This window comes from Melozone crissalis, unplaced genomic scaffold (assembly GCF_028551555.1).
Source record: "Melozone crissalis strain CALT ecotype California unplaced genomic scaffold, PUWL_Pcris_2 ptg000108l_1, whole genome shotgun sequence".
Lineage (NCBI taxonomy): Eukaryota > Metazoa > Chordata > Aves > Passeriformes > Passerellidae > Melozone > Melozone crissalis.
In genome coordinates, this window is record NW_026535885.1 from 985,267 (window position 1) to 1,054,735 (window position 69,469).

General features: G+C 54.4%; 2 protein-coding genes across 2 annotated transcripts; both read left to right on the top strand.

The window, feature by feature from the left end:
• The first annotated feature begins 23,307 nt into the window (after nt 1-23,307).
• Nucleotides 23,308-24,766, top strand: LOC128947761 (basic proline-rich protein-like). The gene is made up of 4 exons (XM_054292200.1): nt 23,308-23,342; nt 23,568-23,644; nt 23,801-24,306; nt 24,407-24,766. Exons 1-4 carry the CDS (start codon nt 23,308-23,310, stop codon nt 24,764-24,766), a joined length of 978 nt encoding a protein of 325 aa, XP_054148175.1.
• On the top strand, nt 24,766-57,662 carry RUNX3 (RUNX family transcription factor 3). Its single transcript, XM_054292276.1, has 5 exons — nt 24,766-25,026; nt 25,877-26,033; nt 30,134-30,238; nt 45,898-46,062; nt 57,139-57,662. Exons 1-5 carry the CDS (start codon nt 24,766-24,768, stop codon nt 57,660-57,662), a joined length of 1,212 nt encoding a protein of 403 aa, XP_054148251.1.
• The last annotated feature ends 11,807 nt before the right edge of the window (nt 57,663-69,469 follow it).

Genomic DNA, 69,469 nt, shown 5'->3' on the forward strand with positions numbered 1-69,469 from the left:
CTCTACCCGAGAAATCAAAAGGTCACGTCTGAAGCGAAGGCAAGGAGGGAAAGGGAGAGGGGCTGGGCCCTGAGATGGCTCTGGTGTTGGGAGCATCAACAAATGGCTGCAGGGAGGGGAGGGAGAGCTTTGTTTGGGGTGAAAAATGAGGAGTTTGGGCTGGGTGGCAGGTGGGGGGGTTGTTCCTGCTTTGGTTCTGGCTCTGGGGTTGGCTTTAGGGGGGGATTTTGGGGTTGGTTTTAGGGGGTGATTTTTGGGTTGGGTTTAGGGGGTGATTATGGTGTTGGTTATAGGGGTGATTGTGGGGTTGGTTTTAGGGTGATTGTGGGGCTGGGTTTAGGGAATGATTTTGGGGTTGGATTTAGGGGTGATTTTGGGATTGGTTTTAGGGGGTGATTTTGGGGTTGGTTTTAGGGTGATTGTGGGGTTGGGTTTAGGGAATGATTGTGGGGTTGGTTTTAGGGGGTGATTTTGGGGTTTAAGGAATGATTGTGGGGTTGGTTTTAGGGGGTGATTTTGGGGTTTAGGGAATGATTGTGGGGTTGGTTTTAGTGGGTGATTGTGGGGTTGGTTTTAGGGGTGATTTTGGGGTTGGTTTTAGGGTGATTGGGGTTGTATGGGATCCCCATCCCTGCTGTCCTGGCCAGCAGAGCTCTCCTCATCGATCCCTGGGCACCAGGGCAGCTCTGGGTGTCCTGCCAGCACAGCAGCTCCATTACCACGAGGTAATTCAGGAACTGCCCGGGCTATTTCTGGAATGGGCCAATTTTCAACCTTTTATTGCTCTCCCTGTTGGGTCATCGAAGATTTGTTTGATTTTTCACATCCATACCCGGGATTTTGTGCCCTAGCTCTCTTCGCCATGAGCTTCACCTCTTTAATTAATTAAAACCAGGAGAAATCCAACCTCTCTCCAGGCTAGGATTTGTGTCCCCTCCCTGGGCTGGTGGCACAGGGAGCCAACCTGGAGCCACCCCTGGCGTGGGGACAGAGGATCCCTCCTCTCTGATGAGTTCTTGCTCATCAGGGCTGTGGGCAGGGAGGTTTGGGGCTCCTCGGGGCTGCCCTGCTCAGGTTTCTCTGCAAGCGAGGCTTCTGCTTTTTGAAAGGTTGTGCAACACATCTGGGCAAAGCCATTCCTGATTCTTCTTCTCCTTCTCCCCCCGAGCTGGGGAAGTTGGGGGGAACCAGCCCTGGGGGTGGTTGGCTTTGGGGTCTCACCTGGCACGAACGTGGGAGGGGAGGCAGGTGGAGGGGCTGGCGCTGCTGGGGATGTGAAATTAAAGTGGAATTTGGAGAGGGAGTAAATCCTCTTTGTGCACTGGGGGGAGGCTGCTGGAGGGGATCTGGCTCTCTGATGGGGTTTTGGCTGCCTGGAAAGGGAGGGATGTCCTTTAGGGAGGCTGGAAATGCCAGGAAATCTCCTGGGTGCACCCTTGGGTGGTCCTTGAGTGGGGACAGAGGGACAGCAGCACCCACTGGAACAGCTGAGAGTGCCTGGGTCTCATTTTGGGTCTATTTTGCCCAGATTCAGCTGCTGCCACCACATCCAGGAGGGTTTGCTGCCTGTGGCCGAGGTGGAAAATCCTCGCTGAGCCTGGGGTTAATTGAACATTCGTTTGTTTGCTTTGGTCTCCGTGGCCAAGTGAAGTAAAAACCCCACGAGAGCCGAGTTTGCACCCCCTGTAGGGCCATAAACCCCCTCAGATCCCTCAGGAGCGGGCAGAAAATGCCAGATTTTGTTTCCAAAGCCACAGCTGGGGCAGAATCTGCTCTCTTTGGGTTTTCACAGAGCCCCTCAGGGGAGCCCAGCCCTGGTGGAGGAATTTGGGAAAGGCTGGATGGGATGGGGCTGGGATGGTGGGAGATGTCCCTGCCAGGTCTGGATGGGTTTGAGGATCCCTTCCAGGCCAAAAAAACCCATAATTCTGTGAAAAGGAGATGATCCTGCCCCACACCCTGATCCCTGCTGGGATTAACCTTAATTTGGCTTTCAGCATCACCTGGGGGTGCCAAACTCTGCATTTTAGAGCACAGCTCCTTTGGGGACCCCCAGCATTTTGGTGTCTGAGCTGAGCTGCCCCCAAACCACCCAAGGCTGAGCTTTATAGGATCATTACCCTTTTTACAAGGCTTCGGAAGCCACTTGGGAAAAAGAGCCACTTGTTTTTTGTTGGGATTTTACCGGTTTTGATCAAAACTGGGGCGGCTTTTTCCACCTCCTGCCCCTTGCCTTGATCAGCACCTGCCCCGGGAGGAGGAAGCATCTAATGAATTGCAAGAGGATGGGACTGGCCCTGCCCTCTCAGGGCTCCTTCCACGGATTTATTTCGTTTTTCCAAGCCAAGCATGGAAAATCTTCATAAACGCTGCGCCCTTGCAGCTCCTGGTGCCCCTGAAAGTGGAAACACCTGGTTTTCAAAGGGCACTCCTGACTCTCACTGGCTCTTAATGGCTTGTTTTGATTTTATGGGTGGGATAATGTGTCTGGGGGGTGGCTGGCTTGCTTGGCAGGGATAAAACTGGGATTTTCTGGGGCTTTGAAGCTTGGAGGAGAAAGTTTTTGGGTGGCAGGGGAAGGGTTTCTGTGTATCCCTGACTCCTGTAGAGGCTTTTTGGGGACACAACAGTGACAATCTCACTGGGAACGAGCAGGAGTCACCTCAGACTTTTCATTTTCTGTTTTTTCTGCCCCAAAACGCAGAGGAGCCCCCCATGACTCCTGTCCCAAAGGGCTGAACGAGCCGTGCTAATTCCTCCAAGCTGAGCACAGCAGCCCCGTCGATACCCGATTATTTTCCGTCTTTATTTTCCATCTTTATCCATCCCCAGGTGCTGCAGGAATGGTCCCTCCAGGCCGTTCAGATGCTTTTAAGCCTTGAAGAGGCGCAGGCTGCGCTTGGCAAGGCGCTGTTTTATGGCCTGGGGGGAGGGAAAGGCTTCACTGGTGCTTTGCAGGGCTCGGGGTGAGTGATTGATGGCCAGGGATGGCAAAAAGGGATGGCAATATTTTAACCTTTTTAAAGGTTAAAATGGTGGATATAGTGGATATTTTAATATTTTTAAAGGCGAAATATTTTAACCTTTAAAATATATTAACATTAAAAAATATATAATATAATATAATGTAATGTAATGTAATATAATATAATATTGTATAGTATGTTATATTAATAATATTGTAATAACGTATTGTATACAATATACAATATACAATATACTATAGTATATAGTATATAGTGTATAGTATAGAGTATACAGTATATAGTATATTATCTATAATATAATATATATTATATAATAATTAAATACATTAAAATATTAATACTATTCTAACATTTTTAAAGGTTAAACATTTAAACCTTTTTAAAAAATTTAACCTTTTAATATTTTAACCTTTTTTAATAATATTTTAACCTCTTTAGCCTTTTAAAAATATCCACTATAGTGGATGGTTTTTGTCCCGATGAAGGGAGAGAATGATGGGGAGGACTCCACGCATATCAGAAGGCTAATTAGGTACTTTACTATATTATTCTGCTATATTATTCTATAAATCTAAAACTGAACCTGCCAAGCACTCAACTCTGCATACGCCGCACAGAATCTCGTGAGTGTCAGCAGAAGGCCACAAAGAATGATCATGAAAACTCCTGACTCCATCCAGAGTCCCGTCACAGCTGGCTGTGATTGATCATTAAGTTAAAATAATTCACACGTTGGATAAACAACCTCCAAGCACATCCCACAGCAGCAAAACACAGGAGAAGCAAATGAGATAACATTGGTTTCATTTTTCCCTTAGGGCAGCTCCACGGGGGAGACATGGGCGAGGTGTGAACCCTCCCAAAATTGCTGCAGGAGGGGCTCCGAGCCTTTATTTCCATCCCAGAGATTTCTCCTGGCTTTGAGGAGCTCCTGGCCGGGATCATTCCCGACAGGGAACCCGAGCAGCTCTTTTGTTCCACCTCGTGCAGCACAAAGCAATCCCGGCTGCCAGGCTCTGCCTCCCCGCCCTGTCACGTCCCATTAACTTCCAGTTCAGCCCTAATCCCTGCCCTGAAATGTATAATGAAAGACGTTCAAAATATATCAAAATGGCATCGGTATTGATTTATTAATGCTCGGGAATGCTGCCCTAATTGAATTTAGCTCCAGGAAGTCAGTTAATGCAGCTGACAGTGATACAGGAATTCAATCTCCCCAGCGCACTGAGTTAGGACTGTTTTCTTCTCTCTTTGTTGTCAGTTGGATAAATAACAAATCAATTTAAATTTCAACGAGGTTGCTAAAAACAAGGCAGGCTCAGCCGGGGCTGGCGAAGGTCAGAGCTGCTCAGGGGGCACCCCTGGGTGCTCGGGGGGTGCCTGGGGCTGGGGCTGGATTTGTTTTGGGGTCCACAGGAGGGGCTGTGTCAGTAAATTCTGCTTTGGGTGTTTTCCCCCTCATCCTGACACAAAGGACTCAGAATTTTCTTCTCCCAGCCCCACCTGGGCTCAGACCTGCAGCTCCTGGGGACAGCAGGGCCCTTCCCCAGGCTATGGAGGTGTCTCCCTGCCTGACCTGCCCAAAATTCCAATATTCCCTGTGTTTTTAGTGGGAAATCTCAAAAATCTCAGCCAAACACCCTGAGCTGCCCTTGGGTGCTGCCCCTGTCAGCATCCCCGTGGCTGCACCTTCACTTTTGGGTGCTGAACTCATCCATTCACTCCTGGTTCAGGCTCAGGAATCAAAACTTCATTCCTAATCGAGTTTAGGATTAAACAACCCTGCAGTGGCACAGCCCGGTCCTTCAGAGTCATCATTTTTAATTTCTCAGCGCTTTTATTTTAAAGCTTAAGCCCAAACCCCCCAGCCCCGACCTCAATCCTGCGTTTGCTCTCCAGCCCTGCTGGGGTTGGTATGGTCAAGGAGGCAGAGGAGCCTGAGTTAATTAAATCAACAGCTAACAGTGGAGGTTACCCACAAAAGTGAACCTTGGTGCCCCTAAAACCACTGACCAGAGAATGGCTGGAAAAAAACAAAACCACAGTTGGAGTGAAATGGAAAAAGAAATCTTCAGCTCTATATCACTTCAGCCAGCCACAGGTATCAGAATATTAATTGCTCTTTGACTTGATTTTGTTGTGGGATTAAGGGCACATTGTGGCTTATGAAGATATTCTAGGAGCCACAAGGATGGATGCAAAATCCATCTCTGCAGTGTTTCTGCGCCTGCTGGGATCCAGGACGCTGCTCCGGCTGCTGCTGCTCCCCCAGCCCGTGTGCTGCCCTCCCCAGCCCCGAACTCCCTGTCCCTGAAGGGAGCGCCAAAATAGAATAAAATAAAATAAATTAATTAAATAAATATGCCACCCTCTGTGTGGTGGCACCAGACAGGAGCTGGGGGGGACTGGGGACAAGCCACACCTGGGGTGGCACTGCTGGGAGCACGAGTGTCACCCCAGCAGGGCAGGGAGGCTGCCAGCACCCTGTCCCTGCTGTCCCTGTCCCCATGGGGCTCAGGTTTGGGCAGTGCCAGGTGGGCACTCACTGTCCTGGCATTGCCAGGACTGTCCTGATGTCACCTTGGGCCAGCTCTGGTGGCTTCTCCTGGTCCTTCCTGGGCTGCCACTGGTTTTTAGGTTTCTCCTGCCCCATCCTGGGCTACCACTCGTTTTTAGGTTTCTCCTGGCTCTTCTTGGCCTGCCGCTGGTTTTTAGGATTCTCCTGGCCCATCCCGGGCTGCCGCTGGTTTTTAGGATTCTCCTGGCCCATCCCGGGCTGCCGCTGGTTTTTAGGCACTGATGTGGCATGGCCACGGCCCCGGGGAGCTCCTGAGCCCAGCCCAGCCCTCATTAAGGAGCTCATTAACAATCCCCCGTTGTTTATCTCAGGATCTCCGCGCAGGGCAGCGCAGCCCGGCCCTGTAATGGCTCATTAATGTGTTTTAAACCCCGAGACAAGTTCGCGTTGGCAGCGAGGAGGCTCAAAAATGCTTTTATGGCAGGGCGACCAGGAGTGCCCTTGTGATTGCCTCCAGATTCCCAGCGAATAAATGAATCATGGGCGGATAGATGAATAATGGATATTTCAGCGGGATTGCCAGGCGGGGATAACCGGTGCCCGTGCCAGGGCTGTGGTGTGAAGGACACACGGACAGCGCAGCAGGGATGGGGGGAAGGAAGGGGTTGTGGCACTGCAGGTGACAAACCCGGGGTGCTGTGCCCACCTTGGAGTGCCAGGCTCTGCTCGGAGACCCCTCCATGTGCCAGGACACGGGGCTGGGACAGCGGGCAAGGACACAGGGCCATGTCCGGAGTGCCCTGTCCGGCACTGCCCACTGCCCACAGGCTCTGGCCATGTCCGGAGTGCCCTGTCCATCACTGCCCACTGCCCACAGGCTCCGGCCATGTCCGGAGTGCCCTGTCCGGCACTGCCCACTGCCCACAGGCTCTGGCCATGTCCGGAGTGCCCTGTCCGGCACTGACCAATGACCACAGGCTCTGGCCATGTCCGGAGTGCCCTGTCCATCACTGCCCACTGCCCACAGGCTCTGGCCGTGTCCGGAGTGCCCTGTCCATCACTGCCCACTGCCCACAGGCTCTGGCCATGTCCGGAGTGCCCTGTCCGGCACTGACCAATGACCACAGGCTCTGGCCATGTCCGGAGTGCCCTGTCCGGCACTGCCCACTGCCCACAGGCTCCGGCCGTGTCCGGAGTGCCCTGTCCGGCACTGACCAATGACCACGGGCTCCGGCCGTGTCCTGGCTGCCCTGTCCATCCCTGCCCGCTGGCCGCAGGCTCCGGAGCTCCGTGCACTAGAGGGAGACAAAGCCCCACGCTCGGCCGGGGGTGCCCGGGGCACGGGGAGGGTGCCCGGAGTGGGATGGGATCCCTGTGGGATGGGAATGGGAACGGCAGGGAATGGGATTGGGAATGGGAATGGGAACCCCAGAGAATGGGAATGGGAACCCCAGGGAATGGGAATGGGATTCCACACAGGGTGGCCTGAAAGAAAAAAATAAATCAGCCTGAAAATTAAAATAAATAAATTAAATAAATGAAGGAAGCAGAGGCTGCTCTCCCCAGCACAGCTGAGGCTTTTCCCTCCTTTCTCCCCCTCTGCCTGGGCCACAGAAGCTGAGGCACTGTTGAGGCCTCAGGTGATGCTCATTTTGGGGTGACAGTGAAACCCCTCACCCACAGCAGCCCTGGGTCAGCAGCTCAAACCTGGCCAAATAACAATTAAAGCATCCATTGCACCCTCTGTGCCATGGCAACAGGGTGAGGACGAGCCTGGACCAGGTTTTGGGGAGGATTTGGGGTGTTTGGGGCCAGGTGTCAGACACTGGCTGTGCTGCCAGCCCAGAATATCCTCTGTGGTCGGGCTGAGGGCCGAGGGATGCAAACGAGCTCCTGCTTCATTTGTTTATTGCTTTAGAGCCACCGTTTGTCTTTTTTTGGCTTCTACCCCTGGCCCCCTCATTTGCTTAGGCAGCTCCTCCGTCCCAGGCCTTGAACAAAGAGTTTTTCTAGAATTCCTGGTAGGCCCTGAGTGAAGTCAGATCTTCTGGGGGCTGTGGTGGCTCCTTGGTGGCAGCTGAGCTTTTGGGACACTCAGAGAAGCCCCAGGAGGCTCCAGCACCTCTGTGGGGTGGTGGAACAGGAACATTTTTAGGGCATCTCATCGAGTTCCCTGCTGAGCACCCTGTGCCCTGAAAACCTGTTCTCCAGCACCAGTGACATCCCCAGGTGCCATCTCCAGGTGCCATCCCCAGGTGCCATCTCCAGGTGATATCCTGGTGCCTCTCCCATGGCTGGCAGCCTCAGGGAAGGGGGTTTTAGCCCATCTAGGTGAGTCCTGCTGCATTTCCTTCGGGGCAGATCCCAGCCCCGGGTGGGAAACTCGAGGTGGGGAAGAGCCGCCCCTCAATTCCCTGGGAATGGAATTTCTCCAGGAATTTCTCCTGGAATTCTGCCCTGGGAATTCTGCGCAGGGAATTCTGCACAAGGGAGGAAGGCGCAGCTCTGTGGGATCTGCAGTGGAATTCTGCCCAAAGGAATTCTGCCCTGGGAATTCTGCACTGGGAATTCTGCCCAGGGAATTCTGCCCTGGGAATTCTGCACAAGGGAATTCTGCACAAGGGAATTCTGCCCTGGGAATTCTACCCAGGTAATTCTGCACTGGGAATTCTGCCCTGGGAATTCTGCACAAGGGAATTCTGCCCAGGGAATTCTGCCCAGGGAATTCTGCACAAGGGAATTCTGCCCTGGGAATTCTGCCCTGGGAATTCTGCACTGGGAATTCTGCACTGGGAATTCTGCACAAGGGAATTCTGCACAAGGGAATTCTGCCCTGGGAATTCTGCCCTGGGAATTCTACCCAGGCAATTCTGCACAGGGAATTCTGCACAGGGGAGGAAGGCGCAGCTCCGTGGGATCCGCAGTGAATCACCCAGAGGCCGTCCCGGCGCTAATGCTGCTTTGTGCTAATGTAGGAAATCATTAAAGATCAATGAGGGGATCATTAGCAGCGCGACGCCCTCGCCCGGGCTGCAGATCCCCCACTTAATCCGGCCATAAAAACGGCACCATGAGCTCATTGCGATGGGTGTCAGCGAGATGGATCGGCCGGGGCCAGAGGTTACGGCGGCAATTTGGGTGAGCAGCGCCGCTAATGCACTTGTAACTCTGCTACGCTTTAATGCGAGTTAAACAGAAAATGCCCTGAAACCGCAGCCAGGCCTCCCCTGCAGACGCTTTAAGAGACTCTCGGTGTAATGCGGGATTTAGGAAGGGAAACAGCTCAGGGCAGCAGAGCGGTGGGGTTTGGTTAAAGCAGAGCCAGCCCCGTGGGGACGGCTCCCTGCAGCCCCTCGGGGGGGTTTGGGCTTCCAAAATTGTCCCATCCCGTCTTGGAGGCTCTGAGGGGCTTTTCCTGGTTCACCTGCGCTTTGGAGGGGCCTCTTGGGCTGTTCGGTGTTTGTTTTTCTTCAGGAGCAGCCCCACCTTCCCCCTTTTTGGTGTGTTTTCACTGTTTTTTGTGCTTTCCCAGCTGGGAGCCCTGCCCGTGCCTCAGTTTCCCCGGCTAATGGGCTGGGGGACACGGGCATTTCGGGGCTCTGCCATAGGGGCGGATCTCACATCTCTTATCTGGGTCACTGATAAGGGCCAGGCAGCCCTTATCACCGCAGGGCTGACACCGAGTTCCTGCCGAGCTCGGGGTTTCGGGTCCCTCCCGCGCTGTCCCCGCTGTCCCCTTCCCCGCAGCACAAACAAACCTCGCTGATTGTTTTTCTCCCTTTCTGATCCGCTTTTTGGATTTGGATCCTTGATGGGCTCCCTCGCAGTTCTCAAAATCGCTCGGGAACTGGGAGAAGTCGGATTTGGGGTGGGATTGTCCTTCCAGAGCTCTCTGCCCTGGCCCTGTCACCATTGCCACTGCCACCCATTGCCACTGTCACCCATTGCCACCACCATTGTCACCCACGCCAGCCTGCCCTGGTACCCCCCAAAAAACGAGCGGAATATGGCCCTGTGAATTATTTTTGGGTTTTTTTCCCCCTCCCCAGCTTGAGTCACCTGCGAACGGGGCCCTTCAAATGAATCAGAGCAAATTGCAAAAATTCAACATTTCGATCTCGCGGGTTTGGTTTCAGTGGGAGCGCTGGGGGAAGTGCGAGCAGCCAGAAATGGGCATTTTCACCCCAAAAATGCCGCCCCGACAGCCCTGAGTGGCTCCACCTCGGCCTTAGGGGTAACTGGGAGGACCCTGCGGGCTGTGCCTCAGTTTCCCTCGGTGCTGGGTCCCTCTGCTGCAGGGAAATGTGTGAGTCCTGAAGGAAAAAGGGGCTTTGGAAGCCCTTTTCCCTTCAGGGAAGAGCTTTGGGCTTTCTTTGAGGTTTTTTTTTACAGGCAGGGGACATTTTTTTCTATTTGAAGAGGAGGAAAAAAAGCAAAAAAAAAAAAAAGCAAAAAAAAAGGCAAAAAAAAGCAAAAAAGGAAAAAAGGCAAAAAAAGAAAAAAACCTCAAAAAAGCAAAAAAGGAAAAAAAAATTAAAAGCAAAACAAAGGCAAAAAAGTTAAGAAGGCAAAAAAGGGCAAAAAAGCAAAAAAAAGCAAAAAAAAGCAAAAAAAAGCAAAATAAAGCAAAAAATAAAACAAAAAATAAAGCAAAAAATAAAGCAAAAAAAAGGCAAAAAATTTCCATTTCTTTATCATTTGAGAAGCCTTTTTAAAAATTATTTTATTTTGAATTTTTTTTTTTTTTGGTCCGGTTTCTAGTTTCTTTTTTCCCCTTCCCTCCCTCGCCCTGCCGTGCCTGTGACTCACCCTCGGCAGCGCGACACGAGCGGGGACACACAGACACACGGACACACAGACAGACACACGGACACAAACCGCACACTGCAGCCGTTCCCACGCTCAAACCCGGCCTCAAACGCAGCCCGGGGCCAGCAGCGCTTCCTCCCCGGCCTCCTCTTCCTCCTCCCGGCCTCCTCTTCCTCCCCTGTCAAAAATTGCATATTTTATAATTGGCTTTTCGCAGATATTAAAATGAATGTTATGTGTGTTGTGGTAGAACTTGTCAGGGACCCCCCAGCCCTCCATGAGGATCTTCGATTTCTGGGCATCTCCAAACCTCATCAGGCACCCCCAGCCCTTTTTGGGGACCCCCAGCCCTTTTTGGGGACCTTCATGGGGACATCCAGGAATTCAGAGGGACCCCCAGCCCTTTTTGGGGACCCCCAGCCCTTTTTGGGGACCTTCATGGGGACATCCAGGACTTCAGAGGGACCCCCAGCCCTTTTTTGGGGACCCCCAGCCCTTCCCTTGGGTGCCTCGCATTCAAAACCAACCCCAATTTTCAGCAGTTTTCAACTGAAGGATGGAGGCGAAACTCCGCATTTAAAAGCGAAAGAAATGGGTGGGAAAAATGAGGTTTTTGTGGAAAAAAGAAGCTGAATCTCAGCCAAGCTCCAGCTTAGGCTTTGTTGTTTTTTCTTCAAAAATGGGCAGTTTTAAGCTGAAGGTTTTTGATGGAAAAAGACATGAATCTTATTTATTTGAGATGGGTGAGGTGCTTTGTGAAGGGCAGGTAAGAATTCAATTGAAATAAAAAATAATTCAAATAAATATATTTATATATATGCTCATGCATGTGTATATGTATGTATTTAAGCACAATAGGAAGGCTCTGGGACACTCAAGGTCTCCCTTCCACAATTCCATGACAATAATAATAAAATAATGATTATAATACTTATTATTATTATAGTTATTATTTAAGTATAATTTTATATTGTATTATTATTGATTTAATATAGTTTGATAATAATATATAATATATAATATATAATATATAATATATAATATATAATATATAATATATTGTATTCATACAATATAGAATATAGAATATAGAATATAAAATATAATAATATAATAATAGTAATAGTAGTAATAATAATAATAATAATAATAATAATAATAATAATAATAATAATAATAATAATTCTTCAATAATTTTACCTACTATTTTGTGAGCACACACCAAAATTTTTCCCAGCTTTCTGATGTGGATTTTAACATTGAAAAGCACAACGAGCCCCATGGATCAGACCCTTAAAGCAGGAGTGTGGGGTGAGAAATTCCTAGTCGGGAGGTGCAATCCCCACCTTCCCCCTGCAATCCAGGCTCGTTTTTTTCGTGTTTTACCCAAATCCTGCTCTCCCCAGGGTGTGAGGGAGGGGTTTTGGCACCCCTGGGCTGAGCTCTGATGTGTCTGAACTCATCCTGCCACGGGAAATGGGGCAGGATTTTATTCCTGCATCACTTTTCTCCCCCTTTTTGGGGGAATAATTGGGATTTTGATGTCTCTGAACTCATCCTGCCACGGGAAATGGGGTAGGATTTTTTTCCTGACCCAATTTTCCCCCCACTTTTTGGGGTAAAAATTGGGATTTTGACCTTTCTGAGATGCCCAGGTTCAGCCCTGGGCAGGTGCCACTAGCAGGGACATCCCAGCTTCTGCAGGAAGCTCTGCTGGGGCCGTGCCCGCTGCCAGCCCTCAGCCCAGACACAGAAATTCCCTTTTCTGCCCTGAATTGTTGTTTGTGTTTGCTCGAGAGCGGCTGGACGGTCCCAGGGCGGTTCAGACGCTTCAACCCCAAAAAGGGAAGCGAATTTCCTGCGCTCCGCGGCTGAATTGAGGTTTGGGGGATTTTCAGCCTTTCCCTCCGTGGGGCTGGAAGTGGCTTCGGGTCCGTGGGCTCCTCCTGGCCCTGCTTGGATGGCAAATGTCCCAAATTGTCCCAAATCTGCCCAAACCTGGGGGGTACCGGGGCAGGAACGGCACCGTGGGTCACTGCAGGGTCTGTGCTTGTGGGGTCAGGCAGAGGGCAGGGAGTGACCCCTGTCCTGTCCTGTCCTGTCCTTCCTTCCTTCCTGCCCTCCCCGCCCGTGTGACTGCGGTGTGACCCGGCCTGGGGCTGCTCCTGGGGCTGGAACGTCCTGGCCTGGCCCTGACCCCCATCCCAGCCTGGCCCTGACCCCAAACTGGCCCTGACCCCCATCCCAGCCTGGCCCTGACCCCAAACTGGCCCTGACCCCCATCCCAGCCTGGCCCTGACCCCAAACTGGCCCTGACCCCCATCCCAGCCTGGCCCTGACCCCCATCCCAGCCTGGCCCTGACCCCAAACTGGCCCTGACCCCCATCCCAGCCTGGCCCTGACCCCAAACTGGCCCTGACCCCCATCCCAGCCTGGCCCTGACCCCCATCCCAGCCTGGCCCTGACCCCAAACTGGCCCTGACCCCCATCCCAGCCTGGCCCTGACCCCAAACTGGCCCTGACCCCAAACTGGCCCTGACCCCCATCCCAGCCTGGCCCTGACCCCAAACTGGCCCTGACCCCCATCCCAGCCTGGCCCTGACCCCCATCCCAGCCTGGCCCTGACCCCAAACTGGCCCTGACCCCCATTCCAGCCTGGCTCTGACCCCCATCCCAGCCTGACCCTGACCCCAAACTGGCCCTGACCCCCATCCCAGCCCGGCTCTGACCCCCATCCCCATCCTAGCCTGGCCCTGACCCCAAACTGGCCCTGACCCCCATCCCAGCCTGGCCCTGACCCCCATCCCAGCCCAGCTCTGACCCCCATCCCCATCCCAGCCTGGTTCTGACCCCAATCTCAATCCCAGCCTGACCCTGACCCCCAACCAGCCTGGCTCTGACCCCCACCTGGCCCTGACCCCCATCCCAACCTGGCTTTCCCCTTCCTGGGGCAGATTTGGGGCACCTCTCACCCCTCACAGCCCTGCAGGGCATCCCACCCCTCCCGAGTGCTGGTCCTTCCTCCTACTCTGTCCCCAAACCCCTCCAGGCTCTGGAGGTGTCCAAAGGTGCCACCAAGATGCCTCAGATGCTTTGTCCGCTCCTAAATTTGGGGTTTTAAATTTTTTGTCACTGCTCAGCACCTCAGCACCAATGCCCATGGAGGCACCCACAGCTCCCACCCTGGCTGCTCCCCCTTTTCCCTGGGCTGGGGGGCAAACAGGCAGCTGGGAGGGATGGAGGGATGGAGGGATGGAGGGATGGAGGGATGGATGGAGGGATGGATGGATGGACGGACGGACGGACGGACGGATGGACGGACGGATGGATGGATGGATAGATGGATGGATGGACGGAGGGATGGATCCATGGATGGACAGATTGATGGACAGGTGATGGATGGACAGAAGATGGATGATGGATGGATAGATGGACAGATTGATGGACAGGTGATGGACGGATGGATGGATGGATGGATGGATGGATGGATGGACAGGTGATGGATGGATGGATGGATGGATGGATGGATGGACAGAAGATGGATGGATGGAGGGATGGATGGAGGGATGGATGGGTGGATGGACAGATGATGGATGGACAGAAGATGGATAGAGAATGGATGGATGGAATCATGGATGGATTGAGGGATGGATTGATGGATGGATGGATGGATGGATGGATGGATGGATGGATGGATGGAGTGATCCCGTGGCCGATCCCACTCCAGGCTCTGCAGACAGGGGTCACAACGCCGGCTTTGTGCCCGGCCCCACATTCCCAGAGCGCGCTGGCGCCGGCCGGGAGCACTGGCAGGGCCGGGACAGGCCCGGGGTTGTTGCTGGGTGGTGAGGCGGGCTCGGGGATCACAGGGATCCCAGGATCACATGCCTGCTTTCCCAGGGCTCCGGGCAGCCCGGCCGGCGCTGCTGCGCTGGGATGTGGCTTTGTGGCCTCGTGCCTCGGGCACAGGGTCCTGCCCCGGCCAGCCCTGGCCTCTGCGTCCTTCTCAGATGGGTTTTGGTGTCATGACGCCACCTTTGGGTTTCCTTCGAGCAGGAGGTGATGGAGGGGCAGCAGGAGGAGCCAGGGATGTGAGGGGAGCACAGAATCCTGGAGTGGTTTGGGCTGGAAGGGATCCAAAGCCCATCCAGTGCCACCCTCCCATGGCAGGGACACCTCCCACCACCCCAGGCTGCTCCAAGCCCTGTCCAGGGACATTCCAGGGGTGGGGAATGGAGCTGTGGATGAGATAAGATGAGGGAAAGGATAAATCCAGCCTGGCTTCCCAAACCCATCCTGGAACACCAGGTCCCTGTCCCTGCCCTCTGCTCGGAGCTGGTGGCACCACAGACGTGTCCTTTGTACTCCCTGCCATTAATTAAAGGCAGTCCCATGGCAAGGAAAGAAGAGAAGTTTATAAAAACCATTTGCAGGCTTCTTTTGAATCTCTCCTTCTCCCTCCCTGAGCCAGATGAAGAAACGTCGGGGTTGGAGCTGCTTGTTTAAAAATAAAAAGGCGGCGAGCAGCAGAGATCTCACGTCTCGTCTGCCATTTCCACACAAATAGGAACCCATAAAAGCAATAAACATCTTTGTCTCAGACATCATTTTTTATTAAATGGGGGAGAATTAAATGATTGCACCAAGGCTGGAGTGTGGCCAAATGGTGAAACATTTGTTTAGGATTAGGACAAGAAATCCTTGTTTTCCTTAAGGAGCTCAGTGTCTTCTCCTGCCTGGCTGGGTTTGGGTCAGCTGCAGAACATCCTGGGATGCTCAGCCCGGCTCCTCGTGGCTTTGGGGGGCACAGCCACAGCCACAGTTTGGCTTTTCTGGGCTCATCCAGGGGCATGGGGAGGCTCTCCATGGCAGCATCCCAGGGATGCAGCTCCGTCCTGCACATCCCTGGCAGGGAAAGGGGGATGGAGGGGATCCTCCTCCCACGCAGGACATCAGCATCCAGCCTGGGATGGTGCCAAAAGGTCAGGATGTGGTGTCCAGGCACAGCCCTTATCCTCCTCTTCCTCTGCTCTAAAAAGGCTTTAAATTATTATTATTATTATTATTATTATTATTATTATTATTATTAGTAGTAGTAGTAGTAGTAGTAGTAGTAGTAGTAGTATCAGTATTATTAGTATTAGTAGTATTAGTAGTATTATTATCATTATCATTATTAGCATTAGCATTATTTTACTACTACTATTCCTATTCCTATTCTATTATTACTGTTATTACTATTACTATTACTATTATTACTCTTACTCTTACTATTATTATTAATTTTAAGACAATGGGACAGCCGACACCTCTCTGATCCAGGGTTATTTTCCACAACATAAACGTATCAAAAGGAGAATAAATTAAATTTAAAAATAAAAAAAGAAGAAGGGAAAAAAACAGAAAAGGGAAAATAAACCAGAAACAATGATTTTCCATTCCCACTGGAAGCAGGGAACATGAGGAATGTATTACTCGGGCTATTGTAAAGTGAAATATAAAAACAACCAAAATAGGAGGAGAAGGGAGAGATTTAAAAAATAAAAAAAGGCCTGAATTGGGAAGGGAGACACTGAAAATTGGGATTTTATCCAGCAAACTCTGCGGTGCAGGAGAGTCTGGGATTGGTGAATCCTGGCTGGAGGGAGAGGAGGCTCCAGGGTTGGAATTTCCACGTGGGGAGGTGCAGGGATCCCTGGAAGGGACCTCCTGCCACCCTGGATGATGCCAATGTCCCAGCAAGGGATTCACATCCCTGGGGGTTCACATTTCTGAGGGATTCATGTCCTTGGGGGATTCACATCCCAGGGCAGTTCCTGTCCCTGGGGGATTCATATTCATGTGGGGAATGGGGATTGGGAAATGGGGAATGGGGATTGGGGAATGGGGAGTGGGGAGTGGAGAGTGGGGAATGGGGAGTGGGGAATGGGGAGTGGGGAATGGGGAATGGGGATGGGGAATAATGGGGAATGGGGATGGGGAATAATGGGGAATGGGAAATGGGGAATGGGGATTGGGGAATGGGGAGTGGGGAATGGGGAGTGGGGAATGGGGAATGGGGAGTGGGGAGTGGGGAATGGGGAATGGGGATTGGGGAATGGGGAGTGGGGAATGGGGAGTGGGGAATGGGGAATGGGGAGTGGGGAGTGGGGAATGGGGAATGGGGATTGGGAAATGGGGAATGGGGAGTGGGGAATGGGGAATGGGGATGGGGAATAATGGGGAATGGTGCTCCCACAGCCCAGGAGGGGCAGGGGATGCTGGAGCTGGGACTGGGGCTCTGGAAAAGCCAGGAAGATGTTTGTGCACAGCCTGGCAGGGGTGGAATGCCTGGGTTTGCTTCCCTTGAAACCGGGAGTGACTGTGTGGGGATAATTCAGGGATTTCAGTGCTTGGGTCAGGGATGAACCCCTCAGGGGGATTTGGGAAAGGCTGAGCTGTTTTCCCTCCTTAGGGCAGAGAAAGTGGCAGCCAGGGAACCCGAGGGTTAAATGAGATGTGCTGCTGCAAACCCCAGCCCTGTCCTGCAGATCCCTCTTGCCACGCCGTGTTTTGCCGGGCACTTTTGTGCCCAATTACCCTGAGCCCTCTAATGGAACAGCTTCATTTCTTCAGCCCAGGGTCAGTTTGGTAAATGAGGGAGCTTTCCATGGCTTTTTCCATAGAATTTGGAGAACATGCCATGCTGAGTCCTGGTCCTGGGGCAGGTGAAGGGACAGAGAGCTCAGTTCTGGGCTGGTGGGAGATGTCCCTGCCCCTGGCTGGGTTTGAGGTCACTCCAACCCCAACCACCCCAGGATTCCGTGATCTCCCCTGCCCTGCCAGAGCCAGCCTGGGGGAAAACCACAAAGCCACTTCCCAGCCCCAGACTTGGAGGGTGGCAGGTGCAGGCTGAGTCAGGGCGCTCTGAGTTTGGGTTTCCCAGCCCAGATCCCCTCCGTGCCCGTGGGAGCCCCAGAGCTGCTCCTGCTCCGTCTGGGCAAGTTCTGCATTTCCCATCCCCAGCCCCAGAGAGCTCCAGAGCCTCTGTGACTTCCCAGGCCGTGTCTGGGCTGGCTGGGGAGGCTCCCGTGGTGGCAGCCAGCTGAGCCAGGCACCTCCTGCTTGCGTAGGAACTTTTATAAGAAACTTCTGCAAAAGCCCAGATGAGCTCACGCTGCTGAACGCTGGGGATGAGTTCCCTTTCCAAGCTGGTGGATGAGGAGCAAACAGTGACAGCAGAGCAGCCCTAAATAACAGCGAGCTGGAGCTGTCTCAGTTCACAGCCAGGAACCAGAAAAGCACCTCCTGCCTCGTTTTTAGCCTGTGACTAATTCCCCCAAATTGGGGATTTGTCTGGGCCTGAGGGGACTGTGAATGCTGGGTGGATTTGCAGACTGAGCCCTCTCAGGGGAATTTTTTGGAGCTGCTCTGCAGCCTCCAGGCTCATTGATGGGCCCTGTTGGGCAAAGCCACATCCACGAGAGCCTTCATGGAAAGGTGGATCTGAAATAAATGTTTATACAGGAAAAAACAACCTGAGGAAAGCACAACCCAGAGCCCATGCAGTCAGAGCAGAAATCACATCCCTGGGGTTATTCTAGGAGCGAAAGTGGTGGAAAATGGCAAAAAGCAGATTAGCCTGGCAATAATGGCACAGGCTGAGCTTTGGGACAGGGGAGGCTCCACCTGCAGCCAGGGGATGTCTCAGGAGGGGCTTTGGGAGCTGAGCCCAGAGGTTTCTGCAGCGCCCTGTGCCCAGTTTGGTGGCACGGCACAGCCCCGTTATCCCTCACAGCGAGGTGCAGACGGGGCCCTGCACAGCTGGGGCTCTCTGGGTGCCCTCGGGAGGACCAGTCTGGGTTCCTGCGGCCGTCCTGGTGTCCCACAGAGGGGTTCAGCAGAACTGGGCAGTGCTGGCCCAGCCTGTGGAGCTGCTGCTGCCGAGACGTGACCTCTGTGGGACCCGACCAAAAGGGAAACTGGAGTTCCCTGTCTGACAGCAGCAGCCAGGCCTGCACCAGGAGGCTGCCAGGCCCTCCTTGGGGGGGAACACGCTGTCCTGTCCCCCCAGACAGGGACAGACAGGGACAGACACACGGCCCTGCAGCAGGGAGGCCTCGGGCGAGGTTTGGGGGTGATGGGGCTGAGCTGTGGGATCGTGTTCCCCAAGGGTCACTTTCTCTCCTCACCTTCAACTTCCCCAAAGGGAACTTTCCACAGCAGAGCCCAGCTCAGCTCCCTCAGCCCGTGGGGCTCAGCACATCCCTGGGCACTGCTTGCTGTGTGGGTGCTGCCACCTGCTTTGTGCCTGGGATCACCCCAGCATTTGGGGCCAGGCTGTGGGAGCAGCACTGGAAATGCTCCCTGGGGAGCACCACTGCCCTGCAGCCAATGCACAGGGCTGGGTTTTGGATTTGGGATTTGGGATTTGGGATTTGGGATTTGGGATTTTGGATTTGTGATTTTGGATTTTGGGTTTGGGATTTTGGATTTGGGATTTTGGATTTTGGATTTTGGGTTTTGGGTTTTGGGTTTTGGATTTTGGATTTGGGATTTGGGATTTTGGGTTTTGAGTTTTGGATGTTGGATTTTGGATGTTGGATTTGGGATTTGGGATTTGGGATTTTGGATTTTGGAGTTTGGATTTTGGAGTTTGGATTTGAGATTTGGGATTTGAGATTTGGGATTTCGGGTTTTGGGTTTTGGATTTTGGATTTGGGATTTGGGATTTTGGGTTTTGAGTTTTGGATGTTGGATTTTGGATGTTGGATTTGGGATTTGGGATTTTGGATTTTGGAATTTGGATTTTGGAGTTTGGAGTTTGGATTTGAGATTTGGGATTTCGGGTTTTGGGTTTTGGGTTCTGGATTTTGGGTTTCCCACCCCACCAGGGCCGCAGCGAGCGCCGGCTCCAGCTGCACCAAAGCACCACAGCTTTCCAGGGCAGACCCAGCTCCGTGCAGCGCTTGCCGAGGCAGCAGGGCTGTGCTCAGCACGTGCAGGAGGATTTCCCTGTGCCTTGGAGCCCTGCCCGGAGCCTTTCCGTGACAGGGCTGCTCCGAGCTCCTGTCCCTGCAGCCGGGACTCAAACCCTGCTGCGCTCTGCCCCTTGTGCTTCTCTCTGCCGTCATGCGCCTCTCGGTTCCTCTTTTCACCCTCCAGACGTTTCCCCTTTCTCTTTCCTTTGGAATTTTTTTTAATTTCTGCCCCTGTCGCGTTTTGGGTTCGGGGGGTCTGGCGGCACCCGGGGCTCTGTCCCTGCCATGGGATGGGACCCTGGGGCTCTGTCCCTTCCCAGGTGGGTCTGGCAGTGCTGAGATCCAGGGAAAGCCTCTCCAAGGATTCCAGGAGTCCCATGAAACGCTTTCCACGGGGAATGGACGGGCTGGAGGTGTCTCCAGCAGGGAGAGCCCTCACTCCCTGCACAGGCAGCCTCACCCTTCCCTAAAGCTGCTCCGAAACCCCCTGAGAGGGAGAAACTGCCGTGAACTCGAGCGGCTCCGAACAAAGCCCAGCGTTTCCAGTTGTGCTCTGCACCTCTGGGCATTTTTGGAGGTGTCCTCAGGTGCTCCATAACCTTTGCATGAATGGCTCCTTTTCTCTGCATAAGCACATTCTTGCAGGAGCGTTGGGCTTTCATTCTGCTCTGCCCCAGCCCTCGGACTCCTCTGTTCACTTGTTTAAATCAAGCATAAAGCTCTAACTGTTCTTTGAATATTTATGACCAGTTTTTATCTCATGCCATGCATACAAAACATACTTGGTTCCTTTCCTAAAAGTTTTTTCAAGTGCAAAGTTTTAAAAACATGTGGCTTTTATTGCAGGCAGGAATGAATAACAGCATTCCGCCCATAACCACATTAAATGGAACAGTAATATTCATATGCGTAAGGGCAAAAGCTGCCTTGTTTCCTATTTGCAGCCCGACTCTGAAATTAATTAAGAACTAAGAGGATCTGACAGTCATTAGGATCCTTTAGGAAGGAGTGGAAGCGGCAGATGGGACCCGCGCTATCAATAGCGCGGAGGATGTGAGCGAGCCCCGAGCGCAGCCCGGCCGGGACAAGGAGGAATCGGCGCTGTCGTGACTTCACAGCGCTCGCGTCAATCGCACTCGTGCGCTCCGGACTCGCCTCGCAGCTTCCGAAAGCCCCGATCGCTCCCCGGGGGCTGCGCACGCCCGGCCGGCCCGGGGGCACCGCCACGGTGTGACCGGGAGGTGACAAATCCAAATCCCCGGGGGCAGAGGGATCGATCCTGGGTATCCTGGGGACACCGGGAGCGATCCTGGATCCCCAGGACAGCGGGATCCCCCAAAGGCAGAGGGATCGCTCCTGGATATCCGGGGGACACCGGGATCGCTCCTGGATCCCCCAAGGGCAGCGGGAGCGATCCTGGATCCCCCGGGACACCGGGATCGCTCCTGGATCCCCCAAGGGCAGCGGGAGCGATCCTGGATCCCCCAAAGGCACCGGGATCGCTCCTGGATCCTTCAAAGGCAGCGGGATCGCTCCTGGATCCCCCAGGGGGAGCAGGATCGCTCCTGGATCCTCCAGGGACAGCGGGATCGCTCCTGGATATCCCGGGGACACCGGGATCGCTCCTGGATGCCCAGGGACACCGGGATCGCTCCTGGATCCCCCGGGGGCACCGGGATCGCTCCTGGATGCCCGGGCCAGCCCAGCCCGGGTGTGCGGGGTTGGCTCCCGCAGCTCCCGCAGCTCCCGCAGCTCCGGCCCGAGCAGCGGGCACAGTGTGCCCTGGGGATGCTGGTGGAGGTGAGGGCTGGCACAAAACCTGCGGGGCTCAGATGGGGATGAATGGGAGCGCAGGCAAGCCCCGAGCTGTCCGGAGTGTCACTGACGGCGATTTCTCCTGCTGTAGACAGACGCTGCCTTTCACTCAGGTGCTGCCCAATGACACCGGCAGCCAGGTGGGAACCTCGGACTGATTTTCCCTGCTGGCAGCAGCTGAAAAACTCCGGCTGAAGCCTCGCTCCTGTTGCTCGGCTGCTGCCCCAAGAGAGGCTCTCAGCCCTGGATATGAACCCAGGGCTGTGCCCGCACACGAGGTGGGATCCCAGGGATGTCCTGGCTCAGGATCCGACCTCAAGCAGCATCACTGGGACTGGGGCTGAGCAGGGCCCACACTGCGGGACCCCCGAGGCCGGGGCAGCCCCCGGAGCCGTCCTGGATCCGCCCTGGCAGCTGCTCCCTGCCCAGGAGGAGATTTCCCTGATTTACGTCGGGGCAGCCGCTGCCCTTTCCTCGGCCGCTTTCCCCTCATTCTCCCCCCGAGCCCCGCAGTTTCCTCCCGCAGGAGCGCTGCCCCAGCCCGGGGCTGCCCCGTGGGAGCAGGGACACTCAGGGGTTAAAATCCGCCACCATCGGCCCCGGCATCTGCTGCTTGATTTATGAATGAATTGCACGCTCCCTCCCTGCGTGCTGCTCTCAGATCCCCTTCCCTGAGCTGCAAAACAGATCCAGACACCCGCCCGGCCCTACTGAGCGCCGAACTCCTGAGAGTTTGCGATGAATTTTTAATAGAAAGCTTCCTCCGAGCCTCTGCTCTCGCCGCTCCGCTGCCGAAACGGGCGGCTCTGCTGCTAAAAGAGCAGCTCAAACGAATTAAAAACTACAGAGGAGCCCGTAAGGGAAGCAATCCCAGCGAGGAATGATTTAAAGAGCTGCTGACCTCCCCGCGATGCGAACAGTAGCTTTGGAGCGTTTGTAAAGGGGCCCATGCAAATCCCGGGTCTGATACTCTATTAACCTCCTCGGGAGCGCGGGGAGGGCGGTGTTGGGATAATCCCCACGTGTCGACATCTCCTGGTTTGCGGAGCACCAGAGCAGCTGCATCCTGCTGTGTGGGGAAAGCAGAATTCAAACGAAAGCTCCTTCCTCCCCGGGCACAGCCCCGCGGGTCCCGAGCTCGGGAGCGGCTTTGCTTGGCCGGACACCCCTCGCAGCAGCAGCCACGGGGTTGGTTCTGCTCCTCGGGATGTCCCCAGACGCTTTTGGGGTTGTGGGCAGCCTGGTTTGTCGCAGCTCTGCGGTTTGGGTCTCATCTTTGCAGTGCTGCGAGTCAGCAGCTACGTGCAGGGCCCTGCTGTGGGTTTGGGGTGAGGCTGCACCCCGAGGGGAGAGCGGGGCGGGGAGAGGACACAGAGCGGGGACAGAGGGTTTGGGAGGGCGGCAGGACCGGGTACCCGGCACAGCTGGGGCTCCCTGGTGCTCGGAGGAATCCAGGTGATGCCTTCACCTTCAACAGGTGGCTCCCGGTGTCAACGGGGATCAGAGAAACGAGTGCGTGGCGGGGCTGTGACACCGATAAATCCGTGAAGGCGGGGAACCGCCGGTCCTGCTGCAGGGAGCACCTCGCTCCTGCAGGGACACAGCCCCAAATCGCCCCAAAGAGCCCCAGCGAGGCTCCCCCTGCCCTCCGCGGCCCCGGGTGGGGTGACAGGGGACACTGCCAGGGTGGGGCGGGGACAGAGCGGGGGTAGCCCCGGGGGGAAGGGGCAAGAGAAGCAGAGGAAGGGGCAAGAAAAGAAAAAGGAAGGGGCAAGAAAAGAATAGGGAAGGGGCAAGAGAAGCACCGGGGCGGGCAGGGCGGGAGGTGTCGGGATGGTGCGGGGTGTCAGCATCCCGTCCACCCCATCCCATCCCATCCCGTCCCGTCCCGTCCCGTCCCGCCCCGGCGGAGCCCCGGTGCCAACCCGCGGCCGCACGGCGGAACTGCAGCCGGGCCCCACCTGCGCCCCCCGGTCACCGCTCCGTGCCCCGCCGGGGGTACCGGGGGCACCGGGACGGGCCGTGCCCGACCCCCGGCAAACCCCGGCCCCGCCCGCAGCCCTGCCCCCGCCCCGGAGCTTGTGCGGGTTCCCCCCGCTGGCGAACGGGGGGCGAAAAGCAGAACGGAACCGGCGGCCGCTTTCACCTAAAAAGGGCAGAATTTGAGCGCCGGTAGCGCCGGGGCTGGCGGGGCTCGGGGCTGCTCCCGGCGGGCTCGATGGTCCCGGCGCGGGTCCCGGTGGTTGTCTCGGTGTAACGGGAGCCGCGGGCCGGTACCGCCGCTCCTCCGTTAAAAATAACGTGTATTTATTTATTGTTGTTGTGGCTTATTTCTGGAGGAGCACCGGGGGTTCTGGGGCTTGCAGAGCCCGGCCCGGGCTTGCCCCTCGAGGCACGGCGGCTCGTGGAGGAAAATGGTTTAGTACACAGGGAAAGGAGGATTTTCTGGTGTTGGGCTTTATTTCGGCTTGTTTTAAGGAAATTTGGGTTCCACACCGGGCAGCGCGGAGCCGGGAACGCCGCGGCCCGGCCGGCTCCTCGGACGGACAGTGCCGGTCTGCAAACACCGTAGGACCGAGCCGGGCATCGGGAAACAGCCGGGGAGCAGCGCGGGCACAGCAATCTCCTCCTCCTCTCCCGCGGTGCTGCCCCGGTTCGGGGCACCCACGGGGCGCGGGGAGCCGCCGCCTTCGTTGTGTTTGCTGCCGCAGAACCGGCGGCTTCGCCACGAATTTTCTCGCCAACGGATTCCGGCCGGAGCCGCCGGCCCTGCCCGCAGCCGCAGCCCCGGGGGCGCTGCCGGGGGCTCCGGGGGCTACGGGCGCCCCGAGACCGCCGGCGCTGGGGCGGGTCACGGTTTTGGGGAGGGCAGAAGGAGGAGGTTTGGGAGCCGCGGTTTTCAGCGCAGCCCGACAGGCGAATCCCCCGCCGGGTTCGCGCGTGCCGGTGGTGCCGGTGCTCCCCGCCGCTGCCGCCGCTCCGGTTCCGCCACAGCGGGGAGGGTGCGGACGGCCGCGGGAGCGCGGGGCTGCGGGGCCGCGCTGTGTCCTCAGCCGCTCCGCACGGCCGCGGCTCCGGCCCCAAACCGGCCCCACCGCACCCCAAAACCTCCCCGGCGGCGGCGGCGGCGGCCAGAAACCACCGGAGCCCCGACGTGCGCCCGCCGGGGCGTGTCCCGCAGAGACCACGCCCATCACGCATAACCACGCCCACTCCGGTACAAACCACGCCTCTCTGCTCATAGCCACGCCCTCCGCCCAGAGGGAAAGGACTGATGGGCGGGGCCAGTGCCTGTCGCGGGGCTCCTATTGGCGGAGCGGCCCGTCCGTCACGGCCGCCCCGCCCCGCCGGGGCCGGCAGTAAATACGGTACCGGGCGGCGCGGCGGGGCCGGCAGCGGGGCTGGGGCTCGGCACGGGAGCCGTCACCGGGAGCGGCACCGGCACCGGGCACGGAGCGCAGCCCACCCACCGGCGGCGAGCCCCGGAGCCGCGCGGGTCCCGATCCCCCGAGCCGCCGCCGCCGCCGCCGTTCCCCCCGCGCCGCCCCGCCGAGGACGGCGCTCCGCCGGCACGGAGCGAGGCAGCGCGGGGCTCGGCCGCCTCCGCCGCCGCCGCCCGCCGAGCCCCGCCGGGTGCCCGCCCGTCCCGCCCGGCTCCGCGCCGCCCGCCGTTGTGATGCGTATTCCCGTAGACCCGAGCACCAGCAGGCGCTTCACTCCCCCGTCCACGGCGTTCCCCTGCGGTAAGATGGGCGAGAACAGCGGGGCGCTGGGGGCCGCCGCGCCGGGCGCCCGCGCTCGGCCCGAGGTGCGCTCCGTCGTGGATGTCCTGGCCGACCACGCCGGCGAGCTGGTGCGCACCGACAGCCCCAACTTCTTGTGCTCCGTGCTGCCGTCGCACTGGAGGTGCAACAAGACGCTGCCCGTCGCCTTCAAGGTGAGTGCCGAGCCCCGACGGGACCGAGCCGCAACCCGCTCGCCCTTTCCCCTTTAAACCGCTCCTGACATCGCCGCCGAGGGAGCCCGGGTTATTATTTTTAATCAAACAGCCCAGTTTATTATTTTTAATCAAGTCTCCGCATTGCCCCGCGGTCACGGCATCTTAGATATTCCGTACAGTTAGGAGCTCTCAGGCAACTTTGAAGTTTAATGAGATGGAGGTTAATTACCTTCCTGGGAGAGGGAGAGCGAGGCAGGGAAGGCAGATCTAATCTGCCAAAAGCCGAGCGAAGAGCTGAATCCTCGGTGCGGGGCTGCGCTGCCCGGGCTCCCCGGGGCACCCCGGGCTGGGCATCCCCGTAACCCCCGGTCCGGCCGGGGGAAGCCCAAACGGGGCCGGGAGCGGGGCAGGGCGGTGCCGGCAGCCCGGGGGGATGAACGGGGTTCCACATCGGGTTCCCCCGGCTCCGGGGCTGCTCCCCGGGAGGGATCGGGGCCTTTCCCCGGTCCCTGCACCTCCCCGGGCCCTTCCCCGGGGCCGCCGGCCTCACCCGCGGCCGCCCCGCGCTCGGCACCGCTTGATTTTCACCCCAAATCCGACAAAATAAACGCGCAGACCCCTCCGACGGGGCCTGACCCCCCTTCACCCCCTCCCCGCCGATCCCCCGTCTGCTTTTAACCCTTTCCGAGCTCTTTTCCCCTCTCCGGTTTTCTCCGCCTCCCTCGGGGGCTCGGGCCGCTTTTGGTTTTGCTTTGGGGTGTTTTTGCGCGGTTCAGGGGGGAAGCGCGGCGCGGGTCGGCTCCGCTGAAGGTCGGTCTGAGGCTGAAATGCCCTGGCCCTGCCCCAGGTCGTGGCGCTCGGAGATGTCCCCGACGGGACCGTGGTCACGGTGATGGCGGGGAACGACGAGAATTACTCGGCGGAGCTGCGCAACGCCTCGGCCGTGATGAAAAACCAAGTGGCGAGATTTAACGACCTCAGATTTGTTGGGAGAAGCGGCAGGGGTAGGTACCGGCCAGGAAATGGTTGGCCTTTTATTTGTTTTTATAAGGGGGGGGGAAAAAAAAAAAAAGAAAAAGCGACGAAAAATATTTCTCTATTTTCTTATTGTTTTATTACTACATTTTATATTTTTAATTTTATTTTTAAATTTTATTTTGGTTGTTTATTTTAAAATTATTATTATTTTATTTTATTCTGTATTATATTTTATTCCAACCGTGGTTTCGTTGGCGGGAGAAGCCCCCCAGCCCCAGAGTGGTTCCCGAGGATGAAAGGGATGCAGGAAAGATGCGGGAGGGATGCGGGAGCAGCCCCTCCCAGGGCTCCTTCTCTGCCCAGGTGTCGGGAATGGGCGGAGCAGATGAAAAACAATTTAAAATACAGACACAAATATATCTAAATATCTCTAAATCTCTAAACACAAATAAGGCGGCCCCAGCCCGAACCTTCCCCGGTTTCTCCCATCACGCAGGAGGCAGCAAACCCCACCTGGCAGCTCGGCTTTAAATGGCGAAAATCGAGAGTTTAAAGTGAAATAACAGCGCAGGGCTCGGCCTGGGAGGGAGCTGCGGCTGCTCGGGGGGGATTTTTACTCAATTTCCCCCCGCTCGTGGCAGGGAAAAGCAGGACGGCAATTTGGCTTTTCCAAACCAATCCGTCCGTGCCACCCGAGCAGAGCGAAATAAATCCCCTGGAAATGTTGAACACGGAGCCCTGCCTGTACCTGCGTTTCCGAGTGTATAAATAGAATTTCAGCATTTCCTCACCAATGAAAACGCTGCAGATCGGAGCCCTCAGTGCTGCCTTTGAGCCCGAATAAGAACTCGATATTTTAATGGCCATATGGCAGCACTTTCTCAAAGGCTTCAAATGTATACACACAGTGTCAGATATATTTTGACTTCTCCGCATTAATTAAAAGCAGTGATGTTAGGAATTATTTGCATGTAATAACTGTTTACTTGTTCCTCTTTATGAAACTTGAATAGTTTACATTCTTTCATACATTTCCTTTTTCCTGTTGGCTCCTTCTCCATGTTGCAGTTTCTTTAAAACTCTCCACTTAACTGGTTGCAGGTTGATGGATGGAAAATGTTTTTCTTTTATGAATTAAGCTTTCATTTCTGTAATCAATTATTCTCTTCGGCTCTTTTCTTTCTGGTTGGGCTTTTTTTCCTTTTTTATTTTTTTTTCTTCTTCATCCTCGCACAAATTTCCGAACTGAACGCAGCCCAATCTCAGCGTGACTCTTGAATTCATTATTAACTCGCTTCCTCGCTTCCTCCGCACTCTCAGGCTCGGAATTAGCAGGAGTTGGGTCTCATGAAGCCCTCGGTGAATAAATTCCTTCCCCGCTGCCTCTAACGGGCGGGACTCGGGCCCTAATTATTTTAATTTTTTTTTTTTTTTTTTACATATTCGCGTGGGGTGAGGCTTTGTCATATTCGGAGAGGAGCAGCCCCAGCGGGGCTCCCTGAGGGCGGCTCCGTGGGGTTTTCTCGCCGTGCCGAGGGTGGATTTCACTCCCCGGCACGGGGAGGCTCTTTCAGAGCAGTTTGCTGTGAAAAATCATCGAATTTTTATTGAATTTTCATCCCGGGTGTCGCACTCGCTCTGCCTCGTTTGGCTCCATCCCCGACAGCCCGGTGCTGCTTTCATTTATTCTGGCAGAAATTCGGAATATTTCCCCATGTGTGTACAAATGTTTGTGTAAATCCGAAGGGAGGACGTGTGGATCGGTAAACACGGGTCCTGCTGCAGCCCTGCCGTGTGCCCGAGCTGCAGGAGCCTGCAAAATCCCTGCAGCCAGGCTCTCCTTGGGAAAACACCGCTTGAACCGGGCCAATTTGGGTGTTTTTAGTAAAAAAGCGTCAGGGATTATTCCTGGTGCTGTGAGCTGGGAAGAGCCGCTCCTAAATCCCCTTCAAAAAAATAAATTCAAACCTCCAAGTGCAAGGCAAAGATGGGAAAAAAATCAGATTTTTTTTACTCAGGTTGAGCTGTATAAAATGAAAATTGTCCCCGGTGCATCTCTGCCTGTTCTCCCGGCTGGAATCTCCCCCCGAGCATCCCCTGGAGCCGCGATCCAGCCCCGAGCCCGCTCTGCCGGGGCACGGCGGGGATGAGAAACCCCAGCCCGGCTTCCTGAGAAGGCGGGAAATGACTCAAAGCGATGCTGGGGCAGAATCATCATTTTCGGTTCAGGGCAGCTTTCTGAGAGAGGCACAACCGGCCCGGGCTGGGTTTGTGTCTGCGGCGAGGGATTCCGGAGCAGGGAGGTTGTTTCACGGGGAGAATAAAAAATTCAAGATTATAATAATAATAATAATAATAATAATAATAAATAAATCAGTATTAATGCAGTTTAAACAGGGGCACGGAGGTGTCGGGCTCAGCTCTGAGGTTCTGTGCCTCACAGCCGGGTTTTGCCACACGCTGCCTGCATTTATTTAGGGAATTTGAAGGGCTTCAAATTTCCTAAATGTTTACCCCTTCGAATTCCCTAAATAATTGCTGCTCATCCTCCTCACCCCATGCACTGGTTCTGTGAGGGTTTTTCCCCCAAACCCTCGGCGCCGGTTGTTTTTTATCCCCAAACCCTCGGTGCTGGTTGTTTTTTCTGGGATCCCCCGTGGGCTCATCCCGTCCCTGCAGGTTGGCAGCAGGGGCTGCGTCCTCGGGGATTCAGAATGAAATAATTCTATTTGTTTTGCCCTCCCAAATGTCCTCTCTGTGCAGAAAATGAGCCGAAGGTTTTTGCGTTGCTCATTCCTGGTTTGAGAGCCGAGGTGAGGCGGGGATTGGCGATCGCTGTCGCTTTAGAACCCGCATTCCCTCCTTTCCGTGCTCACCAGAGCAGTTCTCCCACCTGGGATAATTCCAGGATGTTCTTCGGGAGACAAAATTTCATTTTTTCGGTTTATTCCTTTTTTTTTGCTCCTAGCTGGATAAATCCTGTTTAGTTTTGCTGTGGATGTTCTCAGGTCCGACCCGATGGTCGGGGATCCGAAGACCCCCGATTGCTCCAGGGGAAAAGGGAAAGGAGGCGGCTCCTCACTGCTTTTATCTGTGGAATAAAGGCTGGAGGAGCAGAAATCCATCGCAGCGAGGTTTAGACCTGATACCCAGCCGGGGTTCAGGCCTCTGACACCTCGGGAATCCCGCAGGGCTTGGTCAGAGTGGTTTGCGCAGCCTCCAGCCGAGGGTTTCCTGAATTTGGGGAGCCCGAGGGAGAACTGAGGCCCTTCCTGGGGGGTTTCTGTTCTGCCACAGCCAGGCTGGGACAGAGGGGCTGGGGTGAAGCTGCTCAGGCTCTGGGAGGTAAAAAGATTGGGGTCAGGGTGGGCCCAGGGCTGGTGACACCCTCTGATGATAAAGGCAATTTCAGGCTGTGGATGGAAACTTGTTCTGCTGGGGCAAGTGGGGCTCTCCTTGCAAAATTTGGCTTCCAAGAGCTTTTCAATGCTTCATTCCTTTTTTTTTTTTTTGTTCTGGTTTTTTTTTGCATAGAAGGTGACAGGTTGGTGCTTCAAAATCACCTCTGCAATCCTCCCTGAGGATACCCAAACCCTTTCCCAGGTTCCAGCTCTCTGTGGGCAGGGCTGAGGGACATGGAGAGGGGACAGTCCCTGCAGAGCTCTCTGTCTGCCGGCCGGGTTCAGTTCCCATTTTGCAGTTCCCGGTTTTTGGCCCTCCCGCGGGTTCCCTCATGGCACAGCTCCCTCCGAGTGGAAACAAGAACAGGATCGGGCCCTGGATCCCTGCGGGTGATCCCGGCTCCATCCCAAAGGAGCATCCCCGAGGGGATCCCGCACCCAGAGCTGACCCAGGGCTGGGTCACCGCGGAAAAGGGGAAGGGTCCGAGTGGGAAAACCCCCGGGGCTGCCCTGGATGGAGGGGCCGATACGGGGACAGGGCAGGGCAGGAGAATTGGGACTTTTCCTTGCGGCTCCAGGGCTGTGTCTGGGCACTCACGGCTCGTTAAATGCAATGATGTGTGCGGGATTCCTGTCCCAGCCTCTCTCTCTCACAGGAGCTGAACCCATGTGGGATCCTCACCTCTGTTTGGTTTTTTTTTCCCCTCCTTCCCCACCGTCCTTAGGGAAAAGCTTCACCCTGACCATCACGGTGTTCACCAACCCCACGCAAGTGGCCACCTACCACCGAGCCATCAAAGTGACCGTGGACGGGCCCCGGGAGCCCCGCAGTAAGTGAGGGGCTGCTGAGGGGCTGCTTTGGGGGTCTGGCAGCGCTGGTCATGGTGGGGAGGGGGTGCAGGGTCCGGGCTCTCCGTGCCTGAGGGGTGCAGGGTGCAGAGCTGGCACACGGAGCTCAGGGATGGCGTTGGGGTGGCACCGCTGGCTGCTCGGATTTTCCCGTGTCCCTCCCTGCTGCCTCCTGCTCCTTATCCCATCATGGAGGGATGGTTTATAGCTCCCTAACCCACCATGGAGGGATGGTTTATAGCTCCCTAACCCATCTTGGAGGGATAATTTCACACCTCCACGTTGGGATGTTGGGAAAACTCTTTAGGCTTCGATGGCAAAAGTTCCAGGCCCAGCCTGGCGCTGCACAGGGGGACTGGGGGGTTATGAAACCAGGGATCTGTGCTCGGCTTTGGGGGCTGATTGCTGGCTGATTACACTACAAATGCTGCAGGTTCCCCGGGTGCTGAGGCGGTGCCTGTCCTGGCACAGAGCTCCTTCCCCTCGGCTCCGCGGTGGTTTCGCTTTCGGGCTCTCAAAGGCTGGGGCTGGCAGCGCCCGCGGCCGGGGGCTGAGCCTGGAGAAACCAGAGAGACTCTGCGACCGCAGAAGCGTCTGTGTTGTGCTGGGGAGGCTCTCCCGGGGGCAGGATGGAGCCTCGTGGTTCAGGGAGGCTCCGGGAGCTGCCCTGCCCGGCTGCCTTTCGGTGTCGGGCTGCTCGGAGCTGCCTTTGGTGTTCCATCAGCCCAGGGACCCTCTCAGGAGCTGCTGCCCGCAGAGTTTCCTCTGCCTCGAGGGTGATTTACCCTGTGGGACCCTCCTGTGTGCTGGGATCCTGTCCCTGGGGGCTCCATCCCCAGCTTTGCCTTCCTGCTGGCCCAGCAGCACCCCGGCACTATAAAGCCCAGTTTGTTCCCTTTGCGTGTCAGGCCGTGGTGCCTGCAGCGAGGGGAAGCAGTTTGATCCTTCAAAAACGCCTCCAAAAACATTTTCTGTTGATGCTGTCGCCGGGCCATCGGTGCCCATTGATGTCAGGCCAGGTGGAGGCCGTTCCCTGGGCCAGGGGGGTTTATTTGCATCGGGCTTTGGAGGATTTTCCCCCGTCATTGATTTTATTTTGGAGCCTGTCGAGGATGGATTTCCTGCATTCCAGCTTCTAAATCCAACGCTGCTGTTGTGGGGTTTTTTTTTGAAGCCAGAAACATCAGGCAGGTCCCTGGTGCGGGGCACCTGTGGGTTGTGGTGGGTGCTGGGGCTCAGCCCCAGGGCTGGGCAGGGAATTTCACAACTCTGCCAGGAGTGTCAGGAATAGAAACCAGCCCTCCTGACTGCTGGCTCAGCCCCTTATCAGCTGCATCACATCGCCTTTCTAATAATAATAATCATCATCATCATCCTCACCATCAGGAATACATAAATAATAATACAAGGGGAGATAGTTGCTACTCTTGGAGCTCGGTTTGGCCTCCCTGACAGCCAAACCCAGGTGAATCACACCCGTTCCTCCTGAATTTCAGCATTTCACCCCAGAGCTCCCATCCCTCAGCTCAGTTTTCTGATATGGAGGCCGTGGCAATCAGGGGATGGAGCAGCTTGTGCTGGCTCTGCTGTGGGGTGCCCTCCCTGGGACACAGCCCAGCTGCAAGGACAGCATTTTCTGGAGTTTTCTTTTTATTTTTGTGATAATTTCTGGACCTCAAACTGTGCTGGAAGTGTTGGCTCCTTGAGGAGATCTGTGTGGGGTTTGTTTGCTGCTTGTGCCCTTGCCTGGTGTGGGCCCCAGAGGTTGATCTCTCCCCCATCCCTGCACCCCCCAACCCATAAATCACTGATAGAAAAGGTTTAGCCCCAAATTGTGGCTATTTTCGACTTTTATTCAGGAAATCATAGATTTATTGGTCACGTTTTGGCTCCCAGTTTGACCCTGGTGCTTGAACCTATGGTCGATGAATTTCCAATGGGAAAAAAATATTTCTAAAAGAATTCCCTTCTCGCCATACTTCTGAATGAAGATGACAATTTCTAAAAATAATGGAATAACACCTTTCTCCCCTTCCTGCTCTGCAGAAACCCTGAGTGTGGAAGCAGCAGCTGTAAAATGATCCTGGAAAGCTGAGGTGCTTTTCCTGGCTCACCTGCCACTGGGTGGCTCCCGGGCACAGCACCCTGGCAGTGCCAGCATTGGCATTCGGGGCTGGCACAGCCCTGGGGATCCCCACCTTGGGCCAAACACCGAGGCTGGGGCTGCTCTGCCTTGTTTGGCTGTGGGAGGTGAGAGCAGGAATTGCAATTTTTATTTATATTTATAAATACTATATACACTTTTTAACATATGTATGTTAATATGTGTAGGCATAAAAATGGATGGAATTTTTTTCCCCTTCTTGGCTTCAAAAGATGGGCCCCGGTGTGTGCTGGCTGCTGGTGTGGGGATCAGGGCTGGAGGCTGATGTGGGGCTGGTGGAGAGGACAAAACCCATCCTTGACGTGGAAAGAATTGGCCATTTGTCTTGGTACCCTGGGAAAGGCCCGGGCAGCGCCTTCTCAGCTGCAGCAAATCCCTCCAGCCAACATCCCTGTGGGCTCTGGGGCCGGGGCTGTGGCTGGGCTCCACCTCTGGGCATCCCATTCATCCTCCAGCCCTGGCCATGCCTTTATCTGAGCCCTTGAGCGAGGCTTTCAAGCCAGGCCGTGCCCAGCCCCAGCTCCCGAGGGGTCTGGGGGTGATGGGGATGGCTGGGGGGTGCAGGGGGAGCAGGGGGAGGCTCCTTGGGGTGCTATCAGTGGTGGTATCAGTGCTGCTTTTCCTGGAGCATCCCCTCCTCAGGCTCCTCCAGTGCCCCGCTCGCTCCGAGCTCCTTTTCCTCCTGCTCCAGCTCTTCCTGGGTTGGATCTGGACAGCAAGAAAAGGGACATTCTGTCAAGTTGGCACCTCAGCTCTAAACAAATAGCACAGCGGGTGCCAAGTGTTGACATACTTTGTACAAACAGGAAGTAATAAAATATTTGAACTTCCTGTGGAATTTCCTTCTTTTCCCCCACCCCGATTCTGCAGGCCTGCGTTCAGGCTGCAGAGCCCTCTCGCATCCACAGCTGCTGCAAAATCACCCCCAGCAGGCAGAACGTGGGGAGATGAAGGGCTGGGGGCTGCACAGGGGTGTTCAGTGTGTTCCTGGGGAGAAGGGAGCATCCCCAGGGCCTCCCCTCACACCCACCTGCTGCCCTCCCTTCCCTTCCCCTCCCTTTTCCTTCCTTTCCTTCCCAAGACTCTCACCTTCTCTGCTCTCACTTTTCCTTTCTCCCTCTCACAGCTCCAGCCCCTTTCTGCCCACAACTCTTGTGCAAAGTCTTTTTTCCCCCTTTTAAATTCCTTTTCCCCCCTCTTGGACTATTTTTTTTTTTGTTTACCATTAACTTTCCAAATCGCCCCACTCTCCTCTCCCCCCACTTTCCAAATCCCTTTTTTCCAAATCCCCCCACTCTCCTCTCCCCCCACTTTCTAACTCCCTTTTGTATTTAATCCTTTCTCTCTGCCTCCCACCCCATTGCTGCTGTCCTTGCTGGGGACACCAGGAGGATTTGTGGGTCCCTGTGTCCCCACGTTCCCTGCTCAGCCCCATGGACGTGCTGGCTGTTGGTGCCTCCTGCCCTGTTCATTTCTGGGCTGTGCATCACAGATCTGGTGCTTTTGCTCGTGTCCCTGCTTGGTGTGACCACAGCAAGCGACACAAACGTGTCCCCAGGGCAAGGGGGGACAGGACAAGGGGGTTTGTGGCCACAGCACTCCACATCCCCTCTCCCACCTTGTCCCCGCAGTATTTTCTAGCTGAGCCCACCCTGCCCAGCCCCAGGCTCCCCCTGTGGCTTTTCCCTGCCCAAAAAGGCTCCGAGCCCCCCGGCTGTGGCTGTCCCCGGGCTGTGGCTGTCCCCTGGCCCTGTCACGTAGCCGGCGGGTGGGAAAGCTTCTCACCTCCCCCGAGCGAGGCGTTTCCAGGAACCGCCGCTGCTCTCGGGCTCTGAGGCTGCTGAGAGCTCAGCTGAGAGGGTTTCCCTCCCACGGGAGCTCGCAGCGCTGCGTTCTGAGCTGGGAAATGGGGGTGCTGAAATTCAGTGGGGGGTTTGGGGTGTGCAGAAATTGAATGGGCAGTTTGGGTAGTGCAGAATTAAATGGGGGAGTTTGGGGGGTGCTGAAATGGGGGCTTGGGGTGTGCAGACATTAAATGGGGGGTTTGGGGTGTGCAGAAATTAAATGGGCAGTTTGGGGTGTGCAGAATTAAATGGGGAGTTTGGGGTGTGCTGAAATGGGGATTTTGGGGTGTGCTAAAATGAGCACTTTGGGGTGTGCTGAAATGGGGGCTTGGGGTGTGTTGAATTGAATGGGGAGTTTGGGGTGTGCAGAAATTAAATGGGGAGTTTGGGGTGTGCTGAAATGGGGATTTTGGGGTGTGCTAAAATGAACACTTTGGGGTGTGCTGAAATGGGGAGTTTGGGGTGTGCAGAAATTCAATGGGGAGTTTGGGGTGTGCAGAATTAAACTGGGGAGTTTGGGGGGTGCTGACATGGGGAGTTTGGGGGGTGCTGAGCTTTGTAGTTTGGGGTGTGCAGAAATTGAATGGGGAGTTTTGGGTGTGCAGAAATTAAATGGAGAGTTTGGGTAGTGCAGAATTAAATGAGGAGTTTGGGGTGTGCTGAAATGAGCACTTTGGGGTGTGCTGAAATGGGGGTTCGGCGTGTGCTGAATTGAATGGGGAGTTTGGGCTGTGCAGAATTAAATGGGGATTTTGGGGTGTGCTGAAATGGGGAGTTTGGGGTGTGCAGAAATTAAATGGGCAGTTTGGGGTGTGCAGAATTAAATGGGGAGTTTGGGGTGTGCTGAAATGGGGATTTTGGGGTGTGCTAAAATGAGCACTTTGGGGTGTGCTGAAATGGGGAGTTTGGAGTGTGCAGACATTAAATTAGGAGTTTGGGACGTGCAGACACAAGCAGTTTGGGATGTGCAGAAATTAGCAATTTGGGGTGTGCAGACATGAGGAATTTGGGGTGTGCAGAAATGAGGAGTTTGGGGGTGGCACCCCCTTGTCCCTCCTGTGGAGGTGTTTGTGCCATCGCTGTCCCCACGGTGCTGGTTGTCCTCACCCCATGCATTGTGAGCTCTTGGCTTGAATATGAGGTAAAAAAACCAAAAAAACTGTGAGAAAGATGGGCTGAAAAGGGGAAATCTTGGTTTGGGAGCACTGTGGGAAGGTTGGGATGGTGTTCTATGGAATGGCAGCTCCAGGAACCTGGAGATGGAGAAATAAAATACTCCCAGTCCAGGGACACAGGGAAATTGGGATTTACTGGGTGGCAGACGAGTGTGGGTCAGCCTAAAATAGCTGGGGATGAGGAAGATGGAGTGGGGTTATGGGATGGGAGCCAAAGAGGAGCAGGGACAAAATGATCCCCTGTTCCCATATTCCTGTGGGCAATTTTGGACCTTGAGGCAGAGATCCAGAGATCCTGTGCTTTCTGCACATTTGCCCTCAGAGATTTGGGCCCAGAGAGATCCAGAGATCCTGTGCTTTCTGCACATTTACCCTCAGAGATTTGGGCCCAGAGAGATCCAGAGATCCTGTGCTTTCTGCACATTTACCCTCAGAGATCTGGGCCCAGAGAGACCCAGAGATCCTGTGCTTTCTGCGCATTTACCCTCAGAGGTTTGGGCCCAGAGAGACCCAGAGATCCTGTGCTTTCTGCACATTTACCCTCAGAGATTTGGGCCCAGAGAGATCCAGAGATCCTGTGCTTTCTGCACATTTACCCTCAGAGATTTGGGCCCAGAGAGACCCAGAGATCCTGTGCTTTCTGCACATTTACCCTCAGAGATCTGGGCCCAGAGAGACCCAGAGATCCTGTGCTTTCTGCACATTTACCCTCAGAGGTTTGGGCCCAGAGAGATCCAGAGATCCTGTGCTTTCTGCACATTTACCCTCAGAGATCTGGGCCCAGAGAGATCCAGAGATCCTGTGCTTTCTGCACATTTACCCTCAGAGATCTGGGCCCAGAGAGATCCAGAGATCCTGTGCTTTCTGCACATTTACCCTCAGAGATTTGGGCCCAGAGAGACCCAGAGATCCTGTGCTTTCTGCACATTTACCCTCAGAGATTTGGGCCCAGAGAGATCCAGAGATCCTGTGCTTTCTGCACATTTACCCTCAGAGATTTGGGCCCAGAGAGATCCAGAGATCCTGTGCTTTCTGCACATTTACCCTCAGAGGTTTGGGCCCAGAGAGATCCAGAGATCCTGTGCTTTCTGCACATTTACCCTCAGAGATTTGGGAAGTGCTTGGAGAATAAATCATTGGAGAGTCTTGTGCCTCTCAGAAGCTGGAGTGGAGACCCAGGACAGGGGTGGGCTGTGCCAGTATTGTCCAATTCCAGATCTTTATCTTGGCCAAAAGGCTCCCTCGTGGGGCTGCGTAAAACTTGAGCTGGAGATGTTTTCTGTAATTAAAAGCAGACTCGGTGCTGAAGTGCTCCCGTGGGGTGATAGTTTTGGGTATTATTGAGGTCTTTGTTTTATTCCCCTGCTTGTCCTTAGCTAGAAATAAATACACAGACAGTTCCCAGATTGTCTGGGAATAGGGAAAAAAAAAATAAGGGAAACGGCAAAAAGAAGGAATAAATAGGAGAAAAAAAATCCCCAACAAAATCAATCCAAGATAATTTCAATAAATAAATGACCTCAGCTCTTCCTGGGCAGTGATTTGTCCATGTCATATTGATGTAATCTGTTCTAATTTAATACTTAGTACTTAAAACAAGCTGATTTCCCACTTCTAGAGCCCTGTCCTCTTCCCTGGTGAGGAAGAGGAGGAAATCCTGAGTGGCCTTTATGGCTTCCCTATTGCCTGAGCCCTGGCAGGGCTGATGCTGTTGGAGGAAACGCTGTGTGCCCATCCTGGAGCTGTGGCATTGCTGTGTGCCTGCCCTGGGTGTTTTTGGGGTGCTGCTCAGAGATTGGGGTGATCCCAGCCCTGCTCCAGCCTCTGCTGTTGCGGGATGGAACCTGTGCAGCTCCTGTGGGTGTCTGCTTCTCCTGCTGGAGGGGTGGAAGGGCTTTGGTTTATTCAGGAGCCTTTGAGGGATCCTTGGGGCTCCCCAATTCCTGCAGTTGCCTTTGGGGGATCCTTGGGGCTCCCCAGTTCCTGCAGGAGCCTTTGGGGGATCCTTGGAGCTCTTTAATTCCTGCAGTTGCCTTTGGGGGAGCCTTGGGGCTCCCCAGTTCCTTCAGGAGCCTTTGGGGGATCCTTGGGGCTCCCCAATTCCTGCACTTGCCTTTGGGGGATCCTTGGGGCTCCCCAGTTCCTGCAGGAGCCTCTGCAGGTCGGTGCTGGCTCACAGGATGTTTCCCTGCCTGTTTTCCCATCTCTAACACGTTTTGATCCCAGGGAAATTTGCCCCTCTGGGATGCCCCGTGTTGGCAGCAGGGTGGATAAAAACCCCTCAGGGACAAACCCAGCCTGGCCCTGGGTTCTGTGGTGGGGCTGTGCAAGACCCCAGCCCCAGGGGGATCTCAGTGGGACTTGGGGTTATCCCAGGGGACACCAGGGTATGGAGAATTCCCTGGGCAGAGCAGAGCAGGGATGGAAGTTGCCTGAGAGTGCTCCAAGCATCACCAGGGCCTTTGGTGCTGCAGCTCGAGGCTGTGTTCCAGCCTCAAAGGGAATTACAGAGCGGCTGAAATTATCTGGGCCCCAGTAAATGCACTCCTCTAATTATTTTATTTGCCACATGCAGTAAATTCCGTCTCTCCTTTCCAATCGCCTGCTGCCTAACAACTCCAGAATCATTTAGCTTGAAAACATCCAATATTTTCTAAGTGCAGCAATATTGGGAGTCAGAACGGGGAAATTAGTTTTGCTTGCGTCCTACAAAGGAATCTTTGTTGGGATTGGTTGCAACACCTCCTGCTCTTGAAAGCTTTGGGAAAACCCCAGGGCACGGTTCTCAGCTGGGGTGGAAGAGGCAAACCTGGCCCTGGGGTGGCTTGGAATTAACTCAGAATGGAGAAATGGGCATTGATCCCGAATTTGGGAGACACTAAACTGATCAAAAGGGTTTTCTGTGGGATCTGGTGGTCATTGAGGGATGTTTGGGGGGTTAAGTTGCATTGGAGGCTTTTTCCAGGAGGATGTTGGTGGTGCTCGGTGTTGGGTCGTGTCAGGGGCTGTTCAAAGGCACAGCAAAAGAAATTCAAATACAAACAAGAACTCAAATTCAAACACACAACAAAAGAAATTCCTGCTGGATGCAGCGGTGTGATCCAAAGGGAGCTGTGCAGGAGGATGGGTGGGCTGGGATGGGACGCAGGTGGCACCAAAAAGGGATTTTTGTGAGCAGTGCAACAAGGCCATTGGTGAGCTTCGCTCCTTCCCAAAGGAGCAGCATTTACCCCGTGCCTCAGTTTACCTGTCTGTGATTCCTGGGGGCAGCAGGGATGTGCAGAGGGCTGGTGGGAAGATTTGCAGGGTTATTGATGCAGGGTGGCCCCAGCTCCCTCAGGCAGGATTCAGGAGCTCGGGAGGACACAGTGAAGAGTCACAGATTGGAAAGGAGAGAGGGGGGAAAAATTGGCAGTGCTAAAAGACAAGTTTCGTTTCAGGGAAGACAACAGCTAAAGGACCAGAACTATCAAACCAAAACCACAAGATCACATCAGATGTCAGGCAGGACACATCTTGTTTCTCCCTCCCGAAAGGGCTTATCGGTGCAACCAATCACTTTAATGATGTGGCAGAGGGAGGAAGAGGATTTGACTCAGAGTGAAATGAAATTGAGTTCCTACGACCCTTCTCTTCCGCTGCCGGCGCGCAGTCACCTGTCCTGCAGGCAGCAGAGATCAATCACAAACCTCCTCCTGCAGCGGAAGGGGCTCAGACATGAGTTTGCATTATTTTCTCTTACTCTTTCCAGTGTCTCTGCTGTGGTGGGAGCGGGGCAGAGAGGCGAGGAAGAGGAGGGACACAGCGAGCAGGGAGTGCCCCTGGTGCCCTCCCAGCCTCCGGGGATGGTGGCAGTGGGATGGGAACCTCTGTGCTGGGAGGTTCCCCTTTCCAAATCAGATGTGGGAGCAGGGAATCCTTTCCCCATGGTCAGCTCTGCTCCCTTGGCTTTGGGGAGCAGCATTGCAGGGAGGATGAGGATGAGGATGAGGGTGCTGTGCAGGTGCCGTCACTCTGGGGCTCCTCCTGCCAGTGCAAAGCTATTATCCAGCTGTTATCCAAAGTAAATATCCAGCAGGATAGCACCAGCCAGGCTCTGGGGATGGAGCTTGGAGCTCAGTCCTGGGATGGAGGGGATCAGTATTCAAATGCAGGGAAAAGCAGCGCTCAGCATCCTCAAACCTTGAGATAATTCAAGTCTGTTCCCAACAGCACAGGCCAGGCTGGCAAATTGCTGCTCCCTCCCCACAGAGCAGGGACATCTCAGCTCCATCAGCTGAACCATGGCACATTCCTTGCACAGGGCTGAGCCCAACCTTGTCCTCCCCATCCCGGGCACGGTGTCCTCAGCCAGTGTCACCCCAAGGAATGTGATGTGCTGGCCCTAATGGAACAGGTTGTGAACTGGGAGGAACCAGCTCTACTGGTAGGTCCCAGTGCAGGTTGTTAGATAGCAGCAGGAGCTCACTGGGACTGGCAGCTCTCCACGGATGTATGGAATCTGAAAATCTGATCTCAGCCGGGGCTGAGGCAATACCAGCTGCATGTCCTTGAGATCTCTCTGCTTCCTCCCAGCACCCAGCTCAGGAATCTTGGAATCAGGGAGTTTGCCTGATTCCATGAGAAGGAGATCACAGCCCACGAGTGAATTTTGCCTTCCTGGAATGGGGAGTGACTGCAGAGAGGCAGTCGGGGCTGGTGGTTTTTGCACCCTGTTCTGAAAGCTGCCCGGTTTCCCGCAGATGTGCACCCACCTGCTGCGCTGTGACACCCGGCCTGCAGCTTTCATATCTGTAAATCACAACTTTTAACCCCCACCCAGCTCACTCTGCAGTCTCAGGGGCAGATTTTCTGTGTTCTTACTCTGGATGGAAAAAGGCAGGAAAGCTCTGGTGGGGATTTTCAGCGAGGCACAAGTGGCCTGAATGCTTAAACCTGATGAAATTTGCCCACTGCTGAGAATACCCTCAGCTTTCCCTGTCTTCTGAAGGGCTTCAAATATTTGTGCAAATCCAGAAAGAATCTTGAAACCCTGGGAATAGGGATCCTGTGTCCTTCAGGCATTTCAGCTGCAGTTGTGTGGAAATTTGGGCGTGATGTTCCCTTTGATTTGGGAATGGGCCACAGCTCCCGGGTCCCTGGAGCTTTTGGAAGCACTACCCTGGATTTCTGTTTAAATTAATGCCCTGCTTTGTTTTCCTTCCAGAGGGCTCAGTTTTGGGGTCTCCCAGCACAATCTAAGGCCCCAAGAGGGTTTATCAGACTTGCCAGGGTGGGCACAGGGCGGGCAGGGAGCGAGGCAGAGGAGAGGTCTCAGCACTAACCCAGGAGTGAGAGGAGATCAGGGGCTCCCAAAGCCTCCTAATCAATCCCAGCCTGCCTAGAACGAACATCTCTCCCGCTGCTGGAGCTTCAGACACTAAAAAACCTACTGTAAATGCAACATATCTCTGTGCTTCCTGCCAGCTGGCCCGGGGCCAGCCTATTTCCTTCAAAAAGAGGGATATTTATTTTCATCCTTTTAGAGGCAGCCAATTCATCTCAGACCACCACCAGCTAAAAAAGCTTTATAAATTAGCAGCCTTTTTTTTTCTTTTCTTTTTTTTTTTTTTTTTCCTTCCTAATTCTCTCCCCCACCCCTTTAAATATTATTTTCCTTTGGTTGTTGGTGTGAAGGCTGTGCCAGGACAAGCGAGCCGGGGCGCATTGCGCCACACTCTCCTTTCTCCCCGAGCTGCAGAAAGACAGTAGCAGCAGTGTCTCACGAAAGCCAGAGGAAACCAAAGCAAAGCCCGGCCGTGACTGATTCTCCTTCCAAATGGCGTAAGCAGGCCCACTTCAAACATGTGAATAATGAGTTATCTGTGCCTGACTTTGTTCGGCAGCACAAGGGACGGTGCCTCCCAACATTTCCCTCCTGTGAACTCCTGGGCTCTGATTTTAGCAGCGGGGCTGGCTCTCACTGGGGCTCTGAGGGCACCTCCGTCATCCTGCGTCATGTTTGAGTCCCTTCCAGCTCCCAGCTCTGCACTGTCCTCCCTCCTTCCCCTGCACTGTCCTCCCTCCCTCCTTCCCTTTGGCTTCCCCGAATTCTTCTTGGCTGGGCATTTCCCATGCAGGTCTGGAGCTGGAGGTGGGATTCCAGGTGGAGCCTGAGCCACGTTCTTGCCTTGTGTTAGAGGTGTGCAAAGGTGAAACCAGCCCAGCACTGGCTGCAAGGGACAGGCCTGCTGTTCCCATAACACGGGAGTTTCACATGTGGCTTCTTTCTGGAGCACATGCTGGGACTTGATAGTCTAGCCGAGACTCAGACTGGGAAAAAGTTCCAGCCTCTGTGTCTCTCTGAAGTACCTATTTCGAGGGCCACGGGAGGGATTTGAAAGGTGTTTTGCACATTGAGACAGAATTTTATCCAGCGCTGATCCCTTTCTTGTGGTCCCTTCTCACGGACGTGTAGAGACTAAGGCTTTATGTGCAGGGACTGCTCCTGGTGAGCCTGGCTCAGCCCCGGAGTTAGGCTGGGAATATTTGAGCACAGCCTCGGTGGGAGGATGGTGGAATGCCAGGGGGATGCTCGGATGCTTTGAAGGAGGCTGATGTGGCTCAAGGCTGCTGTGCCAGCCCATGCCACCCTCTCCTGGCCGTGTCTCCTCCTGTCTGGGGCTGAGGCAATGATCTGCAGTGTGTGTGTGTGTGCTCGTGAACGTCCCTCGGCGTTTCCTCCGCTCCAGCTTGCCGCCAGCATTCCGCAGCCAGGCTCCCGGGGAGGGCCAAGCCACTTCCCAACATCTGCTGAGCCGGGGGCTGGGGATGAGCGTGACACCCAGCTCCGAGCCCAGCACGGCTCTGCAGCTCCTCTGCTCTCATCTAACTCCATCTGCAGAGAAATCGGGGAACTGGGGCTCCAACTCACCCCACTGACAGTTCTTTTTAATCAAATCTCTCAGCTCTGGGATTTTGGTGTCGCTCGAGCCATGAAGTTCCTGGAGCTCCTTTCTTCCTTTGCTCAATTTAATATTCTGCATCTCAGTAACCTGAGGAAATCAGCTGCTTTTGGAACTCCCCCTCCACAGCCTGGAAACACCATCCTGGTCCTGGCTTGGGAAGCCACATCAGGTTGCACACTCCTAGAAGGAAGAGCAGACTCTGTTTGGTCTTTGAAATATTTTAATGCAGAAAGCATGTCTTTAAATCATGGCTCAGAGGGCCTGAGCTCGTGTGGCACACACTGCTTCGCTGTCTGCATTCCAAGGAAACACCCAAAACTTCCAGTATGCTTCTTATTACTGGCCCAAAGTGTCAAATTCACATTGGCTCTTCCAGCTGGGAAGTGTTCAACGGGATAGTTTGTTTGATATGCTGATACAGATCTTGTTATTACATCAGGATCGTAGGTGATCTGTCAATGTTTACATCATGTCAGGTTCAATACCAGAATTAACAGATTCTGAAACCTGATCCAGCGTTAAAACCCTGGCGCTGCTGACAAGGAGTGCCCAAGGTCAGGAGCTGCCACCATTTGACCATGCTGGGCTCTGCTGTTTCCATAAATATTGACCTACAAGCCAGTGGTGGCCCAGCTGGAAATGCAGTGCAGAACCTCCAACCTCAGCTGTGCCTTTTGTGCCCCAAAACTCACAGGCTGGGGTGATTAAGGCTTCTCAGACAGATTTTTTTTGGGATGAGGGCTGGGGCTGTTTGAAGTCGAGTGAAAATCCACCCACTGGCTTCGGGAGGCTTTGAGTCAGTGCTTGGGTGAAGGTAGAAACCACCTTCCTGTTCTCTAAGGTATGAGCCATTGTTCACTGGTTTCCTCTCCGTGACAGCTGTGGGCAGATGGGGAAGGGCTTTTAATGAAGCCAACCGCTGCAGAAATTAAAAAGCTCAGGTTGTTCTGATGAAAGAAACCCATTAACAGCGATTCTCTCTTGCGTGACAAAGTCTGACGTCCCCAGCCCGAAGTGACAAGCGGCAGGAAGTCCTGGGGAGACAGCCTGAGCTAAAGAGGGCTGGCAGGCCAAGCTGGTGGTTTTTAACTCATTCTCTGCCTTGTTTCACAGGGTTTGGGGCTGCCAGGTTCCACACATGGGGACAAGGTGAGACCCAGACTGGAGAGGGGCTAGGAAGAGCCTGATCCCACCACCCCTGTGTTTGCCTTGACTTATATTTGCATCAAGTTTTCCTCTTCCTTTTCAGCAGGATAGTTTGAGGGGTTTGGGAGGTTTTGCTGGGTCTCCCCACAAACCAGCCCCTTCTGGATGTGTTTGCTCCAGGCTGGAAAAGCCCACGGGTCTGTGCCCACGTTCAGACAGCATGGGCACCAGAGCAACCACAGTGCAGCATGATAGAGGCACATGAAGCCCTTGGTGGGGCTGCATGGCTGAATAATCTTTCAAAACTTTATCAGCATAGAGATCACTTGATATATTTTTTCAGGATTTTCCTTGTCACATGCCAGATACCACCACAGGATAGGGTTTGTGCTGAGATAGAGAAAGGGAATTTAATTTTCATTAGATTTCTGGGGAACTTGGTCTTTGAAGTCCTTTTTGGCTTTCCTGCAAAGCTCTGCCCAAAAAAACTGGGTAAATGTGAAATATAACACTATTTTCCTTCTTCTGTGCTTAAATGTATAGTGCAATAATAAAATGTGGGCTAAAACAAGGCATCTCAGTGCACACACTTTTCCCCTGGAGAAAGCACTATGTGACAGATGCTGCTCACAGCTCCAAAGGCCCTGGATAATGCAGAGGCGCCTGAGGTCTGGGGACACACAGAGATGAGAATAGATTGTTTTTGGTCTTGCTTTGAGGTTTCCTTGGTTTACTTCACACAGCAGGGAAAATACATTTTCAAAATACTGCTGGGGTTTTGCTTTTTGCTGGGTTTGTCCTCCCCAAGTTTTCCTCTCTGGGGCCAGCACGTTTTCTCTCGGTTTGGACTCTCACATCCCTGGAAGTCTGGAGATTGTAGAGCTTGGAGTGGATGGTGGGGCTCACCTGGTTGTGGAGGGAGCAGAGAGGGGTCAAAGCCCCTTGGAATCTGTGGCTGGGACAGGTGTGGAGCTCAGCTGGGAGTGTGAGCTCCCCTTGGAGCTTCCCTCCCATCCAAGCATCCCCACAGCCAGCCTGGCAAGTACAGCCTGAGCCAGGCAAGTGGGACATCAGGAGATACCAGACCCTGGATTTAAGGAGGGGCAAGTGTGGGGACTTTCTGTGACTCTGCTATAAACTGACACATCTCACAGAGCTGTGCAGATGTGAGGGGGGAGGGCAGGGGGGCGAGAGGTGCCTGCGTTCATCGCCTTTTAAACGCGCTGCTTTGCTTTCCTTTTCTTCTTCAGAAGCCACCAAGGGCTGAGCTTGGCTTGGTGGATGTCGGGCTGCAGGATCTGATAAGGGCCAGCTCTCTGAAGTGCTGCAGAAGGGTTTCTTGCCAGCCTCTCTCCCGGCGTGCCTGCACACCTCCAGTGCCCCTGGGCGCTGGGATGGGGCCGGGCTGGGGCGGTGCCACCTGGGCACGGTCCCTCCGTGGCAGGTGCAGGGAGCCGGGGGTGTTGTGGGGCAGTCTGGCTGCGGCAGGGCAGGAACAAGGAGAAGCCGAGGTCTGAACCCCGCACTGATGTAAAGCTGAGGCTCCTCTGGAGCCCCTCCAGCTTTGTGCGGGTGTAACTGAGACTGGAATCCGGTCCAGAGAGAGCGAAGCTGTTTGGCGATGATTAATACAGTAAAATGTGAAAGTTACGTATCAAGTGCGTTTCATGCGCCTCTCGCCTCGGGACAATTAGCATAAATTTAATAATTACTGCCCTGTGCCAGCAGCTGCTACCTAAGGAGCTGGGAGTGCTTTATGAACGCTCATTAGCTGCTGCCCTGCCTGGGGGAGGTGAGTGATTAGTCTGCCCGTTTTATGGGGAGCAAAGAGGAACAGAGAGAAGCAAAGCGAGGTGGCCAAGGTGTGGTACCAGCGAGGGCTGATCCCATCCCTCCTGTGCCTCCTGCAGCTCCACTTGGCTCTGACTGAGCTGGGTGGGCACAGCTGGGAGGGGGCTGGAGTAAGACGGGAGTTTGTTCTTTAAACAATGAGCAAATGCTGTAGAAAATACTTAAAATTCAATTTTTGCTGGTTCCCCAGTCCCCACTTTGCAAGCACATGGTTTCTCCTGCCTTGCACGTCTCCCCTCCGTGTTCAGAGTCAGTGAGGGCTGGTGGAGGTTGGTCAGGCAGGGGCATCCTGATCCAGCTCCTTGACTGGAGACTTTCTGGACGATCCGGAGCCTCCCCTGTGGGTCACTGTGTGTCCACCTGCCCCGGGAGCTGCTCTCTGCCGGGGCTGGCACCCATTATCCTGTGTGAGTAACAGCAAACCACAGAGACAGAGGCTGGCTCCCTGTGTAACCAGGCTGCTGCAGCCAAAGGGGAGCTGATCAGATACCAGACTCTTTTATCATGTTCCAGGGCACAGACAAAAGCTGGAAGACCAAGCCAAGCCCTTCACCGACCGCTACGGAGAGCTGGAACGGCTGCGCCAGTCCATGAGAGTCACCCCGACAACACCCAACCCCCGTGGATCCCTCAGCACCCCGAGCCACTTCGGCTCCCAGGCTCAAACTCCAATCCAAGGTAACCACCTGGGGGTCCCAGTGTCACCCCCAGACCCTCGTGTTCCTGCATGGCTGAGTGGGAACAATCTGGATGTGATTTTAGAGTTAGAGTCCGGCTCTCCCCTGGTTAAGTTGCCAGGGATGGGTTTGTGTGGGTTTCTTGACCTTGGAAGCCTTTTTGCATGCATTAAGTCACTTTTTGCACCATTAGGTCTGGGTTTTGAGGAACAAATGAGCAGCAGGAGCGCGAGGGAGGTGAGAGCAGCACCCTTTGAACCCAGCAGCCCCCCTGACATGAAGGCAGCCGCGCTATGGTTATGCATCAGCCAGGGAGGGTGTTCCGTGCTTTACATGCTAATCCCAACGGTTTCTTATCATTGTGTGGGTGCCAAGCGTGGTGATCCCTCGCCCAGCTCCAGCATAATTCCCCACACGCATGCACACCTGCACGGGCACACACGCACACACAGAGCTTTGCTCTTCCCACATCTGCCAGCGGCAAAGAGCGCCCCAGTCCCTGGGCGTTCCCCAGGAATCCGCAGCTCGCTGCCAGGACAGGGGCAGGAATTGCCACTGGAGCTACCTGACAGAGATCAGGCTGCTAATCCCGGAATTTCAGTCCCAAACTAAGCAAGGCATTAAAATATCTCAGCTGCTGTGCTGCTCCTGTCTTTCTGCACAGGCAGATGTCTCCAGGATGAATTGGGAGACCATTCCCCTGTCCTTTTCTGTGCTGCTTTTCCATGCACTTTTAGTCTCACTGGTTCTTTTCCTTCAAAAGTCAGCAAAAACACTAACAGGGCTTCAAGGAACAGTATTTAAGCTGTCTGTATTTGGAATTTTGTTGAGAATAGGCCCTTCTGGGAAAGTTTAATAGAAAAAGCTCCCAAAACCCTCGTGCTGTGTTTTCAGAAGGGATATGGTTGTTTGAAAGCCTTGGTGTCATTAGCAAAGAGGGAGTTTTGGGTGTAAAAACATGTTTGAAAATGTTACCCGAACTGTAAAAGCTGCGCCGCTCCTCCCAACCCAAAATTACAGAGAAAATTTAATTTCTTTCTCATTGAAATGCAAATCCCCACGCTAGGAATTCTCATTGATATTAGCAAGGTTTATGAGAAGAACGTGGGCATTTTGTGTATGGCATTTTTTGTAGGACTATCGTTTGAGTTTTTTAAAAAAAGCAGGAGAGAGAAAAAGAGTTTTCTAGGCTTGTCCTGTTGGCCACATCATAAAGAAAGAGATTCTTGGGGGAAGAAAAAAAGATTTGTATTTTAAATTAGCACAGCCCCCTGCAGTGCCAGAAACCCAAAGAGCGCCGTTTGGAGCAAAGAATCAGGTGATGACACAAATTCAACGAGAAAAAAAATGGAGTTGGCCACAAGCTACCGCCCCTGCCAAATTCCCAAATGTCAAGTGACAGCAGGAGTGGAGACACACAAAATTAGCCTCTGAAATCATTCCTGCGGAGTGAATCCGAAGTCCCAGGAATGCTGCAAAAGGCGGTTTGTGCACGCTCTGCTCTTGGCTCCCTCGTTCCAGAGTTGGAGCAAATGTCTTAAAATGACTGCGGGTTCCTACCAGCGTAACTCGGAGCAGGAGCAGCTCAGTCATTTTCATCCCAGCCCTGTCCTTTTGACACAGCTCTGGCTATGACCAATCATAATCATCATTTTAAAACCCCTCTTTCTCTCGCACACACACACACACACACACACACACGGCTTATTCACAAAGATCATAATTTTTACCCGAGCAAGTGGAGCCCGGCCCGTGCCAAGAACAACACGGGAGTTAACAGGCCTGTAATTCTCACAACTTGGCACGTTCTTGGGTAACACACAGGAGAGGCCGATTAGTGGGAAGCAGAACGAGATACCAGCAGGGAGGGGCCGTGGGCAGGCTGGGGTTCATCCGGCCCCCGCTATCTTCCATGGGGTGCTTCCCAGGGTTAATGTTTTTAGCATCCCTGTGCAGGGATTAAGAGGGGGACAGGGAGGTTTTTCCCTCCAGCAGTGTGCCAGGGGTGCTTGGCTTCCCTGTTCTGCTGACCAAGCAGTTTGCACAAACTTCCTAATCCGCTCCTGGCAAAAGCCGGCTGGAGCTGGGATGTTCAGGAACAGCATCAGCCACTGTGGGGGCATCCCAGCACCTCAAATCCCTGCACATGGAGTTTGGGTTTTTAGGCAGGCAGGAGACAGTGTTTATCTGGGAGAATTGGGGTTCCTGGGAGATGTGTGTGCTCTGGCCCAGTCCAGCCTCTCCTCCTGAGCAGGGAAAGCCGTGGCTGTGGTGGAGATCACGGCAAGGGCGCCGCGCGGAGTGGGAGAAGGGTCTGGCCCTCAGCCACTCGCAGAGGCTTTCAGTAAAGCAGCCCCTGGAGGTTATAAATAGCCCCCATGTAAAATGATCATGCTGAGGTTAGATGGTCTCAACCCAAAACCCTCCTGCTAGGAGAAAGCCTATGGTTTCTGAAGGGCATGCCAGGAAATGTGGGAGGAGAGAGCGCGGCTCCGATAGCGAGCGGGTGGCATCCTGCTCCCTGCAGTGCCAGGGTATGTCAGTGGCTCTGGCCTTGCCTTGCCCCACTCAGATGGGCAGAGGCTTGATCCCTTCCCATGCCTCTCCCCAAATGGGATGGACACTGGCAACCCTGCACACAGCAGATCTCATTCCCACTTGTGCTGCTCTGGGAGTAAATAGGGTAACTCTGGGAGTAAATAAGGTAACTCTGAGTTCACCCCTGTAGCTGTGATGAGAATCTGGCCCAGTGCTGGGCAGGTCAGGCAGGCAGACCCCCATCACCATCCAGCTCTGCTTCCCAGAGCAGAGCCTCTGTTGAGGATTTGGCCCAATGCTTCTCCAGAGAGGTCTGGAAAATGTGAGTGTTTGCAATCCCAGCTCTGCCATCCCCGCAGCGAGACACCAAGCTGTCATTAGGATGGCTTGAAATGGTTCCTTATTACGGGGCACGCGAAGCCAGAGCCTTGCGTGCCTGCTTCACTCCAGTTTTGCCTTTTAGCTTAAAAAAATCAAGTAGCTCTCAGAAGTGAAGCAAGATGTTAAAGGGACTTTTGCTGTCTGCCTTCAGCTGCTTCTCGGGGCCCTCTGGTTCAGGGGAGGTGGGCTGGTGACAGACACACGTCCTCCCCAGGAGCAGCCCCATGTTCTCTGTGTCCTCCCCTGCCTGTGTTTCAGCAGGGGCTCAGGCTGAACCATTTTGTTCCCAGAACAGCAGAGCAGGACCGCCCACGCCCAAGTTCTGTGGTGGAAACATCTTCAACCACTCAAAAGCAATTGTGTGCCTTGTCCAGCAGCATGGAGGGGCCTTGTTCTCACCAGGACAATTGCAAAGGGATTTTAGATTGGATCTCCTCGGTGCCAGAGCGAGCTGTTTTGATTGATGCACTTCATGTCCCCTTGCACACTCTTGTTTTTGCTCCAGAGAAGCCAAACTCCTTTGATTTCACAGGGAGGACAGTAAATGTCAGATCCTTTTGCAAGTCTCTCTTAGCCCTAGTGCCTGCAGAATGGTTTTTGGGAGACTCTGTGTTCACTGGTGAAGTCTCAGATCCCCTGATCTGGAATTCACTCAGCTTCATTCCCAATCCATTATTTCAGGCCAGCACAACATTTTTATCATCAGCAGAATGCTCCATCATATGCCTTTAAAGTAAAGTCTTTCTCTCTCTTTTTTCTTTTTAAATATACATTTTTAAAGTATTACATTACTTTTAAGAAGCCTCTTGGCATAGGCAGCAAGTGCCCCTATTGTTTCCGAAATGCAACGTGGCTGCTCTGAGGTTAAGTCCTGAATTATGGGCCCAGCAAATACACTGAATTGCTGCTTCCTAATCCCTGTCCAGATTGACTTATGGTTTCTTTAAAATATCCGTTTCTTAATGGATAAAAACATTCTACCACGGGCAGAGACTAAATTGTTTCCAAAGGAAGCTAGGCAAGCATTAGTGGGAAGAAAACATATTATGGGATTCAGCTTCAGCCTCAAAGGAAGGAACACACTCTAGATGGGTTTCCTGCCTGCTTTCAGGCCTCTGTGTCTATCTTTAAACTGCTTTTCTGCTCCTCTCCTTTGCATTTGTGGTGTTCCTCCAGTGAATTTGGCATGGAACTGTCACAGATGAACCACAGAGCAGTGCTGGGCAGGAGATTCCCCCAGGACAGAGTCCAGGCACCCGCGACCGCTGCGCTTGTGCCACGGACATGTGGCCAACCCCAGCCACAGCTCAGAGTGCTGCATCCCTACAGAACAGCGAGGAACCCCTCAGAATTTTCCTCAGGGTGCCATCCTGGATTTTCCAGAGTGCTGGGATCCTCAGTGCCATTCTCAGAGCGGGATGGGGAGCCCCCAGCCGGGCTCCTGGCCGCTGGATCCCCCTGTGCCATCACCCCTCTGCAGTGGGATTCCCATGGCAGCCGTGGCCTGGCCCAAACCTGCTCGGCAGGCAAGGTGGTCTAGCTGCAGGCTGGGTTGTAAATCCAGCAGCTTCCTTTTATGTAGTCAGGGCTTGTTAATTTGTTTTAATACCCTTTGAATCCAGGTAAAGAGCAAAGCGCGGGCAGGGCGGAGGGGAGCGCTCAGCCCACCCACCCGCTCCAATTAGCACCGTTATCCATTAGCTCGGCGGGATGCGCCGGGCAGGGGGATGCGGGCACAGGGCTTCGGGATGAGCGGGGCTGTGCCGGAAGCCGGGAGAGCTGGGCTTGTTTAGTCTAGCAAAGGGCAGGCGGGGAGCGGAGCCGATGGCTCCGTGTAAATACATCGAGGGGGTAAACACGGCGAGGTTAGGAGCTAATGTAAGCTCTGCAGGACACTGCAGGCACAGGGCGTGGGCCTGAACTGGTCCTGCATAAATCCACACTGGAATTAGGAGCAGGGTCCTCCCCAGGAGGATGGGTCCAGAGAATTGGAGCATCCCAATGGATCTGGAAGGGTTTGCAGAGGAGGTTGAGATGTGGTGCATGATCCACTGAGCTGGGAACACCTGGGATTTTCCCTGCTCTGCTGCTGCCCAGCGTATTTGGGGTGGGAGAGCACCCAGGGGCTGGGTTTGTGCTGCTCAGCACGGTGGGTTTGGGCCCGCGTGTGTGAGTGCACGGCAGCACACGGCGTTCGGGGAGAATCACAAAACTGAGCAGCAAACGTGCTTGGCAGTGTTGAGGTGGCGCCTGGCGATGCTGTGATAAGGACCTGTGTGTTGTTGTGTTTTGGTTTGGGGTTTGCATTTTTTTTTCAGACTGCAGAGGAAGTCCGTGCACCCAGTTTGTGAGCTGGTTCTATCAGATACAGAGCCCTGCTCCATGGGCGTGTAACAACGGATGCTGTTCACACCCTCCTTTTTTTTTCAACACCTCCCCTCCTCCCCCAAAATATATTTTGCTCTGTTTTACGTGGGCTGAGAGGAAGGGGCCGTTTTCTTTTTTAGTTGGCCCTGACTTGGAAACAAATGAACTTGCTAACATACGTGACAGAGGCGTGAGAGCGTGCATGCATGCGTGGGCGGGGAGGAGAGTGGCGCCTTCTCTAGAGATGAGCTGGGCCTTCACAGATCACATGCATCTCGTGCACCTTCCCATGGAGATCCTCTCCTTCTCCCACATGGAGTTATTGTCATAAGCAGAGAGGGACAAAGATCAGAAAAACCCTCAAAGATGGCTTGGAGGTCCAAGAGTGACAGAAGTGAGCAGAGGAAAAACAGCCAAAGGTATATCCAGAGCAGGAATGTGTGTTCCCACTGTCACACACATGCTGGTGTGTTATATACAGAAGCATAAAGTATCATTAGTGTTTACATTGTCGTCAATCATTGTGCAGTGAGACAGGAAAGCAGGGCTTTTTCCCCTGGGGTAGATTTTTCATGACAATTTCACAGGGCACGCATATGCGTAGAATTAGAACAGTGATCTACAGCCAGGCTGACGATATTTTATATTCTATACACTTAGAGAGTGCCAGGCTATCAAGTTCCCTTTAAATTCCCTTTATTCTCTGTGTGTCTCACACACTGTGAGTATTTGTTGTGTAACATATCCACACGAGCTCAGGTTTATTGCTGACTGGGTTCACCAGCCACCGCGTGCTCCCCACATCTCTAAGGTGGGGACCAGGTGGTATCTGGGGTGCTGAGGAGCTGCTCAGGTTCCACACGTCCCTGCCTGGCCCCAGATGATCTGATAGTGATGATCCTGCTGTACATCAGTGCTGTGCTGCCACGTGCCCGGGGTGAGCTGGTTTTCTGGGTACCATTGCAGCACTGAAGAGGTCCTGATGTTGCTTTTGCTGCCCTTTCTTCCCTCCAGGCAGAGCAGATGTGCTCCTGGGTTAGGAGGTAGTGGCAGCACCCACTGCTCCTCAGGGATGGATGCACATCTATCCCTAAAACCATCTGCAGGGCTCATTGCCTCATCTCAAAGCCTTCCAGGGACCTCAGAGCAGATCCACCAGCCCTGAACCCGCCAGGCTGCAGGGACCAGTTCCACTCCAACCAAGGCAGCTCCCAAACCCAATGTGGTCTGAAGGGAGGAGGCTGAACACACCCAGAGAAACCTCTGTGGTTGGCAGCCTCACGAACCAGCCCTTCCCACCTCATGGCCAGCCCTCGCCACCATGACCCAGCTGAGGTTTGGCACCCATCAGGGGCGTCTCTCTGCATTTATGTCCTGGCCACCCACCCAAGGAAAGACCTGTATTGTCTCTGAGGCAGAGAGAGAGCTGCTGTGTCACTGCAGCGCTGTTGTTTTATCTGGAAAGGGGCTGAGCAGCTTTCAAAGCATGTTTCTATCCGGTCCCTCATGCAGGGGGGACTTGGGGGTCCTCAAAAGGTGCAAATTGCAGCTGCACAATTAAATCATGGGGTGTGTCCTGGCCTCTGCGGTCCCCGGGGCAGCTCAGCCCTAAGGAGGAGACAGTGGCATTACTAATCAGGGCTTTGACCTTTACATGGCTTTTATTTAATACACATTCCACACTTCCCCAAACTCCCATCCAAAACATTGACATTTCCGCTGATAGATTGGGTCAGATTTTGGAGTAGTTGGGGGACTCAATTCACTCTTACAATGGTTAAATTCTTACAGCTAAATGGGCTTATTCAGTTAGTGCAGCAGCTGGTGTGATTTCGAGAAGAAAATAAACATTTCCTTCAAATATTTTGATTGGCAACTGGACAACTGAAGTACTCAAGCTCGGATTGCCAGGGTCCAAAAAAGCAAATGGGGGCTGGACGGCGAGTAAGCGAGGGAAAACTGTAGTAAATCCTCGGAGGCAGCACTACGGAGCAGATGTGTGTGATGTGTGCTAGGGAAGGGGACAGCAAGAAGGGGTTTTTTAAGCCCATTTTGAGCTGGGATTCCAAAGGGAATGTGAGGTCCGAGGATGCAGCTTCACCCACCCCTTGTTCCCTGGCTTTGCTCAGCAGCTGCTTGCTCCAGGTTGCTGTTTGATCCTGGCTGTGGCAGACGGTCCTTGCTGCTGAGTTAGGTGGTTATGGAGGGTGTTAATGGCCGTGTTTTAATTGGATCTCGCTGGGGTTGTTTCAGTGGAGATTCCCTCGAATGCAGGGCAGGCGCTGGGGCTGTATGGCTCTGATCTGGGGCAGCCGGGATGGAGGGGCAGCCCTGAAGTGGAGGAGATGGGATGGAGAGGAAACCTTGAGGCGAGGACCAAGATGGAAGGAGCAGTGCTGAGGTGGAGGGACAGTTGTGAGGTGAAAGAGATGGGATGGAGGGGCAGCCCTAAGGTGAGGACCAAGATGGAGGGGAAACCATGAGGCAAAGGAGATGGGATGGAGGGGAAACCCTGAGGTGATGGAGCCAGGATGGAGAGGATGCTGAGCTGAGGATGCTGAGCTGGAGAGACAATTGTGATGCGAAGGGACAGAGGTGCAGCCCTGAGGAAAGGACCAAGATGGAGGGGAAATCCTGAGGTGAAGGAGACGGGATGGAGGGAAGCCCTGAGCTGAAAGACATGGGATGGAGGGAAGCCCTGAGGTGAAGGACATGGGATGGAGGGAAGCCCTGAGGTGAAGTACACACGAGAGATGGGCAGCCCCGAGGTGAACTCGCAGGACACAGCAGCATCCCTGAGACACCGGCCCTGAGGCGATGGCGAGGCCCCGGCCCCCTCTGGCGGCCGCCTCCTTCCCGCCTCTTTCCCGCCTCCTCCCGCGGCCTGGCGGGCGCCCCCTGCTGGCGGCGCGGCCGCGTCCCCCTCAGGCGGGCCCTGCGCGGGCCGGTGCCGCCGCGGTTTTGTTTTTAGAGTGGTTTGGGGGTTTATTCGTAGCCTCAGGGAAAAGCTGAGAGCTCTTCCGGTCAGGGAAAGCTGGAGCTTTATTCTGGGCCAGACTTAGAGCCCAAGGCTGGCGAGGATCAAAGCGAGCTGGTCACATCCACTCGGATGCCTCATGGCTCTGCTGGGTGTGGGTTCCGTTTGAGGGGTTCGCGCTGAGAGATTTGCTTTTTGAAGGATCAAAATTCGCAGATCACAGCGCTGCAGAGTGCTCTGGGGGTTCAGAGCCTGGCAGAGCTCCCCACAGCCTTGCTGTGCTTTGCTCATCACACACAGAGCCCGTAATTAACACTCTTACACGCTCCTGTCCAAATTAGTAGCAGGGACCCTCTGCCAAATGGTGCACGTTCAGGCCAATAAAATGTAGCCTCTAAAAAAACCCCTCTTTGAGTGAGTTATAGAGGAAAAAAGAAATGTGCCCTGAGCACTCAGGTTTGATTTTGATTTGCATTTTATGGAATATTATTTATGGAGCTGTGAAAAGTAATGAAGGAGCGCAGTCTGAGCGATTGTCATCTGGGAAGGCAGCGAGCGGCAGTCTGAGTGTTTTGGGGGTTGAGAGGGATTTGGAGGCTGCTTTTTCTCAGTGCAGGACTGCTGAGTTTGAGGGGAGGCATTCAGAAGGCAGCACTTTTTCTTTCCAGTCCAGGTGCAGGCAGGATTTCTGCCCCACGGTCCTGTCTCAAGCCATGATGCTGCTGGATTGCTACCGCCACGGGGCTGCGGTCAGGCTGCTTCTCGCAGAGCTGGTCTCCAAACCTCAGCTCTCTCAAACCTCAGTGCCTGGCAGCCGCTGTGGCTGCAGCACGGCTTTGGGATGGGTCCCTGCTGGGCTGTGAAATCGGGCTGGGAGCGCTTTTCCCACCGCTGTGCTTTTCCAGCCAGCCCAGCGTAGAGCAGGGTCGGCCCTGTGGCCGGGCAGCCGCTTCCATGGGTGCTTCCCAACGCCGGGCGTGTGCAGAGCAGTGTGGTTCGGGACAGCTTTGAGCTCTGCTCCTCTCTTATCTCGCCCCAAAGCCACAGCCACGTTCACAAACCAGGTGCTCCCCCGCCTTTCCCCTCCGTGGAGCCTGCGTGGGAAGGCAGGCGCTGCTGGGCGCCCGCAAAAGGGCTGCGGGCGAGGGAGGGAGGATCCTCCCCTTCTCCTTCCACGGCTGAAGGACTCACCTGGGATCAGAAGGGAGGTTCACATCAAATCACCTCCATACCTGCTCCTCCGGAGCGTGCCCGTGTCACTAGGTAGCTGGAAGGGATTAAATCAAGAGTTTTCTCCTGGGGAAATGCTTTGGGGCCTGGAACGCCAGCCCTGAGAAGTTAAAAATGCTTCATTGTAATAAATAGATCTAAAACACACGTCCCTGTGCATGCAGAGCAGCCACACAATCCTCTGGATGTGTGTTTGTATGTATATGCATTTCCAAAACCAACAGGCGTGTTTAGCATACTCACCTCACATTCTCTTGCTCTGAAGGATACAAAATCCAGCTGATGCAACCAAAAAAAGTCACTTTTGAGGCTGGATAGTGTCCCACTAGCAAAGGAGAAAGGCCCTGCTTTTAACAAGAGGAAAATAGAGAAGGTCTGAAGGACACTTTCCTTGGAGAGCAAACCTCATTTCTCTCTGTTTTAATGCACCAAGCCCAGAGGTTCCTGGGCTCTGTCTCAGCCTTGGGACAGCTGAGAGACCCACAGGAATGGCTCCAGCTCCTCAAAGGAGCTTCTGCTGTGGATTCCCACCTCTAACCTGGGCTTCCTGCAAGAGGATGGGATCCAAAGCCAAGGCCTTTTTCCAGTTCCAAGCTGGCTGAGACCCCCTTTGGGTTTAGACCTCCAGGAAAAGGCATGAGGGGCTCCATCCTCCAATGGAGCTGAGGAACATTCCCACTGCCCTGAGTCTCCCTTCCCCCAGCAGAGAGCCTGAATTTCTCACTCTCTTTATCCTCTTGGAAGGAGAAAAATACACAGAGAACTCGAGCAGAGGGATATAGTGGCTCCTGGCTTGGGAGTTTTCAGCTGTGTGTTTATCAGCTCCATCCCCTGATGGTATCAGCACAAACAGGCCACCCACAAGAAGGCTTAGCAGGCTGGTCTGGGCTCCAGCTTTTCCTGCCTGTCTCCGTGTGTGTGAGTGTGTGTGTGTGTATACAGCAGGGATGGATGATCCCAGGGCCCGGCCGTCTGGGGCCTGCCTCCATTTATTTACTACACAGCTGATGTCATGGCTAAACATCTTTTTTCTGTGTTTATGGGGCGTGCTGCTTTAATCTGCCCGAGATGAATAGACTCCTAAGAGAAGTCAGCTTAGCCATGTCCCTTCTTGGATAGGAAACAACAAATTTTAGGACAGGAAATGGGAGCAACTTAAACAAATGTGTTTAGGGTTTTTATTTAAGTCACTCAAGTCTTTTCCCTGGCAGAGCCAAGAGGTGCTTTCCCTTCTGATTCCTTGGGAATGCTCTAACATCCCTCTTGCACCGAGAGGCAGGATGGTAGAAAAGGCAAAGAAGGCTTTATTCAAAAGAACCACACAGTTTTTACAGAGTGGTACAATAGGTTCCAATCTATTGGCTAACTAACAAAAACACCTTCCTCACCCACTGTCCTTCAGAGGAACAGAAAAACGCAGTAGAAAAACACCACCTGCAAATTGTTTATACTCAACAGGTTATCACATCTTTCCAACTCCCTAAAATTTCTCACAAGCCGCTGTGAGAAACGCTTGCCATTTCTCTCTCTGTGTCCCATGGCATCCACACTCTAACCACCCCCTCTCCCCCTGCACCCCGGCAGGCACGTCAGAGCTGAGCCCCTTCTCGGACCCGCGGCAGTTCGAGCGCTCCTTCCCCACGCTGCCGGCGCTGACGGAGACGCGCTTCTCCGACCCGCGGATGCATTACCCCGGCGCCATGTCCGCCGCCTTCCCCTACACCGCCGCGCCCTCGGCCACGGGCATCGGGGGCATCAGCATGACCAGCATGCCCACCACCACCCGCTTCCACCACACCTACCTGCCGCCCCCGTACCCCAGCTCCACGCAGAACCAGAGCGGGCCCTTCCAGGCCAACCCGTCTCCCTACCACTTGTACTACGGGACGTCCTCGGGCTCCTACCAGTTCTCCATGGTGGCGGGAGGCGAGCGCTCGCCCACCCGCATGCTCTCGTCCTGCACCAGCGCCTCGGCGGGCAACAACCTGATGAACGCCAGCCTGGGCGCGCAGAGCGACGGCGTGGACGCCGACGGCAGCCACAGCAATTCCCCCACCACCATGAGCACCACGGGCAGGATGGATGAGTCCGTCTGGAGACCCTACTGAGGAGGAGCTCGGCTGGGCACCCGTGTCTTTAACTCAATCAGCCGCCGTGGCTCCTTTTGGGAGCGACCAAAGTGATGCCAAGGGAAAAGTTAAACCGAAGTCTTCCAAACCAAAAGTTAAGGATCCTCTGCATGCAAACATCAAGCGAAGATCAACCAAGACCTTCATTACATTTCAAGGTGAACACCCGCGAGGCTTGAATGTGTCGCTTGATGTGGTTCCTTCTGTATGTTTTAGGTATGTGGATTGTACATAGGGAAAAAACCCCAAGGACGTGTGGAATCAGATGTTTGGTACTTGCAGAACACTTCTCGTTCATCTCACTCGCACCTCTTCCCCACACAAAGCATTCAGAAGTGAGGAGAGTCTCACCCTTCCTCTGCAAAATGGTTCAGAGAAGAGAAGACACCAGGGAGTCATCCGAGCCATCTCTCTGCCAGTGCAGGAGGACTGAACTTAACTTAAAAAAAAAGGAGAAAAAAATAAAAAACCCCCATTGTCTCCTGTCCTTCCCTCCCCACTGGTGAAGGGTCCCTGAGCACCAAAGAGCAGTGGGGTTTGCAGCACAGCCAGGGGCTCTGGGGCTCAGTCAGCCACGTGAACAAGAGCTGTGATGTGATTATTGTTATTATTTGTTGACGACACAAGTTGTATTGTTCATTTTGGTGTCACTGTCGTCGTTTGTCAATCAGTAACGTGGCTGACCCCGGGCCTGGCTGACCCCTCCTCCATGTTTACACACGAGATGTACTTTTTGTGGAGATGTTTTGTTTTGTTTGTTTGCTCTCTTGTCCTGACCTCACCGTTCAGCTCCTTGCTCCCCTTAGCAAACCTCAGTGATGGTGGCTGAAGTGAAGGCAGCATTCAGGACAATCTAAAACATTTGAGATGCACTTCCAAGGGGCTCAGGAGCCTTTGGCATGGCCTTGCCACCATTTTCCACATGTTCCTTCCGTCCCTTCTGAGTGGCAACACTCACAGCTGGTGGCAAAGCCTCATAATTCTGTTCTGGTCCTTTCCCATGTTCTCACCCAGAGAGGATTACACAATTTTTTATTTTGACTCACATGTGTCAGTTCATCCTGAAAGCTCTGAGATCTGGAGAAAGGAGCAGTTTCTACTCCTGGTGGTGGGAATGTTGTGAATTGATGCTGTGCAGCCTTTTCCATCCCCTCACCCTCCTGTCCTTCCCCAGGTGACCCCAGCACGGGGATCCTGCTGTAGAGGAATAAGCTGAAGAGGGGGCACTCAAGGTGGCGGTGGCATCAGGTGGCATTTACAGGATCCAGGTCTGCCAAGCACCACACACCCTCAGAGCTGGCGCCACAGAGATTGCAACCAAACAGGGCCATGCTGGGAGGCGGCTGTGGGCTCCTCCAAGGCCAGTTCCGGGCTTGGCTCTGATGCACAACACAGGGCTTGTCACCTTCTGCAGGCCACCTGTGCCCTCTGCTGGCATGAGAATAGGGGCTGGATTCAGGATTCTTCATGCTGGCAGGGCTGGGCACAGGCAGATTCCTGGGGATCCATACCTGCTGTACCCAGTGCCATGCAGAGCCCTGCCCGCAGCCAGGGCACAGCCCCAGCCCCAGTGCCACCAGTAACCACACCTTTCTTCCTCCACTTCTCCCATAAACACAAGCAAATCGAAGGCCCAGAGCCGCCCTCCTGGCCCCTGTGCCTCAGCCACACCGTCCCAGCCTTGTCACCTGTCCCCAGCTCCCAGCTGGCAGCCGGTCACCCTCAGCACAGAGCGCTGCAATTGCACTACCACGGCCGGGCTGGAGCAGCACATCCTGCCTGCCCTGGAGAGCTGCCACGACCACTCAGAGCTCCACAAGCAACGAAGAGCAACTCTTTTCAATAATAATAATAATGATGATGATGATAATAATAATTTTTTTTAAGCCTTACCCCAGCATAACTGCAACCTCCACTTGCCTTAGCGCCGGCGCTCGCCGGCTCTGGAGCTGGACAGGGCAGCCTGTGTTTTGATGCCTTTTTGCGTTTGTCATCCCGTCCCACTGGTTGAAAGCACAAAGGAGACAAGGCATTCGTAGTTGTAGGTTAATTTAAGACTGTTTGTAGTGAGTTTTAAAGGAGAAAATAATAAAAAGAATGGCAACGATGTTGTTTTTATGACATATTGTCATGTGAAGGTGTAAATAGATGCACCTCTGTTGTATGCAAATGGTCACGAGACAGGCCAATGTTTTTTGCTTTGCACTATAATTTGCTTTTTTTAAAAAAAAAAAAGAATGCACAATCGCTTGTACAGTAAAGCCCCTTTGTCTGGCTCACAGAATATTTAACTATAAAATCTAATTTTTGGTCTTATTTGTTATAATAATATAATTCTTAAATGTGTTGAAGGATACGATTCTTAATAATGCTTCTAATACTTGTATGTGCAGGGTAAAAGATCACCAGACTAAGGAGATGAGATCAGAGATCTTTGTAGATAAAGAAGGCTAAAGTTGTCGGGTTTTTTAAATGGTGTCTTACGACGGACATTAAACAAAATGCTAGTGATACCAAAAAAAATGTGGTTATTTGTGTAAAACCCCAGCCCTACTTGAAGGTAACGCCCTATATTTAATATGTAGCCCGATTTTTAACCTGTAGCACTTGTCACTGGGGAGGGGGGAGGCGGGGAGGGCAGAGGAGGAGGAAGAGGAGGGTCTGCTCCTGGAGAAGCCATCGGGGAAGCTCTGACTGCCCTGAGAGCAGCGGGGCTGGCGTGGGGACAGAGCCCCGGCTCGGGGACAGTTCTGCTTTTCTGGGACGGGGTCATTTCTGCTCCGCGGGCCGTGGCCGTGGGCTCGGGCCGCCCTGTAATGCTGTCAATGCCGTGTGGATCAATAAACGATGGTTACAGTGGCCCCGCCGCCTCCCGCCTCTCACTTCTCGCCGGGACAGGGGGGCTCCTCATCCTCACGCTGCTCTTTCTCCAGGCTCTGATTTTCGGCTCGTTCAGAGCATCCCAGTACCAGCTCCGGTGCTCGGGGGCTGCTCTTGGCCGCAGTTTGGCGCCACAAGGGTGGGGAGGGGAGGGCAGGTAGGGTGGGATGGGGTGGGAGGACCTGAGCTCGCTGAAAACCCGTTTAAAGCTCTCCCATTTAAAGGGATGTGGAGCTCTGTCCGTGCCCGCGGGCAGCCCTGGCAGGGTGATCGCTGTGTGCCAGCCCAGCCGTGTGCCAGCCCAGCATCGCCTCCCGCCCTCCTCCTGTCAGCGCCGTCCCAGCCGCAAGAACACCGCACCAACCCAGCAGGACCCAAATTCCCGGGCGGGGCGAGCCCAGACCCCTCAGCACTCAGCGCTCGCCTCCAGAACCCAAACGACAGCTGAAAGGCAAAAATTGAAAAATCCCAGCCCACAACAGGACCCGATGCCAAGGCGCTGCGGGCCGGGGCTCCCGAGGAGCCGGGGAACGCAGAGCCAGAATTATTCATGAGCCCGGGGCAGGAGAGTGGGGCCATTCCCAAAGCTCTGCCTCCCCTCTGCAGCATCTCCGTGAGCGTGGAAAGAGGGAAAGAAAAGAAAAAGAGAAAAAAAAATTAGGAAAAGCCCAAACCAAACCACAAGAAATGCTAGTACCCAGCTCCACAGCCCTGGCCAGCGGGAATATGTTCCAAGGAAAACCCGAGAGTGAGCTGCCTTTTCTTCCCTGCTACTGGGAGAGGAAACACCCCGAGGTGTAGCTGTTATTTACAGGAACTTTCTGTTCCAAACGGATCCGTGCTTTTCTCACTGCCTCGGTCAGAGCTGCAGCGGGAAAAGAGAAGGAGAAAGAAAGAGGGGAAAAAAGAGGACAAATAAAAAGGGTTTTATTGTACTGACATGCACTGGATGATCCATGGAATCCATGGGGTTGAAGTGGGTTTGGTGCAGGTGCCCGTGGAGGGGATGAGGATGTGTCGGGGACAGCAGCACTAAAATGCTGATGGGAGGCCCAGACAGCTGATGGTGTTAAATGTGCCCCACACCTGAGGGCCAGAGGGCTGTGATTTTTCTATGGGCATTATTTTTATATGGGCATTATAATTATTTGTGTTATTCCATGGGTGATATTTTTATAAGGTTGATGTTTTTATATTGGGGATATTTTTACCCAGGCCACCCACCCCGCATGGCATCCAACGTGCTGCTGCTGCATCCTGCTTCCACACAGGTTTTGCCCCAATTTAATTTAAATGGGAGAGCTGAACCCCAGCAGAGCAGTGTGGGGTACATCAGCCTCTCCCAAAGGCTCCCAAATACCTGAGGGATCCCTGTATTCCAGGGGGAAGCTGAAAAACAGGGCTGGAAGCAACAGTGTGGGGCAGTCAGAGCAGGAATGTTTGGATTTTCTTTTGCAACAGAAAAAGGGAAAAAATAGCTGGAGCTTGAAAAGCTATTTTTTGAGCATTCAGATATTAAATTGCGTGGAGTTTGGGCTAAAAAGTCTCCTAGGAAAAATGAAGACTATTTCCTTTGAGATCAGAGCTAACAAAAGTCTCAGCAAAAAGCTTGTTTTATTCTCATTCCAGTCTAAACTCTAAAGCCCAGCCTCTGTTTTAATGACTCTGTTGTGTCCAAACTGCCTTGGTAAATAATCTTTTAACTTGCACAGATTCTGAGACTACACAGGATATAGGGGAAGGATCCTGGCCTTTGCCTTGCCCACATCAAGCCCTTAACGAACCGTGCCCAAACGAGCAATCAGCATCATTAAGGCCCAATTCTGCTCCTCTGAAACAGGAATGCAATCCCGTTCCTCTGAAATGGAACCAGATGGCCCTGAGAGGTGCAGAGCACCCATCCAGCGCCCCCAGGGACCCCTTACACCTGCGAAAAATCACCCTGTGGGCACCCAGCTGGAGCAGAGCGAGGTTCCCCCTCTGGCATCACCTCCGTGGGCATCCATGGGGGTTAATCCTCCTGCAGGGCCTTCCTGCTGGAAAGGACGGGGGGTTTGTGGGGCTGGCGTGGGTGTTTTTGTGAATGCTGCCTATTTAGAAGCTAAATGATGGAAAACATGGAAAATTCATTAGGGTGTCTGGGCAAGTGTTGGGTTACACGTCATTCACATCCACTTACTCAGCGGGACCTCGCGCCTTGGGGGAGAGATGTATTTATATACATTTATATACATGGATTTTATATAGAGGAGCGGTTGGGGAGGGTTTTTTCCCCTCCATTTAATTTCCAGGCTGGCACAAAAAGGAGACTTTTTGCCTCTCTTTAAATCTCGCTGCCCCCTCAGCCTGGGCTCTGTCCCCTTCCCACTCTTGGGAGGTGACCAGTGCCATTCCCAGGGCTTGGAAAAGGCAGGAGCTGCTAGCCCAGGATCCACAAAGGGCAAATCCATGGCCAGGGCTGGATCTGCAGGCTGAGACCCCCAGCTCCTCCAGTGCTGGATGGGGGACAATGAGAGCTGGCAGAGGAACAGGGGGTGGAGAGCTGGTCCAGTGCCCAAAGTATAAAACCCTAAAAAACCCCCAATTCTTCATTCCTGCTAACTCAGAATTTCTCCAGTTTGCTGCAATACAAAACCAACCCAATGAAAACATTGTCCCAAGGTCATAGCAGCTGTTTTGTTCAGGATGTTTCATTTTTCAGGGAGGTCTTTCTCCCCAGCTTCAACCTGTCCTGGCACCACCCTCCAGCCCTGAACCACATCAGAGATGCCACCAAGCAGGGCCATGTCACCTCCTGATGGCACCTGAACCTGCATCCCGGTGCTGGCAGCCCCAAAAACCACATCTTGAAAGCCTCGGCAGGCACCTCGTGTGCTGCTCTGTGATTTAATCACACATTTCATTTTTATTCAGTCCATGCAAAGCAAGGCCCCCGTGTAACTGTTCATTCCTGCCAGCAGCAGCCGGGGATGCAGGGAAGCTGTTTTCTTGTGCAGAGGCTGGGCTGGGCCGGGAGATCAGAAGAGTTTAAATTAAAATAGGCTCATGTGAGTCTTTATTCTTGGCTTAGCCCACAAACGCTGTTAAGCGACGCAGCGCCGGGATCCCGCCGCTGTCAGACAGCAGCAGCCCCACTTCAAAGCGCACGGAGCGCAGCGAGGCCTCATTAACCCGGGGATCGCGTTAGATGGGCCGATAGCGGGCTCTAATTAGGGCGGGACGGGCGGGCAGGGGAGCCGGGGCCGCGTCCCTCGTGTGAGTGCTCGGGGCCGTCCCGCAGGTGAGCATCCCCAGCTGAGCATCCCCCAGGTGAGCATCCCCCAGGTGAGCATCCCCAGCTGAGCATCCCCCAGGTGAGCATCCCCAGGTGAGCATCCCCAGTGAGCATCCCCAGTGAGCATCCCCAGGTGAGCATCCCCAGTGAGCATCCCCAGCTGAGCATCCCCAGGTGAGCATCCCCCAGTGAGCATCCCCAGCTGAGCATCCCCCAGGTGAGCATCCCCAGGTGAGCATCCCCAGTGAGCATCCCCAGCTGAGCATCCCCAGGTGAGCATCCCCCAGTGAGCATCCCGCAGGTGAGCATCCCCCAGTGAGCATCCCCCAGTGAGCATCCCCCAGTGAACATCCCCCAGGTGAGCATCCCCCAGTGAGCATCCCCAGGTGAGCATCCTGCAGGTGAGCATCCCCCAGTGAACATCCCCCAATGAGCATCCCGCAGGTGAGCATCCCCCAGTGAGCATCCCCCAGGTGAGCATCCCCCAGTGAGCATCCCGCAGGTGAGCATCCCCCAGTGAACATCCCCCAATGAGCATCCCGCAGGTGAGCATCCCCCAGTGAGCATCCCCCAGTGAGCATCCCCCAGTGAGCATCCCCCAGTGAACATCCCCCAGTGAGCATCCCCCAGGTGAGCATCCCTCAGTGAGCATCCCCCAGTGAGCATCCCCAGGTGAGCATCCCGCAGGTGAGCATCCCCCAGTGAACATCCCCCAGTGAACATCCTGCAGGTGAGCATCCCCAGGTGAGCGCCCCGGGCCGGCACCTGCTGCGTGGGCCGGGCTCACGCGTGACCGGGCAGGTCCCGTGGCGGGGGACGCTCCCGGAGCCTCCCGGAGGCACCGCAGCACCCACAGCACCCACAGCTCCCTGCAGCACCCACAGCACCCACAGCACCCTGCAGCTCCCGCCGGCCCCACCCGGGCACCCCCGGCCGGCTGCTCCCCCCGGGATGCTCTGCTCTCCCCGAGGGTCAGGCGGGGCTGCTGCGGTTGTTGGTGATGTTCCCTGCGCTCCCAGCAAGGCAGCACAGTGTGCCTTGAGCCTGATGGGGCTGGAAAAGCCACCGGTGTCTTGGATGGGCAACGAAACTGTCCCTGGGATGGCACCGGGGCATCAGGAGAGCACTGGGAGCAGTGGGTGATGCCCTGAGATCCTGCCCAAAGCACCACCGTGCAGCAGAGCAGACAGAAAGGAAACTGCGGGCACATTTTGGGGCTGGATCACCCAAATCCTGGCCCTGTGACCGCCCAAATCCCGACCCTGTGAGTGCCCAAATTCAGGCGATGCAAACACCCAAATTCAGGCTCTGTGAGCACCCACATCCTGGCTCTGTATTCACCCAAATCTTGGCCCTGTGAGGACCCAAATTCAGGCCCTGTGACCGCCCAAATCCCAGCCCTGTGAGCACCCAAATTCAGGCCCTGACTGCCCAAATCCTGGCCCTGTGAGTGCCCAAATTCAGGCCATGTGATCACCCAAATCTTTGCCCTGTGAACACCCAAATCCTGGCACTATAAACACCCAAATCCCGGCCCTGTGAGCACCCAGATTCAGGCTCTGTGAGCACCCAAATCCCGGCCCTGTGAGCACCTACACCCCAATGCCAATGGGGTGGGTGGCCAAGGATCAGCTCGGGGTCTCCACCACCACTCGCACACTCAGCATTTCCCCTGCAGAGACACCGGGAGCCCCTTCCCCAGCCCCGGCCGGGCTCTGGCCATGCTCCAGGAGGGATATTTCACACCAGCGCTACCAGGAGCAGTATTTCCTTTCCATCTGAGTGATTTGCAAAGCCCCCGGGTCCCTGCAAACGTACACAGGGAGGGTTTTAATTCGGGTAGGAAAATAACACAGCAGAGCTGGGTTTGGCTGCGGAGGGCAGTCCCAGAGGTTCTGCTCCCGGTGCTGTTCCCGGTGTGTCCCCAGGGTGGCTGTAACCCAGACCCCTCTCCTTGGCAGGTTTTGCTGTTTGTCTTTGCAGCCGGTGGGTTTATTACGGCAGGGAACACCCAGGGTTTTTTTGCTGCCTGCCATGAAATCGATACAGTAATTTCATTTCTCAGTCATAAATGAAATGAGCTGTAAAGCAATGTTGGGTGTTTAAGCCGGAGTGAAAGAATGAATTGTTCTAATGGGGGATGTTAATGAGGGGATTACATGTTCCTGCGAATCTTGGGGGTCCCCAGGCCACCCCAACTCTCACTGGGTGGTTTTGGGGCTCCCTGCACCCCTGCCTTGCGCTGACCTGTGTGGTCCAGCCCCCTGCCCTGCCTGGGTGGGACACAGAACTTCACTGAGCCCCACCAGGGACCCCTCCGGGCATGGAGATACCCGAGGGGGTTTGGGGCACTGGTGGCTAAGGGAAAGAGCAGAGGGAAGTCCTTGTGGGATGAGGATGGGGCTGGTGGGGAGCTCTGCCAGCCCCTCATCTCCTCATCCTCATCATCCTCATCATCTCCTCATCCTCATCTCCTTATCCTCCTCATGTCCTCATCCTCATCTGTTCCTCATGGCCACACTTCCACGCGGGGATAGGCTAAAAGGAATGGGAAAAACGAACCCAAAGCAAGGAGATGTCTGTTACCAGCAGCCTTTCAGCTGACCCGGAGCAGCTGGGGTTTTTATGCTGGGTGTTTTCACGGGGACACAACCCCTGCTGCTTTCCGAGGAGGGTGGGCAGAGGTTTCCTCTCTGGGGCCGGGCAGTTCACAGCTCAGGGGATGTTTTTCCCTGCCACGGAAGGCAGGAGGTTTGCCCAGCTCCACACCATTAAAGATGAAGCCCAGCATTTGGCCTTTGCTTTCCTGCCCACAGCCTGGCAGCCCGACCTCGGGAGCCCTCCTCTCATGGCAGGCACCCAAGACCCCCAGCTTCCCTCCTGCCCTTGCTCCATCATTCATTTTCCAGTGGAAAATAACCCAGCGCTGATCCGGAGCGCTTTGACAAGTCCAAAAATACGAGGCCATATTATCTTTAAACCATTTTTTAAAAGCCCCACAGTGAAAGCCCTATTGGGGCAGGAGAAACTCCAGCCAAGTTCCCCACGTCCGCCCCCTGCTCCACTTGTATTCCCCTGGAAATCCTCGCAAAGAAAAACACAGGGCCTGAAAAAAAAATTTGGTTTTCATTAAAACCCTCGAATGTGAGGGGTTCTGTAGCTTTCAATGGGGCTTTGATTCCTATAGATGATGGAATGTTTTCAGAACATTTCAAAAATGTTCTCCACCTTTCTATCTTATATCGGCAGGAGCTGCGCCGCCGTTTTTCTGCCTGATAGAAGTGGCGAGGGCTGGAGGCAGATCCAAACCCTCTCCTTTATTTACCTTGAGGTTTCGGTTTAAAAATGTGATGATATTTTCTTGTGGCTTTGGAAGCAGAGGAGATAATCCACGTGGGGGGAAAAGAAATGGGCGGAAAACACTGCAGGAATTTTTTTTTCAAGGGGGTTTTTAATTATTAATTTATATTTTTTTTTCCATGGAGAGGAAGTGGGGTCGCTCAGCACATGCAGGCACCCACGTACCTCTCTGAGCCCTTTTTGGGGGAAGCTGAGAGGCATTTCCAACCCTCTAAATCATCTCAGGAGATTGCCTGAAGAGATAATTTTATTGCCATGTTCCATCCCAGCTCCTGGGTGCGCCAGCTGCTGGCTTTCCTAAATCCCCTTTTATAGGAGATCAGCCTTTTCATGTAATTTAATTCCATTTCTTTTAGTGAGTGTAAAGTAGGTCCCTGGCCTTGGCAGTTTTGAGGGGGAGTGGATGTGATTCCATGGGAGGTTTAAAGGGCTGGGGAGAGCTGAGGTGCCCCTTCCCATCACCCCCAACCTCACCTGGTGCCAGCGATGCCCAAGGAGGAGCCCCAGGGTGCTGCAGGCGCTGAAATGCCAGGCTGGGACATCCCTGTGTCCCCTCCGGAGCCCCGGCTCCTTCCCACCCCCGGGAATGTCCCCAGGGCCCGGCCATCCCCAGGGCTCTGCCCAGACCTTTATTCCATCGTTTTTCTGCTGCTGTGCCCAAATCACCACCCCCAGACCCCGACAGGGGACAGCGCTCCCCTGCTCACACAAACCCCACCCCAGCTGGCATTTTGGGGTGGCTTTGTGCTTTTTCCTGCAGGAAACTCCAAACCAAAGCCCTTTCCTGAGGCTCTGGGCAGGAGGAGGAGGAGGAGGAGGAGGAGGAGCGAGCCCAGCCCTGGGCGCTGCTGCTGGAATTGGGCACGGGCCGGGCTGGTCGGACCGGTCGGGCGGGCTGGGGGTGCCCCTGGCACAGACACGCCGTGCTCGGCCCTATCGCTGTCCCTGCCCCAGCCCGGGTGGCAGCTCACCCCAGCCCCATCGCCGCTCATTAACAGCGCTCATTAACAGCGCTCATTAACAGCGCCCCGAAAGGGCCGCCCGGGCTGCGCGGGCTCGGTGCCACCGCGGGTGCCCAGCCCTGGTACCCCGTGCCCGGGGAGCACCTGCAGCACTCCCGGCCTGGCCTCAGCCCAATTCCTTCTGGGGGGATTAGAGGGATTTGAATAAACCTGAGGGAGCTGAGCATGCAGAGCCAAACCCCGGCTGCAGCCCTGCCCTGCTGACCCAGCACCTTGGGAAGGGGGTTTGAGCTGGGCTTGAGCTGGGTTTGAACTGGATTTGAGCTGGGCTTGAGCTGGGTTTGAGCTGGGTTTGAGCTGGGTCTGGAGGGGCTGGGATGTTCCATGGGATGTGCTTCCATGGGATGTGCTTCCATGGGATGTGATTCCATGGGATGTGCTTCCATGGGATGTGAGTCCATGGGATGTGCTTCCATGGGATGTGATTCCATGGCATGTGATTCCATGGGATGTGATTCCATGGGATGTGATTCCATGGGATGTGTTTCCATGGGATGTGCTTCCATGGGATGTGCTTCCATGGCATGTGCTTCCATGGCATGTGATTCCATGGGATGTGAGTCCATGGGATGTGCTTCCAAGGCCATGGGGCTGCCCTTCCCCAGGCAGGGATGAACCCATCCAAGGTGGGAACCATGCGGGCTCCCACATTCTCCTCGTCCCCTCCAGAGCTCCTGGGCTGCCAGGGCAGGGGGTGAGGGCTCTGCCCATCCCAGCTCCTGCCCCAGGGCTCTGCGAGCTCAGGAGAGCAGGGGTGTGCCAGAGCTCACGTAGGCAGGAGGAGCTGCTGCCTCTCCAGGGCGGGATGAGGATGGGACACGCTCCCCTCTCACTCTGGGCAGCAGCAGCAGCAGCAGACAGGGCTGGTTCTGAGCTGGGAATGCCCAGAGCCTCCGAGAAGGAGCCAAACCCAGCCCCTGGCTCTCCCCTGCCACGAGAAATGCAATCATTATTAATTTTTTCATATCTAATTAAGAAGTTTTAATGTGCTCCCCCGGCACGAGGGGCACGGCAGCTGCTGCTGGAGTGGAGAGGTTGTAAAACACCCCCATGGAGCCTCTGGGGGTTTGAGGATCTTTGTTAATTGTTAATTAGCACGTGGAGCTGGGCTGGGTTAATGGCCAAGGAGCTTGTGGTCCTTGTGTGGCCGTGGACCAGCACAGCACCCCAAAACAGCATCCCAAAACAGCATCCCATCAGAGCATCCCAAAACAGCATCCCCAGAACAAGATCCCAAACAGCATCCCAAA

What these genes read in the sequence shown, in the direction of transcription:
- RUNX3 (XM_054292276.1), top strand. Translation starts at nt 24,766, where the DNA reads ATGCGTATTCCCGTAGACCCGAGCACCAGCAGGCGCTTCACTCCCCCG. An exon ending in CGCTGCCCGTCGCCTTCAAG is followed by an intron (nt 25,027 to 25,876) that starts GTGAGTGCCGAG and finishes GCCCTGCCCCAG; the next exon opens with GTCGTGGCGCTCGGAGATGT. An exon ending in TGTTGGGAGAAGCGGCAGGG is followed by an intron (nt 26,034 to 30,133) that starts GTAGGTACCGGC and finishes CACCGTCCTTAG; the next exon opens with GGAAAAGCTTCACCCTGACC.
- LOC128947761 (XM_054292200.1), top strand. Translation starts at nt 23,308, where the DNA reads ATGGTCCCGGCGCGGGTCCCGGTGGTTGTCTCGGT. An exon ending in GTCCCGGTGGTTGTCTCGGT is followed by an intron (nt 23,343 to 23,567) that starts GTAACGGGAGCC and finishes GCTTGTTTTAAG; the next exon opens with GAAATTTGGGTTCCACACCG. An exon ending in TCCTCGGACGGACAGTGCCG is followed by an intron (nt 23,645 to 23,800) that starts GTCTGCAAACAC and finishes TTGCTGCCGCAG; the next exon opens with AACCGGCGGCTTCGCCACGA.